Here is a 68,806-nt window from a genome sequence, read left to right as displayed (position 1 = left end):
GAGACATCGAACACATAAACAGTGAGGCGCAAACACACACATGTGTGCACATGTGATGATATCATACTTGTTTTTATGAGGCTTTAGCTGCAGGATGAGACAGATTACCCCGAGCTGTCCGACAAGTAACTACAGACAGCCAAAGTGGATGTGATGCAGGGTCAACGCTTTTAGGAAGGTCTGATTGGGGTTCTTCTCGATCGCTGCATCTTGTGTTCTTGCTTGTTATCTTTTCTGGTAAGCACACACGAATCAGAAATTTCACTTCCTGGCACAACTGAGTAATGAAGTAACAAGTCATACAACAAACTATTCTGGCTTCATTACAAGATCATTTTTGTTTCCAAGAGTGTGAAGTTGTTTTAACAGGCTTGTAAATCTACTTGCAGCGGTGAACTTCTGATGTTGTGCCCGCTTTGCGATTTAACAGCAAGCGCTTTGGGGAAACTCTTTACAATTCATTCTTGATGTTTTCACCATGCAGAAAAATATTCTGCTGGGAAATAATGTAATAAGGTCTGTCAGTGCGCCCATCCGCAGACTGTGAGTCATTCTCTCACAGCTTGGTTATAATTTTTTTTGTGCTGAACTGCCATATATGCGAGCCCCGGCCAAGCTGGAGTATTTCCACCGCCATAGCCAAATGAGCCTTGGAGTTTATTATTACTGCCATAAGTTTGCTTTATTTGGCTGTCAGTCTGAGAGGTCCGTTAACCATTAACAGTCACATTTAAGTAGGGAGGACACTAGACTTGAAGTGGTTATAGTGTTTGGCTCTCTGTGGCACAGTAAGAGAAACATTCTGGCATTTTCCTCAGAAAACAGCACTGTGGCAAATGGTGTGAGGAGGGCTGCCGTCAGGCTCACGTGGAGCCAAATGGAGGGAGGCATTCAGACTGAGACCAAAAAAGGTAGTGGAGAGGAAAGAGGAGTGCGGGGGATGGTTACATGAGGAAAAAAAAAGAAAGGATAACATAAGACAATGTGGAATGATATCATCATCCAGATGAACATATTATTTGATGGTGTTTCTGTGATGTAACCGACTTCACTTTCCCCTTTGTCTGAACACAGCGTGGACCATAGTTTTGGTCATGGTTTTGTGTGTTTTAGCCATCACAATAATTTTTACCTTGCTGCTGACCTTTGGGATGACCCGTCTATCATCCAGGTAGCCAGTTCAGTTTCTTTGGCTTGTGAAAAATATGAAAATAAATAAGATTCTCAGCCAGTTGTCGGGGTTATGTGGCATCAGTGTGTGAACAACCCATAAAAGTGTGTGGGAACTGCTCTTCTCGTCAGTACAGTGAAACCACATTTCTTGTAGTATCTCCAGATGTAATGTGAAAATCCACTTGCAGAGACTTGAAACATGCCTGAGATCACCAGATAACAGTTGAATCAGCATAGCAGTTACATGGTAAATCAGTGGTATCTTTAGTTGTGTGTTTAGGACTATCTTGTTGGTATATTTAAGAGTTTGCTTTGCAATATACATATACATAACCTTGTGAGGCTGCGTGATTCATAAGTGATGTGATCTTGCTGATCTGTCCTGCCAGGTTTCAAGCCATGCACTTGTGGCACTTGTTGTACCAATGCTTCAACCATGCAGCATCCAATGAGGAACCTCTGACAGAGACGGGCGTGGTTTGGATGCGACCAGCACCAAAAGCGTCCGTTAGTTTGAAAACATCAATGACAGCTCCTCAAGAGGTTATCTAAAATGCTTCTGTAGCATCTGTTATATTGAACTGGTAGATGTGTCTTCTTTGAAAGAAAAGCAGTGAACAACAGGGGAGGCTTTCCTCGATGGAACATGTGTGTTTTGTGTGTGTTTTAAAAAAAGTCCCTGCCCTTTTCCAAACCATTCCATTGGGCGTCAGGTTCACATTACTTGATTTAATGGAAACACGTAAATGTTAAATAAAAGTGGCCTAAGGACTGAGCCTTGAGGAACCCGACTCGGATGCATAATTGAGCAAATAAGACGAGTAATTAATGGAGGATTTTAGCCCTAAAATTTGGCGTTGCCAACAAGACCGCCGACAAAGAGCCTTAGATCAGGGGCAGATAGGTGTGTTAGTTGGAGTGAACTAATCGCAGTCGTGATCAAGGAGCTCAGGGAGAGCTTTCCCCACGTGACGCCGATATCCCCTTGATATCTAGCTGCTGTCATCCGCAGTAGCTCTCTAAAAATTTAGCAAGAAGCGGACTCTTTCTGTAGCAAGGCAGATGGAAAGGGTGGAGGTCAGGTTGGTGGATACGTGTCTAACCACTGGATTTGCATTCCTGTCACGGTTTTGCATTTAAAGCTTGCCTTTTAATTAATCATAGTCACAATTGTATTCCTTAGTTCAGTTGCCCTAACATAACTATACCTAAACCACAGTTCATTTAACCCAAGCAAATTAGAAGTTGTTCAAGAGAGAATTCAAAAACAATGTTGGCAAAGGACATAACAGTAAGGAATAACTGAGCAACATTTTCAGTCATCTAAAATCGGTTAGGCAGGTTTGTAATTTTGCACTTTGGTCTGTCTTTGCAGGCGAGGTCACACTTTACAGTCTCAACATCATCACCACCGCACCATCGTGAGAAATGCTATTATATCCCCCCTGCTAGCCACCGGTAGAATAAATGTCAGGGTGTGAACTGTGACCCAAGCTTCACTCAGCAAGACAACTCATCCTCAGCCACTCTGCCCTTCCTCCACCGCCGCCCTCTGAATCAAGCCTCCCCAGCCCTGCTGTGCTCGTGCTGGCACGGCTACCATGCGGGCCGCGTGTATCACCTCTCGCAGTGGTGTCAAAACAGGAGGCTGACACAGGTGTGTCTGCAAAGTCGAGGGCAGGGCGGAGAGATTTTGCCGGGTTTACACTGAAATACTTCTTCAATTCATGTTTCATTTATGAGATCCCTGCGTGACCGCATGCAACACACAAATGTGGTGAAAAACAAACAGCATACTTTGCAGACTGTGTTTGCTGAGGTGTCTGTGTATTTCTGTGCGCGCGTATGTTTGCGGAGGTGTCTGACTACGTGTGTGTCAGTTGAAAGGACTGTGTTGGTCTGTACTTGAGCGCTTTCCCTCAAACCTCAGCACAGACCTCTGTCAGTACAGCTTCGTTTTTTCAAACTCAGCCGACCAGTTCAGGATCGAGCCACACCATTGTTCCTGACAAGGGGGTTGTTTGTTAATCATTCGTTCCCACCCAGCCCTTAATGTTAAAAGAATTAGCGTGGCTTGTCATGCAATATATTTCCCAAAGCAGGCTGACCTCACCTGTGTTGAGGCAGGTGGGCCTCCTCCTCCACCTCCTCGTCCTCCTCCTCCTCCTCCTCCATACAGCCCACGTGAGCTGGCATGTCCATGTCGTCTAGACAGGAATGAATGTGTAATGGTGATGCTTACAGCAAGGTACACAGTTAATGACATTTCCCCTCACTGGCTCGGAAAGTGTGTCTGCATCATCAGTGCTCGGTTGCAGAAAATATTCAGGGGCCGAATGTTTGTGTACGTGTGGCGGTGGCGCGCACAGTGGGTGAGTTTCGACAAAAGGATTTCTGCCTTGGCACAGGAATAGTTTTGTCTTTAAGCCTTAAAAGTAAACATTGGCAGAGAGAGGGGGAAAGAGAGCCGACAATGAGAAAAACACACGGCAGCGAGAGGACGAGAGCCCGACTTACATTTCCTTGACTTGCTCGGGTCTCGTAAACCTTCGTTCTGCTTCCCTCGGGGGGCTCGGCACTGTGAAAGTCTTCTTTATGTCTGCGATGTCGTCACCTAGTTTTAGGAGGCAGGCAGCAGGAGAGCTGGAGCCCACCCCACTCTCACCTGCTGTATGCTGTGCGCACGTCGGCCTACCATGATCCAGAGACAGCAACCGATTGCCTAATAAAACACGTAGTGAAACTGAGCATAATGAATATAATGCACACTCGTTAAGGCTGATTGTTATAAAACTAGGGGAAAATACCAGAGGTGAAACAACGAGGACGAGGATCCAAATTGGCTCAACATTTCGGGCACATACAACTTTTACTGCAGCCGGGAATTAATGCACAAATACGTCTTTGTGTTTTCCTGTATGTGTTTTGCCTGACTCTTGGCTCGCTTATTTCTATCTATACTTTCACCCCTCCTAAAGGCCAGTCCTGCCCACTCAAAGCCCCCCCCCCCCTTTGTCTCCTTCCTCTTGGGGTGTTTGGAGACAACCTCCTCAGTGAGAGATGCCGAGGAAGGCAGGTCGCTGCGAAGGGGGGCCGAGCACAAACGCACGTCGCCAACACTCACCAGCAGTGTGAGTAACACGACTGACCAGGGTCGGCGCTGAGCGATTCCCTACCCAGCTGACTGTGAGTCCTTTGGAAATGTGCCCTGCCTGTGTGAATATCATCACCTTATTTCCGCTGGCGGTCTAATCAGGAATTCGTTAATGGGATGAGCCGTGGCCCCCGTTTTATGAGACAATCAGTCTTAGTCGGCGTGACAACAGGAAAAGGGACAGACGTTTTCACATGGGTCCCAAATTCTGTGGACGTCTGCGAGGCTCATTTTGTAACACTGACAAAGCGGCTCCTTTTTCATTTCGGAGGGTAAACAAGATGCAGACTTGTTTCCACTACTTTTCCCATTAGTCTTACTGGAACCACAGGGACAGTCTGGGAAATTAACCCTACAGAGAAAGCACACGCTGCCCCTCCTTTTCACATTGAGGGATTCTCAGGATGGACCGTGTGTGAGGGCGCAGGTTGAAGAAGCACACTCCTAGCACACAGTGTTCACTTCCAGCGAGACCACATTTCCCTTTTCACTCCTCTTTCACACAAACACATGACACATGGAGTCACACATGTTAAAGTCATGCTTATTCACACCTTTTTACGTCACAGCGTCATTGAAGGCTGCCGCCCTGGAAATGGCAGCGCAGCTCATGTCAGGATTGACTGGCGGAGGTATAAACTGTGAATAAACACACGGATGTCTGCAGAGGTGGAGGGTGCTGGGAGTGCTGATCTTGGATCAGAATAAACCCTGAAGAAAAGAGGTGGAAGATTTCCTTGCATTCCACCGGTGAACAAAGTGTCTTTTAATGCACATGCAAGAACAACAAAAGAGCTCATGTCTGAACGTCGTTGCTTGAAGAGACCAACAGATAATTATCTTAGTCACCTTCAGCTCTGTGGATCATTTTAGCGCCTTTGTTGTTTGTCATCATCATTGTTTTGATTTCACTGTCGGCACCGCTACTCTTTTGGTTCACGCTCATTAGTGGCATTCTCAGCCACTACAGCTCTTTTCCCAAAAAAGTGCTCTAAAAACCATCTAACCACCCAAGCACGTTTCTGCAAAACCACAGATAACTTAAAACTGTCAGTTTGTTAAGGTTGAATTTTCTAGTTATCTTGCCACAATGCTGTGCTAATATTCTGTTAGAGTTAAGGCACAAAACACACTTGGCTATGGTTAGGAAAGCATCATTGTTTGGCTTGAAATATCTGTTTTGGTTGCTATGGACATGGTTGGAGATGACTGACTGACTTCCTGTGAAAAATAGCCGGTTTTGTCACCCAAAAAAACCCAAAAACAGCTGGAAATGTCCTCTTTGAATAACACCCAGTTTTGTCACCATGTCTTGTGGCTTGTCATAATGCTAACACCTTCCCCTCCACCTCCTGCTACGACAGGTCACTGATAAATATGTGATGTGATCATGATGGAGAAATCTAGCTCTTTATTTTTGATGTAGTACGATCTCAAAACACAAAATAAACAGGACTCTGCCCACCTTGAGATGTTGGGACTATGCATTAGCAAGCCTTTGTCTCAACGATGTTAACGTGACTTCAGAAGGACGAATGTTAAAGGATGATAAAGGATCATTTTCTTAGCGTTTGACTGGCAGTTGTCTTTTGAAGAGTTGTGCCTTTGCTTGCGACTTGTTTCGACTTCACTTGGACCCCGAACGGCCAAGAAAGAGCTCTGCAAATCACTGTAGACTGTAAAAGAGGATCCAAGATTTAAATGATCAAATATTTGTCTGCTCCCTGTGCTCCTCTTCTGGACTCCTGACACTGAGGTTACCTCATCTCAAGGGTGTGTGAGTGTCTTGCGTGACTCAACATATCATTCAGTCGACGAAGCGCCGCCATCAGTACCCTTCACTTGTCAAGTCAAACCCTCGCTGTCACTCTTCAACGACCCCGCCCAATCTGGTTTTCATGGTAACGCTGTATTGTAGCACAGTGTTGTGGAATCTTGGGAAATGCTTCATCAGAGTGTTCGCCTCCTCACGGGCCGCCTGCTCCCGGTGACCTCTGGCATTTGTCGTCAGCAGACAAGCAGATGCTCTTCGCATCCTGTGCAGAAAATCCAGACTGATTCAGACTTGGGTGATGACAAGGAGCAATGAAAATGCTGACAAGTTCCTATTATGTTGCTCAACTGTTTTCTATTCACCCCCATAGCTGTTTGGAGTATGAACTTGTTCATAAGTGTATGTTTTCCACGTCATGTTTTGAGTTTGCATTCTTCCCTTCATATTTTAACCGAAAATCTGCAAATTCCCAAAGCACACCACTTTGACAGCTGCAGGCAGGGAGCTGGAGGCAAACAGCGAGCGAACCGTCAGACATGGGTGTGACCGGCAGACAGTCATGGTCCCTCTGCTGCTCATCTCGCCCTCCACCCTTCTAGTAAACAAACCAACAACCTTACCCTCCAACTCTGTTTCTCCTCTCTATCTCTTGAATCCTCCCCTCCTTCCCCCAATTATCCCATCCAGCTGTGGCCATCTGGCACCCACTCTCCAAACTGCCAGTCCACAGTTTGGTTAAGTCTGGGTGGAGAACTTCACATAACAAAAACAAGCGCTCCCAAGGGTCTACTCGTGTTAGGAGCCTGGCACACATTACAATAGCTTTTTTTAAATTCTGAAATCACTGGAGAAGCCACAGGAGACGGCTGTTTTTAACCAGTTTTATCTCTTAGTCACCGACGCACAAACACAGGACTCATTGGCTAAATACTGGCAGAACATCAGCTTCACATCATGATGATGACAAAACTGACTGACTACAGCAGCGCTGGTAATTGTTTAACCTTTTGACTTGACGGAATAATTTGACATCTTATTTGCTTTTCATGCTGAGAGTGAGATGAGAAAAATTGATCACACCCTCATGGGTTCAACCACTAGCTGGTCATCTTAGCACAAAATAGTCTTATGTAACCTGTAAAAGCAGAACATGTCCTCTTTACATTTCAGTTACTGCACAGATCAAACAAACATTGTACAATAATGTCTGTTTACAGGTCTTGGGGAGTGCCACTTTATGTGAAAAACGAGAATAAAGTTGTTGGTGGGTATAGAGGGAGCTGTGAGTCAGTGTCAACTGGGGCCGCAGACTAAAAGTTTCAGAATTAAAACAACCTGATGAGTTACATCTGAGTGAGTTTAGCAGAGATCTGTCGCTGTGCCTCATCGTGCTACATAAACTGCTACTAGTATAACACACCTTCATCTCTGACCACACTGTTGGCAGTCAAGTTGCATTATGGGTAATGTAGGCATCAGGGTTTGACAAGGAACAAACACATGGAATGAAAATAAAGATTCTTCTGCACCTGCTGAACTGATTTTTGTTTCATTTTAATATGCTTGTCTTGGATACGACAGTGTTATAGATGATAACTCAGTGAAGTATTCTTTTAATTAGCCAGCTGCAGAGGTGGTGGGAGGACGATGTTGTTGCTGTTGAACTAGTCCGACATACCACATGTGGACTGTTGGTATTAATCAACAATGGCGACCACCACGCCGCTAACCCTCATGCTGAAGATGTCAAGTTGCTCTAAAACTAACCTGTTCGCTGATGGCATGAGTGTCAACAAGCTAGCAGCCATGACCTTTTGTTTCGTGAGGATTAAAATGAATTAAATGTAAAACCAAGGCTTGCTTTCTCATGTGCAAACCAAATTTCTTCTGACACTATGTTAACACTGTGTTAAACAGCGCCCAATTCGATTGTGACTGGTATGAAGTCATGCAAACTAGCCAGAGCAGTCTCCTATCCCAGACTGGGAATTAGTGCAGCCAGATTTATTGTGGTGTGGAAATCTGGCTATGCAAACTACTGCTGCACAGGGCGAAGCTAGGTGTTTGCCCAATTTCCAGTTTTTAATTCTACATTAAGGTGGCTCTAGCTTCGTATTAATAGCAAAGACATTAGAACGGTCAGTAAGTTAAAAAGAAAAAACAAAGTGCATTTCCTTAGAAACACCGGATCACAGCTCACTATTTAATACATACATTTTTGGGGGGATTTCCATGAATTACTTTACAGCGTGAAAATAAAGTTGCAGCCACTGTTCACATAACCTTGAACATCATTTTTGGTTCTATTTTCTGTAAAAATTACATAATTGTTGCCTGCTGATGCACTGCTGACTTTTCAAATGAACATCCCTTCCAACTTTTTTTTTCCAATGCTGGTGTTACGCAAGAAAATACTTACATCAGTAAATACAGACATAGAACCCAATTTTTTTTAAGTTGCTTGGAGATTAATGGGAAATCACGCCCCTCTGGGAACTAGGAAAAAACAAATCTAAAAGACTATATCATAGCACTCTGGAGAAATAGTTCCATTTCATCAAGGATTATCAGATCAGGCTTTCACCGCTCCTAAATACAAATCAATCACACTGAGGATAAACAAAATAAATTCACTGTGAAAACATCCAGAGCGGAGATAAATCTCTGTTGAAATATGGATGTTACGTATGGAAAACAGAGACAGAGAGAGCAGAAAAGATGAGGTTGTTCACTTTGATATAAGCCAGGCAGCCTCCCAGAGGCTTCGAGAAGAGACAGCTCATAAATCTGATAGTGAGACCTAACGGCTCAGGAAATTAAGTCATGCCCCAAATACACCATTATAGTGCGGACTGAATGTCTCTTTTGTTCACAAATATTTACACGTTCTTTTACACCAGTTACTCCCCTATAAAGCATAAGTGCACATTTTAGGATTTCGGCAAAATGTGTTGTATAACATCAGTGAGAGTGGAAGTTACACTTTCAGAGTAACACTTGAGATTCTGCGGCTCGAAGCTGTCCAGTGTTGTGAGCCTCCACAGTTTGGCGCTGTTTCACAAGTGGAAAGTATGCGGAGGCCTTTTTTTTTTTTTTTTCCACACAGGAGAGTTTTGTGACTCATTTGCACTCACTTTAAAAACAAGGACAGTGTTTTCTGCTGTGTTCCTCCTCCATTTCCCCAAAACCATCTGTTTCATTCTTCAGCCCCGGGTTACGTCTTGTTCCAGAAGCTCGTGCACTGCGGTATCACACACACAGTACCCGCTCTCCAGACCAGAACCATGAGTAGGTTTACTGGAACCAGAAGCTCCTGCACCATGGCATGACCAAGGCAGCGAGCTGTGGTCAGCTTCTATTTTTTTGTAATTAGGAGAAGATTTCATTTCTTGGAAGAGAAATTAAATTGATATGTTACCCATTTATAAGGTCAAAAGGTTCGCAATAAGATGAGCTTAATGAATTATCCATCTAATGCAAAGGTGCAGCCATATAAATAAAGAGGTTCAAAAGGTCAAAGGGTCATTCAAAAGTCATTTTACAACACTAGGGTCGAACAGCAAAGTCCCTTCATGCTACATGAGAGTGTGGAGCATGAATTGAGGAGTCTCACAGCCTGAAGAGAGAGGATGCTTTGTAGTACTGTAGGTGGTACGGCACGCCAAATCACACAAAATGCCAATTTCAGCATGATGTTGCTTTAATTAAGTAAATTCTTGATCAATATGTGATGGTGAAATTACACTTGATCTGATAGTTAAATGCTTTATAAACGATTAAGCAATTATTCATCATAAAGTTGTAGCTAATATCTTCCAAACTTCATAAATGGTTAATAAAAGATGTGTAATTCATCTGTAAACATTATCTTGATGACTACTGTGAAGTTTCAACTGGCGTTTGAAAAACTTTACAATCATTTGCTAAAGGGTTTAGGAAGCATTTCATTGTGAAACAGTCAAATCATTATTAATGGAAGACTTATTACGCAACACTTAATATTCATTTGATGATCAAGAAATATTTGTTACGTAAAGCAGAAATACTATCCATGATGCCTTAGTGACTCGTAATGTAACTTGCAGTGACCTTTGTGTTATGAACGGAGGGTTTTCTTTTTATTAGAATGTTTTAAATCATTGCTGCTTGGAGAGGTCGTGCAGACTGAATGTGAATTATGGAGGTAGAGGAAAACACTTGGGTTTGTTTCTTTTCTCCGTAACACAGACACATTGACAAAACCAGACAGATGACCAATAAAGTAAGCAAAAACACTGTGATGGATGTGGAGCAGGTGGGGGGAAAGGAGAGAGACTGTGTGTGTTTATGTATATGTGGTGGGAGGTGAATAGGATTTAGATAACGCTGGCTGAGATGTTCCTGTAATACTGATTACATATAGGGCCATATTCAATTAACGTGGTTTTGGACACATTTAAAGCCTGTAACAAGAGATTAACGTTCAGTGTGACACACAAAAAACTATTCTATGGAAAAACACAGTTGCTGAGCAATGACAGTATGAAGAAAAATTATGATTGTGTTTGATTTCTCAACATGGAAAGAAATATATGGCGGTGAACTCTGTTGCACTCGGCCTTCCTGGAAGTTTTCTCTAATTTAGGATGCACCAACGAACAGCAACTGTTATTTCTAGAGCCAGCTGCCCAGGGGCCATTATCCTCCATGGACCCCCAAATGAGTTGAATGAGAGACTTAATTGGAAATTGTATAGCTATGATGTCTGATATTATAATAATACCTGACTTAAGCACAAGTTCTAATTTAAGAGCTGGAAATTGCTGATTTTCTTTTTTTTTTTCTTTTTCTTTTTTTATTGTTGCACATTTTGGGGATTCTGCGCCACATTTTGAGAAGTGGGAGCACTAGAACCAATCATATATGGCACTTTATGACTACTAAGGGGAACTTTCAAAAGTATTTTTCAGTGTCATGATGCATTTACTCGTTTCTTTGAGCATTTGCAGTTTGCAGAGTTGACTAACTTGAACATAAATCTCATTTCCCCAGAAAAAAACACCTCACTCACATTTATAGTGTGTATCTGGGGTCTCTTGTCCTAATGACATTTAGCCTCTGCGTGTCATCTCCCCCCCTCACCTGAACTGACCCCTGCCCTCAGAGGCTCATTCATCCTCACATCTTCATGTTTGTTCTTGCCTTGTGGCTCCTCTCTGTTTCCTGAAAGCGAAGTGTGGAGGGTGAGTCTTGCCCACACTCGGGCGGGTCATCATCATCATCATCATCATCATCATCATCATCTTCCCGTCTCCAGTCAGAGCCCTCCCCCTCAGAGGGCTGCAGCGGTGCGTCGCGGTATAAAACCAGCGCGCTCCCCTCTCCTCAGCCTGGTGCACCAGCTGCGAGGTGGCAGCGGGGAGCAAGAAGTTAGATCTCTCCAAGCTTAACTTTTTGCACTTTAAAAAAAACGAAAAGAAAAACTTTGTTAACTTTTTCTGCTCTCTACTTTTTCTAACCCTTTTCCCTCAAAATGACTGGTAGCCCGCTGACAGGGTTACTGGTTGCGCTGTGCGTCAGCAGCGCAGTGCACGGCTTGCCAAAGAAGAGCAAAAGACAAACCGGCCAGTATCAGGTGTTTCCTGAGCTCCGTGACGCGTCGGCTGTGGCTCAAGGTTGGTTCAACGGCTCACATTATTTTTTTTTAAAGAACTTATTCTTGAGTTTAACGTTTGGAAATGTAATTTTTTTGAGTGCATATTGCGCCAATACATGCAGAAATCTTTGCTGTATCTTTTTCCATATCTAATTACTTTTTAATTCGGTCAACTTTCTTTTGAGATGAACCGAATCATCCAAAAATCTTAATAGCCATTTAACGGTGTTGAGTCACTGTTATGTAACAATATTCTCATTATATGATTTCTAGTCGCCTGTGAAGAAAACGGTCGATCGTTCAGACAGAACGAGCAGTGGGAGAAACCCTACCTTGGTAGTACACTGGTGTGCACCTGCAATGGAGCCGCTGGCATCAAATGTAAAACTAAGCCTGAAGGTCAGTGAGAGACCGACCGGTTCAATAGAGACATGTCTCCGCAGGACATTGCCATTGAACACGAAGGGGATACTGATTTTAGTCTGGGTCAGTTGATTCCCCATGTCTGATACCACTTGTTTCAGAACTTCTGTGTCAGTAACAAGTACATAAAACAAAAAGAAAAATCCAATCCACACCATGACTAAAACACCAGACCTGAGGTTCTTAGTTAAACTTTGGAGGAGACGCACATCTCCATCTGTGCGTCTTTACGCAGCAAGATAAATGTAATCTCCCCAGCAGCTCTACAGAAACAGCGTTCATGTTTAATTTGAAGTTTTCCTCTGTTTCTCCGTCAGTGGAGGAGTCATGTTATGATAAGTACAATGACCGGACATACCGAGTCGGTGAGACCTACGAGAGGCCAAAGGACGGGATGATGTGGGACTGCACCTGCATCGGCTCTGGTCGGGGCAAGATCAGCTGTACCATCGCCAGTGAGTAACCAAACTATTAAACAGCATGCAGTTCAATGATCAACACCACGCAGCATGAAGGCTTTTGAAATTGTTCCCTGCTTCTTCAGTGCATTGCCAACACATGGCAGCACACCAGGGGCCTTAACTAAATATTTCACTTAAAGGTCCAGTGTGCAAGATTTAGGGTCAAATTGAATGTCATATCCATAGTTATGTTTTGTCAAAATGGTTTTCTTAACATAGAATTAGCCTCGCTTCCAGTTTTGCCCCTGGGCTACTTGCAGTATTGCAGTTAAAAATTCCAGTGCAACACAATAAGCGTTTTCTCCAGACCGCTGTTGTGACTCCCAGTATTCTCTTTCTATGTGTAAAATCTCTCACTTAGTTTTGAGCAGAGAAACATGTTTTAAATCTGTGTGGTTGTCAGAGTGTGAACTTGCAGACGGGCCCAGCGGGGAAAATGCTATTGTGTGTATTCATTAGACTGCATAACCAGGAAGTAAACATTGTCGCTAGAACGATGTCCTCCGCCTGCCGAGATGACTAACCTCCGGTTGAGCCCGCCGCTAACTTGAATTGGGATAGAGTCATTTAACTGTGTGGCTCATTTCACAAGGTGCGTGCAGTAAAAAAATACACCCACCTTCACACAGCGGCTTCTTTTACAATGTAAGCTTATGGGAAAACATCCCTTCGAGCCATCATGGTGTAATTACATAGTTTGGCCACTAAATCAGATTTGCTTTAAAGTGTGGCACTATTCTAAGATCCAACCTCTTCTGATTTGAGGTTGATTTTAGAGACGGTTTTTCACCTCAAGGATTCATGAGATGAGGGGTGTTCGGTAAGTTGCGATCTGCAACCTCTCTGTTAGATTTCGGGAAATCCTTCACACCAGACCTTTACATTTGTATGATTTCACATAAAACTTGATCGATGGATATAGTCACTTTTCTTTAAACCAATGGCACATCGTTTACAGATCGTTGCCATGAAGGAGGGAGGTCTTATAAAATCGGGGACACTTGGCAGAGGCCTCATGACACCGCTGACTACATGCTGGAGTGTGTGTGTCTCGGAAACGGCAAAGGGGAGTGGACCTGCAAACCTGTGGGTGAGTCCATTTGAACCGGGATGCCAACTTTTTCCATATGAACCCTGGAATGCCGATGCATGGGAAGTATCGCAATGTAAATGTGCCGTCATGTGTATTCAGCTGCCACCACACACTCATACACACACACACACAAAGTTACAGACAGGGTAGTTTCTCAGAAACATGACTGTTTGATGCCATTGTAAATATTTAACAGCGGTCCAGACAAATAAGCTCAGTGAGTGAGAGAGCACGCCTCTCCTCTTTGCCCACCTTACGCCACAGATATTGATTTTTACTCAGTTTATTGCTCCTGGAAACATCTGGGATGATTTCCATGTATATGAGACTTTCCTCTGATTTCCGTGCAGCTGAGCGTTGCTACGACAACAATGCCGCGTTATCGTACGTCGTGGGGGAGACCTGGGAGAAACCGTACCAAGGCTGGATGATGCTGGACTGCACCTGTCTGGGAGAGGGAAATGGACGCATCACCTGCACCTCAAGGAGTAAGGAGGAAATGAACACACGCACTCAAACACATACTTTACATTCTTGCCTGGCAGCTGTTGACCGCTGTCGTCCTCCGTGCAGACCGCTGCAACGACCAGGATACCAGGAGGTCGTACCGCATTGGAGACACATGGACGAAGCCGGACGCAAGCGGACACATCCTGCAGTGTCAGTGCTTAGGAAACGGCCGTGGAGAGTGGAAGTGTGAGAGACACAACGCAGGCAGAAGTAAGACTCAAAATCTAAACTCTCTCAGCTCTTGTCAGCAGTCGCAGCGCTGACGTGATTCACCTCATTATGTTTTTGTTGTATTTACAGCCACAGGCGCCGTCGTGCTGGCCCCCACCCACACTCGGCAGCAGCCCGAGATGCCAATCGAGGGGACGTGCCGCACAGACTCTGGAGCCACCTACTACGACGGACAGCGCTGGCTCAGGAGCCAGGGCAACAAGCAGATGCTCTGTACCTGTCTGGGCAACGGAGTCAGCTGTCAGGAGTGGGGTGAGTGCAGGAGGGAGGGAAGAAAAAAATTGTTTTTCTTTGACGTGAAATTTGCTTGAGTGCCCCTGATTCATATCACCACAATCAGATTTCTTTGACTCTTCTATAATTACCATCTTCTCTCCCCTTCCTCTCATTTATTCTGCAGAGGCCAGGAACCAGGCGTACGGTGGCAACTCCAACGGTCAGCCTTGCGTGTTCCCGTTCGTCTTCATGGGAAAGACCTACTACTCCTGCACCTCGGACGGACGCACAGACGGGCAGCTCTGGTGCTCTACAAGCTCAGACTATGAGAAAGACCAGCAGTACTCTTTCTGTACCGAGAAGAACGGTGAGACTCAGGAACAGGGACTTAAAAAGAATTTGAACTTTCTTGTAACATCACTCCATTCATTTACTTGATTTACTTTACTCAATTTCACACGTAGTTCTATACAATAATTGGTGCAAATATTATAAAATCTTTCACAAATCACTGAACAAAAAAGTCCCAAAACATGTGCAGTGACTCTTGTATTTCTCTCTCTATTCCAGCCATTGTGGCAACACGAGGTGGAAACTCCAACGGCGCTCTGTGCCACTTCCCCTTCCTCTACAGTGGCCGCAACTACACCGACTGCACCTCTGACGGGCGGCGTGACGGCATGAGATGGTGCGGCACCACCCACGACTACGACACAGAGCAGCGCTATGGATTCTGCCCCATGGCTGGTGAGCATGTGCAGTTACTGTAACTCCTCAGTTAATGTTTCATACAAAGTAATTGAGTATCACATTCATCTGGAGACAGTTTCAGAACAATCATAAAGAATCACATTGTCTTGTCTTTTTATTATAAAGTGCACTATGCTTATCTTCTGACATTTGATTTGCTTGTCCAAATTTGCTAACAATCTGAGAACCATGCTTTAAAGATTTGTATGGAGAGTAGTATATGATTAAACAAGTGTGTGATCTCAAATTGCCATTTTTACACGTCATGGTTTTTATACTGAACAAACAAATAAGATACAACATGTTAATTAGTGAGACTAAGTAGTTCTTGCAGGGGATCTGGGAGGTGACGGGCCAGCTGTTTTCCTCTGTTCCAAGTCTTTATGCTAGGAGGAAGTCTTTATGCATTGCTGGAGCGTCCCTTTACACTCTGTGTCTTGAACACTCCGTTTTAGCAACGCAGTGAGATATTCCGCCTCTGTTAAATCTTTGATGAGCGTTGCACATGTGCATTACTTAACATGCAGGATGTAGCCAATCAGAGGGCAGGGTAGGGCGGGTCATGCCGAGGTAGTGGGTAGTGTGAGCAAAAATAACATCGCTGCAGCTGGTAACCATGGCTTCGTTTGTAGCCGTATATATTTCATAATGAATACTGATACATATGTTTACATAACTGTTACATAGTGACACGTAAGGGCTCGACTCCAAAAGCAGGCGCTTCAGGCAGTGTTTGTGGGAGAGAGTAACTCGCACTGGTGTGGACTTTTCACATTGTGGACCTTTTACATGTACTAAAATGCTACATAACACAAAAAAGGAATGGCACATATCTAAAAATCTAAAAACCTCTTTAATTCTGGAATCAAAGTGACAGATAAATGTTGGTATGTTTTGTGTTTTTTTTTTCCACAATCCAACCTCAGCGATCTGTATGGCCAGTCAGAAAATACTCACATGCTAAACTACCAAGCTATAGAAAAAGATGGATATTTTTTGCAGGGGATGGAATTACACTAAATGTTTCAGTCTGTATCTCATCTTGTTAGATGTTAATGACTGTTCACTTGAATGGGTCACTTGTGGACAACTGGGGACTTAACTGGACTTCATAACTGGTGTTTAAAGGAGAAGGGGTTTATGGTCATGGGACGGTGATGACATAGTCATGACACTGGGCTAACTGGACCAAGGAGAATTCCCTGTCAGACCACACACAGCTGCATGTGAATGTACAGACACACCAACAACAAGTACTTTTTGTTTTTTAAATTTCTTAATTCCTCAATTTCTCTCTGTAGCCCATGAGGAGTTGTGCACCACCAACGATGGATTAATGCATCGTGTAGGAGACAAGTGGGACAAACGCCATGAAATCATGGGTCACATGATGGAGTGCACATGTCTCGGCAACGGCCGTGGGGAGTGGAGCTGCGTTGCGTATTCACAGCTGCGAGGTCAGAGAGCAGAAACAAAACTTCTGAAGTTGTCTTGGAGCAGTCGGAATCGGAAAATAGCGCATCAACGTTTTGTGTTGCTGACTTTTCTCTTTCGTTGTGTGTCCAGATCAGTGCATTGTTGACGGCTTGTACTACGAGGTAAACCAGGAATTCTCCAAACGCCACAACGATGGCCACATGATGAACTGCACCTGCTATGGACAGGGACGTGGGCGCTGGAAGTGCGACGCCATCGGTGAGCATCAGCTCATCTGTTGGGGAATTGAAATGCGAACGCACTTGTCAGCTGCGAAATAAAACGCCGCCCTTCTCGGTCATGTCTGATCACCTCTTTTGTTTTCCTCTGGCTTCTACAACAGATCAGTGTCAGGAGCCACAAACCAGGGCGTTCTACCAGATCGGAGAGTCATGGGACAAGGTCATTCATGGCATCCACTACCGCTGTTATTGCTATGGCAACGGGATTGGAGAGATGAGATGTGAACCTCAGCAGACCTACCCAGGTGGGAAAAACAATCCGCTGTATATCATCCACCTAAAGATGCAATCTACCTTTGTTTCAGTCATCTGTACTTGCGTATAGACGATGTAAACTCAGTCACAAGTGGATGGATGGTTGAGGGTTTAAGTGATTGTAAACATCACACAACATCAAAATTGATGCATTATGTTAGCAAGAAGTTAACGAGTGTCCCACGGATGCAAATTGTGTCAGAAATCCAAATCTGAACACACAGCATGACTTACACTGTCACTTTTATGTTACAGATTTTAAACATTTCTAAATCCATATAGAAATCATAGAGTAAAGCTGTTCCTTACAGCGTCATATCCGCCCCCTAACTCTGTCATTCTTCTGTCAGTCTTCCTCAGAATGAAAGAAATCCAGTGAAAACTGTAAGTTAGTGAGAGCCAAAAGGAACAACCAATAACTAAATTGCCATGAATTTTCATGGGGAAAACTGAGATCAACCTCTGTGATAAATCTGAGGCTCAATCAGGAGGTAACACATTTAAGAACTGAACCCTTGCGAATACGTTTTACTCGAAAAGGTTATTTCAGCTTCATTGTTCATTTCTCCAGCACCTCTCGGTCTTTCTCCGGCAGCTTTTCCAGTAAGTCCCGCTGCCAGTGCTGAGTCTGTGTTTGCTGTACTCGTTAAACTCCCCCACGTTATTGGCCTCCTTCCTCTCACCTTCCCCTGCCCTCCCATCACACGTCACTGAAATAAAAAGGTTCACTTGCCAGGTTAGTGGAGGGAAGCGGGGGTTTGGGCTTTATTTTTTTTTTTTCTCGACTTTGAAGTCTGGCAAATGGAGAAGTGTCGGCCAGTCGAATCACCCCCGCTTTCCACCTGGTCTTTGTAGCTGGAGTCCTCCCCCGCCTGGTGTTATTGTACCGACCTGCTGAGGGTGAGAGGGATGCTGGGCTGGTCCGAGGGTGGAGGGGAAGCCTCATACACACACTTCCCCTCTGGTTGGGTAAAAGTTGCTTAATGTGGTACTTTGTACTGCGGCAGATTGTCTGTCCTCAGTCAAAGACTGACCTAAAAAAGTTAAAGTTGCGACACGATCTGCGGCAGATAAAAGTTTGAACCCATCTGTGTGTTCTTGGGGGTACAGAGGCTAGATCAGCTGTGATGAATATAGTACTCAGGTGTTATCTCACACTATGAGATGTCAGTGGGTGTTCTGGCTGGTTAAGCACCGTCTGGTGGTTTGGTTTTGTCCCAAAAAGATGAATCTGTCTGACAGAGCCTCACCAAGATGTAGCCAACTTTCACCCACACGCTCTGCAGGTAACACTGCTGCATTATGTCTTTGTTCGTGTCCCTCCTGATGTCGGCCTTTTCTCTAATGTCCTCAGACGGCCACAGACCCATCCAGGTGATCATCACCGAGGCGGGAAAACAACCAGACTCTCACCCCATTCAGTGGAACCCGCCTTCATCCGTCCACATCACCCAGTACATCCTCAAATGGAGGATTGTGAGTGTCACTTTCAGTTCGAAATACCTTTTTAAAAACGCTCTATTTTTTTTTTCTTCTTCTCCAAATGGTGTTTTAAATGTGCTGACTGGTGAGCAAACAGTCTGACAGACTGAGTTCAGGTGCTTTTTGTAACGCTGAGTGGAATTTGAGCACGGACAAACAAAATGATTAGAGGGCACATGAACTCCCCCTCACAGTCTGCATACACAAACACAACGTTTTTAAGCCAATTCCCTGTGAATTTTTTTTTTCTCTCTCAGACTTTCTTCTCTTTGAAGACCTCAAGACCTTAAAAAAAAAAAAAAAATCCTCTGAAGGAGTTTGTATATTTTGGACTGCAAAGTCACTCCAAGCCCTTGGCTGACCCTCCTGCTGAGAAGGTTTGAAGTTGTGCGACAGAGTGCAAAGCCAATTTAAACACCTCTTAATCAGGATGTAGCAGCGTGTGGATCAAAGACAGTGTTCAGTCCAAAATATACAGGCTACCATATAAACTCTAAATAAATGAAGGATTCCAGTAAATTCTGACAACATTTCACAGTTTCTTTAATTTCCCTTTATCAGTGCTTTATCTGTGTTGTCTGTATTGTTCAGTACTTTAAAGATTTATACTTTCAAGAGTTTGGAAATCAGATTAATCAATTTGAAAAATCTGTCTCACCAAAATCATTCAGCAGGTGTTACTATGCTTTTAACCATAGTTGCTGTTTAATTGTAGATCTTCAAAACACATTTTTTTTTTCAGAGCACTCTTGCCTATGTCTCTTCAAAAGTTGAGATTTAGAAGCCAGCATACTTTATGTAAAAACTCATTTTCACTTTTTAGAAAAATAGCCATTCGCCTTGGAAGGAAGCCACCATCCCCGGCAACTTCAACTCCTACACCATCAGTGGGCTGCGTCCAGGCGCCACCTACGAGGGGCAGCTGATCAGCATCCTGCGCTACGGCCGCCGCGAGGTCACGCGCTTTGATTTCACCACAACCCACGGTTCTCGTGAGTAGACTTGAGCGGTGACTTTTTCTTAATGCCAAAAATCGGAAGGAGGAAGCACTCACACGGAACATTATATCCCTGTATGTCTCCAGTGGAAACCTCTGAGGGAGAGACGAACGTCCCTCCTCCAGTGTTGGACACCTCTGAGTCGGTGACAGAAATCACCTCCAACAGCTTCGTTGTGTCCTGGACCTCGGCCTCTTCTACCATCTCAGGCTTCAGGGTGGAGTATGAGCTCAGTGAAGACGGTGCCAAGCCGCAAGTCCTGGGTGAGAAAACTTTTTCATGAGCACTGAGACCTCCTCGATGTTACATGCACATATTTAAATGGATCCTTTGATTGCATTGTTGTTGGTTTTTTTGTTGAGGTTCTGGCTGACGTATCTCAGGTTAAATGTGGTCATCAGATTTGTTGTATTTCACACAGTGACACCAGTTTCATTAGGAGCAGGGCTGGGTGATAATGGATTACATGTAAACAGGGTTACGCAGTCAGATAAGAAAAAATGAGTTGCAATAATTAAGGATGACTTGATTTCATGTTTGATTAGGTCTCTCTCTCGTATAAAACTTCCTAATGAATATGCTGAATAAGTTCTACTGTGTATCATATTGAGGTTGATGATAATGGAGTTTTAATTCCTTTTTACTGAAATTGAAAGTGGAAAATGAACACTTTTAATAAGTGCTCCTCTTGCACCACATCCTTGGGGAAATATTTTCCTGTAATGCAATGATTATGTAAGTAATTAACCTGTAATTTAGAACTTTAGTATTTAGTACCGCATACATTTCAAAGTAATCTGACACGACCCTGATTAGGAGTAGATTCAAATGTATGTGCATCACTAACTAACTTTTGTCTGCATCTCCAGATCTTCCTCGCACAGCCACCTCCGTCACCATCGCTGACCTCCTGCCAGGACGCAGATACAATGTCAACGTCTACGAGCTCCCAGATCAGGGACAGCCGAACCTCATCCTGACCACCTCCCAGACCACAGGTGGGAAAAATCCTCCTCCTCCTCTTTGTCATGACAATTCGCTCAGGACAATCCAATATAGCAATATTTCTTTTTTTACGAAAAAATGTGACATGACTGATTCCAATTATTTTCCTTTCCCCAGCTCCCGACAAGCCTGCTAGGCATGCAGTCGATGAGGTGGGAGAGAAGTCCATCCGAATCAGCTGGTCCCGGCCTCAGGCTCCCATTACTGGTAAGGATCTCGTCTTACAGATGAGTTTGTCCTACTGTCGAGATCCTTTGTATTCCGGCTGCGTGTGACTGTGTGTTTGTGCCTGCCAGGTTACCGTGTGGTGTACACACCGTCGCTGGAAGGCAGCAGCACCGAGTTGAACCTGCCAGAGTCAGTGACCTCAGTGACCCTGGCTGACCTTCGCCCCGGTCTCCTTTACAACATCAGCATCTACGCTGTGGAGGACGACCTGGAGAGTGAGCCTGCTTTTGTGCAGGTCAACACCGCTGGGTCTCCTCTGCCAGGTACACATTTTTAAACAGATGTTAAAGCGAAATTTACTGAAAACTGCCTCATAGATTGTGTCATCCTGGGCTTCCTACATCAAGCCAGTGGCAGGTACTTCAGTATGTTAATTCATATTTGATGTTGAATTATTCTTTTAAAACCCTTCTTTTTCTTTTGGCTTCCAGAGAGAGCTAGGCAGATTAAGTTTATACTCGTAGCTGAAGATTCCTTATAGGGCCAGGGAGCTTTATGAAGGGCTTTCCAGTGTTTGGGAAAGACTGAGCTTGTCAAAACACTGCTTTGTCAAAATATGCTCTTACAGCTTAAGCTATACCATCGTGATATCTTCTCAGGGGCTGCTTATCTTCATCCCAGCCTATCATGGCCTCTGAGTGAACTCTCTTTAATTCATGGTGGGCTCAGAAACACCAGTTCAGACGTGGTTAAAACACTTACGAAGGCAAGCATGCATGTACAGCCCACACCTGCACAGAGGCACACACACACACACACACACACACACACACACACACACACACACACACACACACACACACACACACACACACACACACACACCTCATAAATCCTCAGCACGATCTTATATTGGCTTTCTCTTTCTGACTTTCTCCTCCCTGTGCCTGGCTCGGAACATTCTGCAGTTTTATTATGCTCAGGAAACAAAACCAGATGGTGTAGAGAGCAGCTCTGAGTTGTTATAAGCCGTGTCTGATCGAGCGTTACATTTTATGCTTCATCGGAGCCATTATTGATGAGATCTGTGCATTTTTTTTTTAAAGGTCTTCCTCGTAGTTTTGGGGAAGATATTTTAATCAGAGGGAAAAAACATGTTATCTTAATTAGCTGAATAAATGAATTGTCGACAAAATGTCTGATTTTTGATTTGCCAAAAAAATAAATGTGGACCCCTTCTCGATCAATAATGCTCCATATGCTAGAACTTATACACCTTTCAATTAATGCACTACTTCGTGTCCACAGAGGTGGTACCGGCGCCCACGGAGCTGCAGTTCTACGAGGTTTCAGATGTGAAGATCACCATCACCTGGACTGGTCCACCCAGCGAGGTGACTGGTTACAGGGTGACCTACTCCCCTATTGGCACCGACGGCAGAGAGCTCAGGCCCCTGCAGATGCCCATTTCACCAAACGCCTATGCCGACATCACCCACCTGCAGCCGGGCACGCTGTACCGCTTCTACATCTACGCCATCAATGGCGGAGTGGAGAGCGAGCCGCTGGTGGGAGACAAGTCCACCAGTACGTATCACCAACGACAAGGGAGCCTCGATCAGACCCCAAAGTATAAGACATGAGAGATTTCCTGTTTTACATGTGTTTTGTTTTCTAACCTCTCCAGAGCCCGACTCGCCCACTGATGTGCGTTTCACCGACGTCGGCCACGACAGCGCGTTGGTCATCTGGCAGGCTCCCCGCGCCATCGTCACCGGCTACCGTCTCTTCCTCAGCATCGAGGGCTCCACCCCTGTCGAGAAGAGGATCCCGGGTGGGGTCAACCAGTACGCTTTGAGGAACTTGCGTCCAGACACCAGATACACCGCAGTCCTCCACTCTGAGCTGGACAACGAGCTCAGCGAGGGCGTCACGTCATATTTTGAAACCAGTCAGTATTAAGATTCACGGAACATGGGCAGAGCGGAGTGTGTTGCTGGAATGGATTTTTAATGATCTTTTCCTCCTCACAGCTCCTCAGATGGGAAATGCTCCTCCTTTCAGCACTGAAGTGACTGATACCTCTATCATTGTCACCTGGATACCTGTCCGCAGGTTCAGCTATAAGGTAGACCCTTTTTAGCATCTATAAGCTTATTGTTTTGGTTTTATGGCAAACAATTTGTGATGGGCTAACATGTTCGGCCAACAATATACAGTACATCAGCGTTAAATATAGATAATTAATTCAGATGTAATGTCCTTGTCTTTTGGTATGTTTTAAGTGTATTTTGGAGGTTTCTGATCTCTGAACACCTGCCTCTTTCTCCCCCAGCTGTCTGTCCTCCCCAGCCAGGAAGGCGAGTCTCCCAGAGAAGATACCTCTGACTCTGGACAAATTCAAATTCTCGGCCTGATTCCTGGAACTCAGTACACCTACTCTGTTCAGCCCATCTTCAACGGACGCAACCGTGGAAACCCCATCACCCGCAACGTCGTCACTTGTACGTATCCGATTTATTTTAACCTAGAGAAAAAGCAGACACGCCGCTAGAATAGAAGTTGTAAAAACTGATCCAGAGATACCGCTGTGCGCTCACGTAGCACTGTTCTTAGAGTTTTTGTAAGAAAAAAAACCCAACTTTCTCATGCTCTCCTCTTCTCGCAGCCCTGTCTCCTCCTACTGACCTCAGAGTTGAGTCAAATCCAAGCACGGGAGATCTCACTGTCCACTGGGTCGCCTCCAGAACACCAGGTAAATATTGACTGTGCTCCCCACGCACGTTAGTTCGAGCCAAGTCTAGACCTTGGCCTTTGAAAGGGTTTTTTTTTTTTCACCATGACAAATGTCTCTTCCTGGTATTTCCTCTTCATTTATCACACTGACTCATAAATAACAAAAACCTCTTGACTTCACGTTCTATTTCTTAACTCTCCCCACCGTCTGCAGGCATCACAGGCTACAGGGTGACCAGCACGCCAACCAGCGGCCAGCGAGGAAACTCCCTGGAAGAGTTTGTCCGAGCTGATGAAACCTCCTGCGTGCTAGAGAGCCTGAATCCCGGGGCAGAGTACAACGTCAGTGTATTCACCACCAAGGGTCATTTGGAGAGTGTGCCTGTGTCCACGATCATCACACCAGGTAGGAGCCACCAGGAAAGCATTCACACGTAGGCATCAAAATACATGACTGCGTCCACAGAATAGGCCAGAGCGTGTTTGTGTGGGAGAAAGAAAGAGATATGTAGTTTCTCAAGAAATGAGCTGCATGAATATATTTTTTAGGCCACTTCAGAGCAAAACGACCTCACAGACACAACATCATTAAGTTAAAAACTCATCGTCCTTTTAGCTCTGTTTTGGTCTCCACCAACACCACCACAAATATATTGGTCTTCTTGCTCGATGTTCGACTTCACCTCCTAGCTCCTAGCTGCCTTAAATCAGACTTGCTAACTTGATCTATCAGCTGTATGGTGTTGGGCATACTGTAGTATGCTGCTGCAAGCAAGGCTAAAGGGTAACTCCACCAACTTTACACATCAAACTGTGTTCACAGGTCTTGGGGAGTAAAAGTGCATATGTGAAAAAAGTACCATAAAACCTTTTGTGGCTCCAGAGGAAGCTGAATGTCATCTGATAGATTAGCTCCGATGATGTCACTAGGTGGCTAAGTTGCATTGTGGGCAATGTGGGCACCAGGTTATAAAAAGAAATATGAATGCCTGAATTAATGAAAGTGGTATCTCTGGTTCTGTTGCATCTGTATTTATAATTTGTTTTTCTGTCCATAATGAGTTCAACAGTGTTGCAGGAGTGCAATCCTAAACTAGTGGACTGCTTTTTAAAACCAGGCGCCTGCATTACCCACAATGCAACTTACCCACCAAGTGATCTCAGTGGAGGCAATTTATTAGATTACATGCAGCCTCCTCTGGAGCCACAAAATACTTTATACTACTTTTTTCACATGTACAGAAGTTCTCCCCCAGATACTTGTACCACTGAGATTTAACCCAAATCTGAATGAGGTATTAAACCAAAACAATGTGCTAAAAGGGGCAAAAAAAAAACTGCATGCAGGGTTTCTTTGTTTATTGCACTAATGCACTATTAACATGATCACTGCATGAGGAGCATGTCCAGAACTGTAGTATAACTCACTGCTTTGATTATAATTTCTGAGTGTGTATTGACTTAAGTGGTATATAATTATCTCTACCAGCATGGCTACTGTTTCTGACTGCTTTACTGGGAAATAAATGGTTCTTGATATAACCAATGCAATTATTATTGGTTTTCTTTCTTCTTCCTGTCTGTCTAATTGTGCCTGTGCATAGCAACTAACCCAGCCCTTCCAGACATCCTCCCACCAAATCACATTGACTTTGTCGACATTACCGACACCACCATTGGCCTCCGCTGGATCCCTCCGAAAAATGCTACCACTGCTTCTTACCTGATAACGGTAGTAGCGTCAGGCGAGGGCTTGCCGATATTTCAGGATATGGTGCGAGCAGCTGCTGGTTATTACAGGATTCATGGTTTGGAGCCGGGCGTGGACTATGACATCAGTATCTTCGCTGTTAGCGATGGCCGGGCAAGCAGGCCGACCACATACAGAATTCTAACACAAGACGGTGATTTAACTCTTTGACTCCATCAGTGGGAAGGGCTTGGGTTTTGATCTAAGAGAACGGATGAAGACACATTAACAACCCTATTATTAACATACATGATACATTCAAAAGCTACTGTAAATTTCAGATATGTATCATGTTATTGATGTTTTCTTTATGCCATTTTTGTTGTTTTCTGTGTTACCAATGGCTTTTAACTGCTCACTCTTCCAGTCATTCCAGCACCAACCAACCTGCAGTTTGGAGGGGTGGGTCCTGACCACATTAGGGTGACATGGACAGTCCCCAATGTTGCCGCACCAAGTGACATCTCTCGGTTTGTCATCCGTTACCACCCCGTGGCCACAGATGATGACGTCAAGGAGGTTAATGTTGGCGGGGCGACCAACACGTTCCTGCTGCAGAGTAAGACGGCATAAAAGTCTCGTCCATTTTAAAAAAAAGTGAAAATGAGGTGTTTTTCTATGCTTCATGTCAGGCCATTCTAACTGTATAGTTATCTCTCCACTTTCATATAGACCTGCTGCCCAACACTGACTACCACATCAGCGTTGTCTTAGTGTATGGTGAACGGGAAAGTCAACCAGCCACAGGGACTCAGAGGACAAGTGAGTGTGACAGAAGGGGCTTTAAGGAAGAGCCAGGGGTTCCTCAATACTTGTTCATGTCCATTTTTTACCTTCTAGCTTTAATAATAAACATCAGACAACATCTGTTTGGTTTTGAAACAATAAACATTAAAATCAGCAAATGATAGTTAAAAACCCCCTTTAAGTTTAACAATTAGTACTGAAGTCTTGTGTCAGTTAGTAGCTTAGGTTGAACATGTATGCATGTTTTGTAGGCTGATCACAATAATTTGGTGCTATGGTATTATAATGACACCAAGTCAACAACCTACAAATTGTTTAAAGTTTTGATAAGAATGCGTGTATTTTAACATGTCTCCTAATCTTCAATCCTTCTCTCTTCAGCTCTGGACTCCCCGACTGGCTTGGACTTCTCTGACATCCGCACCAACTCCTTCACCGTTCACTGGCTGGCTCCGACTTCTGTCATCACCGGCTACCGCATCCGCTACCAGAAAACGAGCGGCGGACGGCCCAAGGATGAGAGGCTGCCCCCAAGCAGGAACTACTTCACTTTGACCGGACTGACACCTGAGACAGAGTATCTGGTTCATGTGTATGCTGTCAGCAATGGCCAGGACAGTCTGCCCCTGACTGGCACACAGGCCACCAGTGAGTTCCTGTACTGGTTTTTCCGTTCATTTCTTCCTCTGTTCTCTTACTGCGATCGCTCAGCTGAATGTCAAGCAAAATTGCATACTGCGTTTCCTTCGATTTTTCAGTCAGATCCAATCAGTATATCGTCTCTAGTCCCCATACCTTTTTGTCTTAATATGGTCACTTCTGGCTCTATAAAAACCAGAAGGTGAAGATAACAAACCAGTGGGCGATGTGATGATGGGTGTCCGCTGGATAACAATGCGCCTCTTTCCTCTCCAGTCTCCGATGCTCCTACTGACCTTGAGGTAACATCGTCCACGCCCACCAGCATCACCATTCGCTGGGAGGCCCCCTCGGTCACAGTGAAGAATTACAGGATCACCTATGCAGGAGAACGTATGTACATGTGTTTTAATTCCTAGTTTCCTCTAAACCTCCAACATGTTTGGAGTTTAACACCTGGCCCTTCTTCAATCTCTATCTAGGTGGTGAGCGTCCTCAGGAGTTCTCAATCCCAGGCACTCAGACCACTGCCACCATCACCGGGCTGAACCCTGGTACTGACTACACCATCACTGTCTATGCTGTTACTGGAAGAGGGGACAGCCCTGCCTCCAACACCCCGGTCTACATCACGCACAGGACTGGTACAGCAACCTGACGGTTTTTAAAATATCTAATTGTTGAGGGTTGAAGTAAGTCTGAAGCTCATAATGTTCCCATCTCATTTTTAGGTACCGAGCCCCCCACTGACATGAAACTGACTGACGTGAGTGACAACACTATCACAGTGCGCTGGTCTCCTGCTCAGGGACCAATCAGAGGCTACAGAATCACCGGTGTTCCCAAAAATGGCCTGGGACCCTCCTACTCTGAGGTGGTGGCCCCTGGTAAGATGACGAACAGCGTGTTCCGCGTTTTATATCTAATCTTTGATTTTTTTCTAACACAGTATCCCCTTTCTCATTGGCTCCTTTTCTGATCCTCTGTTGCAGATCAGAGAGAGATGACATTCACAGGTCTGATGCCCACTGCTGAGTATGTTGTGAGTGTCTACGCTCTGGGCAGTAACGGACAGCCCTCTTCCCCTGTGGTCGGAAATGCAATCACTGGTTAGTTTGACTCGATTCAGTGAAAATGGATCATTTTCAAATTTGACATGTTTATAATATAACCTACGAGAGTAGGTTTACATGCTTTAATGTTCAAAAACAGCATATGTTTTCTCTGTCTGAAATGCTCTGTTTTAGCTCCCGCCCCCTTCCTGAATATTAGCTCACACATGCCTGAGCCAGCACCAACAAGAGAACAGCTGTGCTAAATGAATTCTGGCAAAAGTAGTTGCTAGGCATAAATTATGTAAATGTGTGACATGATGACATTGTGTGATGTTACAAAATCGTGAATCTAAAGGCGGGACCACTGACGAGGCGTTTCATGAGCAGTGTTATCGTGGGAGAGAGGAGCTTCTCTTGGTGCAGACTTTGACCTTTTTAATATTCCCGATCTTTCACATACAAAACTCTGATGAAAAGGGTAAAAAATTAAAACGTTTTAGGATCACTGCGAAATGGGTCTCCTTTAGGTTAATTGGAATTAAATTCAAAGTGCTTTCATGTTCATTTCATCTTCACAATCTGGCTGCTGATTTGCAGATCTGTGACCAAGAGTTCTATCTCCCAATATTGTACATGCTTTAATATTGCCACCAGATTAACTCATGACAGATAAGACAAAAGAAATCTCAAGTCTTGCTTTATGATCTGTTTATATGCCTATATACCCTTTGACATTAAAAAAAAACAACTGTTCAGAGCTGAAATGAATAACCTCCTTCCTCCTCCTCTCCTGCAGCTATGGACCGTCCCAAAGACCTGACCTTCTCCGACATCGACTCCACCTCCATGCGCATCACTTGGGACAGTCCAGACGGCACTGTGACATCATACCGCATCCTGTACTCCAGCCCAGAGGAAGGCGAGAGAGAGCTGCGTCCAGCACCCAGAGGAGACCAGGACAGTGTGCTGCTGAGAGGTCTTCGCCCCGGGACAGAGTACACCATTAAAGTCATCGCCCTCCACGACCGAACTCCCAGCAAACCGTTGGTGGGAACCCAGGCCACAGGTAGGAATACAAAGAAAAAAATCAACACATTCACGACTTCATTTACACATTCCCATGTCTCCAATCCTAAATCTATTTTCCTTTTCTGTCTCAGTGATCCCTACTCCAACCAACCTGATGATCTCAGAAGTCGGTCCCTCCGCCTTCACTGTGTCATGGCGAGCCCCCAATGCACGCCTGACAGGCTACCGTGTGGTCGTCAACCCCAAGAACATCAACGGCCCCCCTAGAGAGATGAACGTTGCTCCGGACACCACGCGTGTCGTCGTACCAGGGCTCATGGTAAACACGGCTCTGCTTTCAGTGTTTACATGGATCCATAGTCAGTCAGTGAGTAAATGTCAACTGTATGTCTGTGTTTCATAGGTGGCAACAACTTACCAGATTTCCGTCTACGCTCTGAAGAACTCTGTCACCAGCAGACCGCTGGAGGGGGAGGCGACCACACTGGAAGGTAAGTGGCAGCACCATAAATGTACACATTCCCAGTCATCACCGGTTATTACCCACCGCTCTGTTGATTTTCTGTTTTCCTTTCTCCTCAATGCAGACGTAAGTCCTCCTCGGCGCGTGCGTATCTCTGATACGAAGGATACGTCTTTCACACTGACCTGGCGCGCCAAACCATCGGATACCATCACTGGTTACCTCATCGAGGCCACACCGATGACTGGCTCACATCCCGCCATCAGAAGGAACTTCCCAGCACCTACAGAGACCTACACTTTCACAGGTACACCTCACCTACCAGCTTAGCAGACCTTTAAAAAGTCAGAAGTGTGATTCTGGTGTTTTGGACTTGTTTTACCGTTTTTTGTTGTTGTTGTTTTTCTCAAGGTCTGCAGCCAGGCACCAGGTACCACGTCAAGCTGTACACTCTGAGTGGCAACACGAGGAGCGCCCCATTCACTCTGACTATTGAAACAGGTACTACACATATCTGTGTTTGATCTGTTCCATTGTGAAAACATTTCAAGCTTCTTCATCTGAATTTAAGTTTACTTCAGATTTTTGTGTATATAAAGAAAATGATTTAGATGTTAGTCGCTGGTGTTTTATCTCCATCATTGCGTACATAAAATAATGTATATTGAGTACCATTTGAATTTGAGTAACTTAAAAAGAAAGATTAAATTAAACTATTAAATAAAACTCCATAAACAGCAATTGTTGTGTTTTTATAAAACATTTGAGAGCGAAAAACATCTGGCGGGCCAACTTTGGCCCATGTGGCCCCCTTTAGGCAGCCTTGCTTTATTTAAATGCAGCCACGGTAGATACACCAGTTTTCCAAATATGGACATACAGTGTAGAACAATGTTGGTCTTAAAGGGAAATTCTGCTGGTTTTACACATCAAAGCCTGCATATAAGGAAGAAGCTGTACAAATCTATCTGTGGCTCCGGACTGAGCTCGGAGATCGCTTGATCTGACATGATATTTTTCTCCATAGAAAAACCGGTGGTCCAGGCTCCCACCGGCCTCCATTTCACATCTTTCACCCCCACCTCCATCTCCTTCACCTGGCAGCCACCTGCCACACACATCACAGGATACTACATCAGTTATGAGGAGCAGGGAGGACAACCACGTGAGCTCATCCCACGACCCCACGCTGGCCAAAACTACGCCACCATATCCGGTATGCACTTGGTCAACTGGTCCATTTTCACAACAAATATATTTGTCACTAAAACAATAACTAACAACTACTGACAACTCTTTCCAGGCCTGAGACCAGCCACCGAATACACCATCAAGATCATCGCCATCCAGAACACGCAGAGGAGCAGCCCTCTGGTGGGAAGAGCCAGAACTCGTGAGTATTTGGGGATTTCTCCTCTGTGCAGGGACAAATGTGATAGCAAAGGCGATGCATTGAAATGATGTTAAGAAGTCCAAGATTCAAATGCAAACGTAAGGGATGGATTGGCAGCTTTAATCTGCTCAGCTGAGCCGAATGTTTTGCTGTCATAGCGCAGAGGCCTTGAGGTAAACTGTGCAGTGAATCAGCGTTTAGCTCCTAAAACAATAATACCTGTTTTTATTTTGAATGCCTCCAGAAATGCCATTCAAAATACCTGGCGTGTTTGTAATACTGCATTGAGACACAGTCTGCCATGAAGTAGCGATGCTGCTTAACCGTCACCTCCTGTTGGCTGAGACATGTTGTTGCATCTCTGCTTCACCTGCCGCCTCATCTAACCTGCTTGCTTCCCTAACCCCGTCTCTCCCGCCCAGAACCGGACTTGCTTGTCCTGCCTCTGCCCAACCGCCCCGGAGGTTCCGGTGACAGGTTGGACGTGCCCGAGGACACCACAGTCCAGGTAGTGGGCAACGGTGGCACGGATGGGCAGGGTGGTCAGAGCCAGCATGTGGAGTACACAGAGTACAACAACAACAACAACGGAGACAACAACAGATATAGTGGGAACAGTGGCAACCCACAGTCCCCCTATGGGCAAGTACGTGAGCCGCTGGTGTTTTTGCCCCTTCCTGATGCAGAGGGCCGCAGACTGCCCATCCTGAAGCTGAACCTGCCCATCGGCGCCACGTTCGATAACGAGACGGATCTGCCCCAGGAGGTCCAGACTCAGACCTCCATCTCCTGGAAGCCTTACAGCCAGAGCAACGCCTACCTGGTGTCCTGCTCTCCTCTCACACACTTAGAAGAGAAGATGTTCCAGGTAAGAGACGAGCTCAGCCCATATTCATCAGTCGTATTTGATTAAATCAATTATTTAATGTGATTAAAAACCTTTTTTTTTCCTCTCTCTTCCTTTTCAGGTCCGCCTGCCAGGCACAGCCACCACTGCCACCCTGATAGGACTCACACCCGGAGCCAACTATAATGTGATTGTGGAGGCTCTGCTGGGTGCGCTCAAACACAAGATTCTGGAGCAGGTCGTCACTGCTGGAAACACAAGTAAGCTTCCAGAGTCTAAAATAAGCCAGATTTAGTCAAAAATTCAGTGTAAAACAACTCCTGATAATTAACTTGAGGCAGCACTTGTGTGATGGGGAGAAGAGTGTCTGATCTGACCTCAGAATTTCCTTTACTTTTCTATGTTATATTAACCAATTAATTTATTTTCAATAAACAAAGTTACACTAAAAATAACATTCAAAACATGAATAATGTCCTGTGCCCTAAGTGAGAAAAGAAAAATCCTGGATCTGTCCCCTTTCACGGATCCGCACCAAAAGTTAAAAGTTAATGGGGTCTAAACTGGACTAAGACTCAAACTCCATATGAGTTTTTGGAAATCCATTCAGTAGTTTTTGTGTAAACGTGCTTACAAACCAACCAACAAGTGGACACAAGTAAAAACAGAATCTCCTTTGCAGAGGTAATAAGTAAATGAAAACTGAAAATCATTCTAAAGTAATGACTCAATAATTGACTAATTGACTAATCAAGCTTCAGTTATCAATTGGCTTACACACATTGTTCCCCTACCCATCTTCCTTCAGTCCCAGAGGGAGTGCCCTCCGATAAGGACTCATGTTATGACGCCTTCACCGCAACCTACCATGATGTTGGTAGTGAATGGGAGCGGATGTCTGAGACCGGCTTCAAGCTGTGGTGCAGGTGTCTGGGCCTGGGCAGTGGCCACTTCAGATGTGACTCATCTAGTAAGTTTTTGGGATATTTTTTTTCCCTACATAAGCATATTTGGAATTATACGACTGAATACACACATTTACAGTTTCTCTAACAACTGTTTCTCTTCCACCATTAGAGTGGTGCCATGACAACGGAAACAACTATCGCATCGGAGAGAAGTGGGACCGCCGCTCAGAAAACGGTCAGCTGATGAGCTGCACTTGTCTGGGAAATGGCAAAGGAGAATTCAAGTGTGAACCACGTAAGGACTCTTAAGACTCAAAGAAACGTTCTACGACTGTAACACAAAAGGCGTGAAGGAGTCTAATTGGTGATGTGTGCTCACACAGATGATTCAGTGTGCTACGATGATGGCAAGACATACCAGGTGGGAAACCAGTGGCAGAAGGATTACCTGGGCGCCATCTGCACCTGCACATGCTTCGGAGGACAACAGGTACGACACATCGGCCCACCCTGGCTTTTGCGCCTGATGTTCAGTGCGAGTTACCAGAAGCATACTTTAAATACAAACTTGTGTGTCTGGTCTCATCAGGGCTGGCGATGTGAGAACTGCCGCAGACCAGGTGCTGATGTCGATGCTGGTCTGCTTCAGCCTGTTAGATATGGAGACAACACACTACGCAGAACGGTGAGTGGAATAAATAACACGTCTTCATTATTTTATGGGTTTTCTTTCCCCATAAAGATGTCGCAGGGCATCTATGCATCGTCTGGCCCCTTGATGTAATGTTATGGTCAAAGATTGTCAGGTTGTCATACAAACATTTTAGTATATCATTCTTCTGTTTAATACCAGTTAATTTCTGTTCAAGCTATTCAATAAAACATGTTCTATACATATAATATGAGCCCCGCTGAGCTCTATAACAGAACAGGATTGTTTCTACTTTGGCATGTGATCACACCTCTTCAAATCTCCCTCCAGAATATCCACTGCCCCATCGAGTGCCTCCGACCCGAACTGCTGGCAGACGCACACGTTCCTCCAAATCCTCGCGAGTAAAAGATCGGTCTTCTGACTTCTGCTTCGTTTCCCTCACCGACCAATCGCTGCACTGTCCCTGCGACTAAATTAACTGCCTTATCACTTTCTGACACATTTGTTTAGCTAAAAGGTGTTAAACTGCCCTGCTGCCTGTTTAAAGTGATCCTCTTCTAAAGCCAGTCTTTTCACTGTTGACTGTCAAGTCTTTAAATTCACGCTCTACTGGAAGATGCAGACTCCCTCCGCTGTAATATTTTGTGTAACAGTGGAAGTTATAAAGGACTTGTCACCCAGTCAGATTTCTATACTTTTGTCAAATTGGGTGTTTGTTTTCCCATTTAAATGTCAAAAAACATTTCTTCATCAAAGAGCAGAAACTGTCAGAAAGTAAGCACTGTGTTAAAGAATGTCATTGTAGTCATTAACAAAATGTTTGTCAATGAAAATGTGCTTTCCTTTTCTGTAGCCCTTCTTCTGAGGGGTCGCACTGTGTGTGATTGACACATTCTGAAATCTGATGTCTGTCTACTAATTTATCCCTTTAATCTCAACGTGTGAATGTGTGAACTGGGATGTGAGGATTTGAACTGTTCTATTTTTGTACTTTTTGTTGTCCGTTCCAAAGTTGTTTCTACCTTCGACAAGAAGAAGTCCCTTATTTTAATAAAGCTGGAGAGATCCTGAAACCTAACTGCAATGTGGTGTTTGTTTTTTTATTTTGTAAAGATGTTTTGCATTACACTCGCAAAAAAAAAAAAAAAAAAAAAGCAGGAGACGTAATGGTGTCCGAAAAAAGATTAAATGAATGAGAAAGAGTCTTAAAGACTTATGTAGAAAATGGAAAGAAAATGTGTAAAACCAGTTCAAGGGCCAAGCTTAAGTCATTTGGGAGGTTAGAAAATTAATTCCCTGACATAAAATTTGATACCGTTCACATAGTAATATCAAACTGTCTTTAACCTAATCTACACCCATACAGCTCTGTGACATTGTACTTCGGCACAGCAGTGCTTTGAGCTAAATGCTAATGTCTGCATGCTAACATGCTGATGTTTAGCAAACAGAATGCTCAGTGTGTTAGCTTGCTATTAGTTTTTGCTAAATAGCACTGAGGTCCCCACGGACACTGCAAGTGCACACTTTTTCTCTAGCGCCCCCAGCTGAGTAATATTTTGAAAATGTAGTGAAATATCTAAACTTTTCAGTGGATTATCATGATATTTTGTTCAGTCATTCAGGTGCCCATGTGGAATGACTTTTAATCACTTTGGCAGTCCCCTAAATCTTTAACTGGCGCCATCATCAGGTTTAAGTTATTATTGCCCCTGTACATTGGTTTAACATTCCCATCAGCCTCAGCCTGGACCAAAATGATGGACCGACCACCAAGAGTGTCATGTGCAGAGAGGCTACTGAGGCTAAAAAAAAAAAAAAAGAAAAAAGACAGGATGCACATGAACTGTCATTAAGAGTTTATTTTACACTACATGCTAGTGATCCAGAGTGATCGACAGTATCTGTATTTCTTTCTCTAATGTTAGGACCACAGGTCGAGAATGCAGATAACGTGTTACAAAGAAGTTTCAGTGCATGTGTAACTTCTACACAAGATGCTCAGGAATGTTTTGAGTGTCAGGAATGTTGGACAGACTTTGACTCCCTAATAATGCTAAACTGTGAGTGGAGTTTAAAGAACGCCTGGAAAAGGGTTGAGGTGCTCAGTGGTGGAAGAGCCGCAGGTTGGTGTGGACCAGGGTGATGGCCTGCTCGTTACAGGCATTGATCACAACCTCGTCAGCAGCAGAGCCCGCTGGAGCTGCGATGTACTCAACGCCGCTCTGCAGACAGACACAGAGGAAGGAAATGAGAGTAAAGATGGTTGGCAAGCTCGTCAGTACACCACGGTTTGCAGGAGTAATGGCTTCCAAAATAGAAGTGACAGTTGGTGTGTAAAAGGTGCCTGTAGGCCATTCCCATGCAATTTTTATGGTGTATATGGTATAAATCGATGCTTTTGTGAGAGGTGTGTTATATTTACCCGTTTAGCACGATCTATGTTATCTCTGAAGGGGAAGAAGGCGTCAGAGCTGACAGCTACAGCCTGCAGGGAGCTGATCCAGTTCTTCTTTTCAGTTTCTGACAGGAGCTCTGGCACCTCATCATACTTTGACTTCCAAACTGCCAAGTCTGGGCCCTGTTGACACAAAATACACACAATACAAGACGTTTCGTTAATTTGGCACATTCTGTGATAAGATGTGACGTTGAAAATCGATCAACACAGAGCAGACAGAAGGACTGTGTGTAGCTGAAAGCCATTGCGAAACTGATTTATTCAAACAGTGGGATGTCTACTGTTGCCAACTTACCCCAGTTCTGTTTAGAGCAGTGGCTAATCCAATTACAAAGACCAGCCACAGACATGGATAACATTACACTACTTCGTTAACCACTTTATAAAAAAAAACCAATCAGAATCAGCTTACAAAATCAAAGATGACTTACTGTGAGCATCAAGTCTGCACTGTGGCTCAATGTCATTTTATTTGTGTCTCAATAGGACAAAATAGTTGATTTGCTCAAGTGATGTTACTCTTTGTGTGATAGTTCCTCTACAAGAAACATTCTTTTTTGTGCTCAAGTGAAGCCTGTGAAACTGTGATTTAAAAAAAATAAATTAAAAAAATTCAGCATTCTTTTCTAAGTAAGTGTATTTTTGGTAAGGCTCCTCCTCCTGCCAACTATTTCCCCTAACCCCCCCGTTTTACCGTAACTGATACTTTATCTGCCTCATCTTACCTCTCCAATGGTGTTGCTCACATACTGGTCGATAGCGTTGGCCATCTCTGCTCGCTTCACTCCACTGCAAAACTTCATGTCCAGGACACGAGGATGGTGTCTCAGCCACCAGTTATCGGCTTTGTCACCTGCCAGACGTGTGCAGTGGATACGAGACTGCTGACCTGCGCCGATACCGATAACCTGTCAAATACAGACAACAGGAAACCTTTGAGAAAAACACAGTCCAGCCAGATTCCTCTCTACTCCTTTTAGCAGCCTGTTCTCACCTGTCCATCTTTGGCATAGCAGACAGAGTTGGACTGGGTGTACTTGACAGCGATGGTGGCCACAGTGAGGTCACGCACAGCTTCCTCGGAGAGCTTGAGAACACAAACAATACTTCAGGTATGTTGTATAAAAGTTGAAGTGCTCTTTAAGGACAAAGCAGAATGAGCCTAAATTACAAGAAGTAAACACTCACAGTGCCCTTGGAGACAACGTTGCTGAAGAATTTCTTATCGATTAGGCCTCCATTCCTCTTTTGTTTGAGATAGAGACCAAACAACACCCTCACTTCAGTCTCATCAGGCTCATAGTCTGGATCCATCTGGGACAAAATATACATTGTTAAATCAGAAAAACTTAGCTCTAATATGCAATATCTGTATTTAAAAACAGAAATTAGGATCAACAGAAATCTCTCACCTGAAGCACACAGTAGTTTCCATTCTTCTTTTTGGAGAGAATCTTCAGTGCCTCCTCATCATAACCAGGAGCAATTATGCCATCTGACACCTGAGAGAAATCAAATTGAATCATGAACAAGAACAATTCCACAACAAAAAGACAACTTTATCAGAGTTTGTTCTTTGACACATGATTTTACCTCTCTTGATATAATCTTGGCAGTGGGAACATCACACACATCTGACACAGCGATGAAGTCTCCAAAAGAAGACATCCTGTCTGAACCTGCGGGTGTCGAAAGAGTTAATAAAATTAGATCAATAAGAGTTTCTGTACAGCACTTTTCACAGTGGAAAAACAATAGTTCTTTCACCCCAGTCCACACAGAGAGTAATCAACAAAAACAGGAAAGGATGACGCCATCGTAATAAAACACATAATTAGACAAATAAAGTTGAATTAAAAGCCAGATTTGGAAAAAGGTAGGGCTTTGTTTTGCTTTTTTAAAAATACCAACATTCTCTGCTGTCCTCAGGTCTTTAGGATGGCTCTTCCAGAGATTTATAGGATTATAGCAACAGGGTGCCTTAATGTAGGCTTTTTTTCCTGATCCTAGGATAATTTAAAAGGCCACTAACAGTAGAGCTCGGGTTCTAGAGGGTTCATAGACTAGGAAATATGCTACATGATCTTGTAATCACTATAACGCAGCCAATTTGAAGTTTTTTAAAATCTGTATAATGTTTTGAAGTAATTGGTAACATGTTATGTACTGTCATATACAATTCATTGCTCCTGACCTCTTGCCCTGGCGTAGGCCGTGGCCAGAGGAGTCAGATCCTTTAGCATGTCATGCACCATGCACACTTTGGCTTCCTCCTCAGTCAGAGGAACTCCTACTGCAGCTCCTTCAAAGGAAATGTGTCAAGAGTTATTACTGATACACAGGGACTTCATTTTCTACATTTATACTTGGAAGGGTGAGTCTGAACGTCTCTTCTGGCCTTACCTGCAGGGCTGACATGTTTGAAGGAAGTGGCAGCAGCCATGCCGAGGGCGTTCTTTAGCTCCCTGACCAGTTGCCATGCGTTCAGAGCGTCACACAGGTTGATGAAGCCAGGGGAACCGTTGACAACTGAGAGGGGACAGTCACAGAAATGGAAGCAAGAATACAATTAGAAGAGAATGTGTCAGTCTTCAGCTCAGGCTACTGTCAATCAAACCAGATCCTCTTTGCTGGGTGTGCAAGCAGATAGAAGCTACACGCTTGGTACAAACACGAGAGAAGAGCATTCACAGCTCAAGAGTGAAACACATATAAGACGCGTGCTTTGTCCTTTTCTTTCAGGAGGGGGCGCGCTTTCCCTCAATAAAGGGTTGGGGAAACACTGCTGTTGTTAGCTCTAATCTGGGAATAATGGCAAGGCACAACTGCCAAAACCCCTGCTGTTTTATTCATAACATAATCTTGGCTGTGCTGGTGGTTCTGTTGCAATCACTGGTAGTTGGTCTGGACAAAAGCACGAGTTAACATACATTGATATAAATTCAAGCAGAAAGTTTGTTAAGAAAATCAATACCACTCTCATTTTGTCCTTTAAATACAAGTCTTGAAAATATGAAAACAGCTACACTGACTCTGAATTCCACAAAAAAAAAAAAATCAAGCATCTTAATATGTTATATATTGTTTTAGTTCAACACTTTACTACCCATAGAAGAGCAATTTGTTGCTTTCATACTGGTTTTTGTGTGGACCATTTCTTTGCTTAACGTAGTCGCAAGGCAGGAGATTAAATGATGATGAACTGTCAATTTTACATTCTGATTTGTACAAACTGTGCAAACTCTATATCATATTACTCTAAATTATGTTACTGAGTTGGCTTTTGATTTGATGGTAGGTGGATTCTGTTCCTTTGTTTCCTTTACAGATCCAGGCTAGCTAGCTGCTAGCTGTCACCCTGTGTCCAGCGGAAAGCTAAGCTATTGCCAGTCGGGTGATAATCATATTTCCCAAAAGTTCAAATAACTCCTTTTTAGACAAACTGCTAAACAATGCCAACTCTGACATGTTGCTATGTGGGTCTACCTTTGAGGGGGAGAGCTGGGCGTAGGGTGTAGAGTTGGGCGGGTGCTTGGTGAGGGTTCATGCCGTAGCGTAGAGGCAGCTGAGAAACACCACGACTGTATTGTCCACGAAAGTAGTCTGATATGGCCTCATCGTACTGTGCCGTGTGAGTGAAGGCCTGAAGAGCAAGGAACATAAAATGAAGGCAGATGACAAAGACAACATCTTCGACTGTGTACCAAAGACAGGATATAAATCTCAAAACATTTACAATTTAACATTAGACAATTAAGAACTTCATACAAGGTTGTGGCAACATAATGACGGCTACGTCTGCATTTCTTCTGTAGGCATCATCCCACAGCAAAGCCATTTCTAAGCTCAAACAGATCTATTCGACTCGTTCAGTTCAGTGTGTCTATTGGAAGAAAGTTCACAGGCTGTCAAAAGTTCAACTCTGTAACCTAAACACAAATGTCAACATAGTGATAAAAGTCCTGAACTGGACTTTGCCTGGAGATGAGGGTAAGAGCAGGAGAAACGACAAAAAGAAGCAAGCACAGGCTTCAATCAGTACTGACCCAAGACACAATTAGGTGACATAAACTCAGTGAAATGATCAACATATAGATTATTTTACTGACTTTTGTCTCAGAAACCTCCTTGCCTTTTAATGTGTTTCGTAACAGTCCATCAGCATGTCGTTACAATTGTGCAACCGTCATTTTAAGATGGAGGCACATTCCTTAGAAAGCCAAAGGCATGAATCACCTCTTATTCCAAACCGTTTGCTAGAACGGAGATTAGACTGGAACAAGTCTGAACAGTGACAGGATGGATTAACAAATGTTGAGGTACCCATGATTAGAAGGAAAATTTCTAATCATAATTTTCCAAAGTCAAAGAAATATTAAAGTTGCTTTTTACTGTCCGGACAGTCTGAAACATAAAGACATTTCATTACAGAGAACTAAGAAAAAAGCATAAATTCTCATTTGACAAGCTGAAACTGGTGCATTTTTATTCAATTATACTTTTAAAACAATTTTCAAAATCCTTTCTGCTCTAAAGTAAAGCTTTCTGGTTCCGATCCCTTCCTAAAAGGTCCTATGCATTTCCAAAAGTTAAGAATTGGGGAAGAAATATTGTTATTCTTGTAAATTAATGTGCACCAGAAGTTACCTTAAATGTATTAGTCTTATACTTAAAATTATTTGGGAAAGAAAGAGCTGCAATGTTACTTTGAGGGCAAGCGTCCTGCGTGTTTCCAGGGCTGTATCTTTGTCTCCTGAACTCTCCATCTCCTTGGCAACCAGTGAGTAGTCAGCAGGATCACACACTATAGTGACGCGAGCATGATTCTTGGCCGCTGCTCTCAACAGAGTTACACCACCTGAGAAGAATAGTAATCATCATCATAGCATCTTTATTATTATTGAAGAGGAACAAATATAGCTTTTAATGCAATGTGACAGGATTATCTTTAGGTGGCGTGCATCATCATCATCATTTATACACATTTGATCAAATTTAAGCTTATTATCCTGAAATGAAATGCAAGCAATCTTCTCCACACAACTCACCGATATCGATCTGCTCCACAGCATCTTCCACTGTGACACTCAGATTGGAGACAGTCTTCACAAATGGGTAGAGGTTGCACACCACCACTCTTAGAATGAGCAAATGCAGAATAAGTTCAAGAGTCTTCATGAAGATGAAAAAAAAAAAAAAATCCCTTTTAAGTGCACCCTTGCAGCTTTAGAAAATGTCTTCATGATAAGGGCAAGACTCGACCTCGACTCGATGGAGAAACTTGTTTGACTATTTTATCTTATTTATTTATTTTAATTGGGTGATATGTAAAATATTGGTTGAGTATGCGTGACCTAATTTGGGCCCTTTATAAAGATTAGACAGACCATGTGAGGCTTTGTGCACATGGATCCTCATGTGCTCAAAATGATGCTGTTGAATCCATTCACAGTTCGTGTCTGAAGGTTGTGGGCAAAACAACACTCAACGCTTTGTCAGAGAAACTGACTCCAATTAATCAGTTAGCTTTCATCTATTTTGTCCATCTCAGATGGAATAAACAACAGCAGGCTTCTCTGTTCCACAATCTAACTGCAAGGAAAACAATCAATTTCATTGATCATTTTATCAATTAAGCATTTTGTCTTGCATAAAAACAGAGATAAAGCCCACAAGACATCTTCCAATGCTTCTTTTGTCAACCCAGGATACTCAATTTAGATTTTATTTTAAAAAATAAAGAGTTAGCTAATATTCTCATTTGAGAAGTAATTTCCTGCCATTTTATTGGCTTTGATTTAACAGCATGTTAAACAGACTCTATGTCTCTAAGGTGGAGGGCCACTGAAGCTTCATGGTGGCCTACAGGCCGAAAGCAAGAACCTATTTTTATGGTATCAGTGTGAATCCCTTTACAAACATCAGCTGCCTTTCAGTCTGAGCTTCATACTTATTCTTTCATCCTAACCAAATGATCCATTCAACCTTTAACTCAGGCACACCGAGAGAAAAAAGACAAAGACATTGATCTTATTATCCAATCTGGGCCAAATTCTGTCGCTATCAGGTGTGTAGTCTCTTTCTGCAAAGACAAAACTGTGACATCTCGTATCTAATCACATTCTTCCAGTCCTGAACAAATAAGAGTCACAAGATCAGTTTAAAGCAGGAACAGCAGTTCTCCAATTAACTGACTTCTAAATCAGCTACATGTGCTTCATAATAGCACAACACAAGTGGATACTTTAACCACATTAGAGTGTGATCTGCCTGGCAGCCACACCTTACACATGCTGTGTGTTAGTTCATTCATCTCTGTAGTGATTATTTGTAAGTTTGTTGTGCATAAAAAGAAACATTTCCACCATATTATGAAGATGGTAAGGCTTTATGTAAAATGGAAATGTTTTGTGTTTCCAGTGGTTTGCAGGGCTTCTCTCACCTGACCAGGCTGTAGCCCAACTTCTCCATGTCTGCTGAGTCGGAGGGGGTTTTCCTGGCCAGGATGCCTCCATGGACAGCAGGATGGAGGGTCTTCACTCTGCCTCCCAGCATCTCCGGGTGTCCAGTCAGCTCTGACACGTCCCTGACACACAGCAGAGACACCGACAGGTTAGAGAAGGAAGGCCATCAACAGGTGGCTAGGCTACAGGATTTTGAGAATTTGAGGGGGCAAAAAACAAAACTACACTGGATTTCACTTTTATTCAGCACCCACCTGACAGCCAGTCCAGCATCACGCAGGGTTTTGGCTGTCCCACCTGAGGCGACCAGAGACAGACCCACATCCACCAGCCTTTTGGCGAAGTCCACCAGTCCAGTTTTGTCTGACACACTCAAAAGTGCTGCGAGGAGAGACGAGGAGGAGGCTGAACAAATATTCACATGCATTGTTTTTTTTAAATGGAGAAATAAAGGTGTGTTTTAGCTAGACACCATGAGCACGCTGGCTAATGTTAGCAAGAGCTAGCATCCATCCTGCATGTCGCAGAGGAAAACTTTATAGTGACGACAGCGAATTAATTAAACGAAGAAGAAAGTCTTACCGAGCTCTGAGGAGGCCATGTTCACAGTCACAGTGTTTGTCTGCCGTCTGTGTGGATGTGCAGCGGGTTTCTGATGAGTCTGCACTCGGTTCAACCAGCAGACTCTGCAGAGTGAAGATGTGGAGTTTGAGAGTAAACTCTACACGCTTTTCATTTGCTCTATCATGTGCTTCAAAACTACAAAGACCCGCCCTGCTGAGGCCGGCCCGCCCCTCACACACAAGCGCACCTCTAAGAGCCAAGCGGCGCACAAAATGCGCATTTTATATGCGCAGACAGGAGCGGAAATATATGAGAGGAGTAGAAGAAGGGGTGAAGGTTAGAGATGTAGCCATAAATGTATTAAATGTTGGCTATTTGGGTCGCACGAGAACGACAAAAAATAAAAATAAATAAAAAGATAAGAAGAAGAAGAAGAAGAAGAAGGTCAGCACACATATGCCTGAGCCAGCACAGATAAGAACAACAAAGCAGCTGTGCTAAATCAGTTGTTATGGGCCAAACTAGACGCTCGCCCGAAATGATACATTGAGTAACATGGTGATGTAATGTGATGACACACATCTTATATAAGATAAGATGTACCTTTATTGATTTAATTAAAAAAAATTGAACAGAGATTAACATATTATATACAGTAACAAGACGCGTGCAGTATTTAGTAAATGTGCAATATATAATAAATGAGGCGGGTTCACTGCTTCTGTTCACTGTTTCATAAGCAGTGTTTTCTGTGAGGGAGAGGAGCTTCTGTTGGTGTGGACTTGGGCCTTTTTAACTTTCAAGATCTTTTACATGCACAAGAACCTTTAAAACACTGTAGGAAAAGAAAAAAAACCCAAACATTTAATCACAACAGATTTCCTTTAAACACAACCTGTCAAGAAGTTAAACTGATATAATTGTTATTTCTAATCCTAAACATAACTAGTTATAATTTAATATCTTATATTGAGCACATTTGAAATAGGACATTTATCTGTTGATAGAACAAAAATATCACTTGTACAATAATACAACAATAGACAGCCTGTTATTAATTACAAATCAATTGGGGATATCTAACACTAGAATTATGACCTGTATTTTACAGCAGCTTGTTTTTATCCCTCAATAAACAGTTGATGTTATTGGTTGGCTATTTAAAAATGGGGAAGCTTCATAAAAGCGAAAACAGCAACCAGTAGCTGCAAAAAAAAAAAAAAAGCCTATTTGAGGAAACGTATGGACATACGTTCAGCTTGTTATTACATAAAGTCTTCTGTAGGCCTTTTTTTCACGATAAATAAAAAAATTAGGTCATGTCAGGCATGGCGTCTTCTTTTATTTTACCACAAGAGGGCAGACATGGACTTTGTTGGTAAACGCCACAGGAAACAGTCCGGTGCACTTTATCAGTCAGTATCAAAGATGTCATGATGGCTAAATAAAATCTTTCTTATTTCTCCCCAGCTGTTGTCTGTGCATTATTTACTGTCTGATCAAACTGATGTCACCCACAAAAAAACCCGAAACAAACACAAACAGGATTTGTGTTTCCTTTGGTTTTTTTGCAGGTTAAATCTTGTCGCTCATCAGCAGAACTGAAGGTTACACTGACACCATATCCTCTGTTACTTGTAAGAAGAAATAAAAAGAGAGAGAAACACCTGTAACATACATTTCCTGCAACAATAAACGACTCTCGTGAATACATTCCCCCTCGGCCACGCCCTTTTCAATAAACTTTATTGGCAGAAACGGGCCCTTTTCCGTGCTTTGGAACAGCGTTTTAAGTCGGACAGATGTGAATTTATTGGGGCCCGTCACTCTCTCCTCCCTGACTCGCCCATTAGTTAAGTGACAGGACAGGGCCCCGGGCAAACCTGCGCCGATACGTGTGATTACGTTAAAAGATCGCGCAATCTGTTCATATTTACGTAATGAGCCCGACATTTTTGCTGATTGATTAAACTACAGGGTGTAAATGCTTAAAGGGGATCTCTGATTTACGATCCGGCAAAGCTAAAAAAAGAGGCCGATTTATTTGTCCAGCTATGAAAATGGGAGTTTCTGGTAACCGCCGTGTGTGTGAGGGGCCGGGCTGACATCTCAGGGGTGACTTGAGTGATTCAATGGACAGTGAAACGTCTTTATGGAAAGACACGGGCTCACTATGCATTATTGGTTTAAAAAAGACAAGAGTATAGGGGGGAGGCCGTCAGCACTTTTTGTGTCGAGCCGGGCTGTCGAGAAAACTGACAGCATTTATCAGCAATAACTGTTATTTACGCCGGGGGGGATTTTTTAATCAACGTGACTGGTGTATTCAGATTAAATTAGAGGAGAAACAGAATCAATGACCTCCATATATTGCTCCGCTGCCTTATCAATTAGCTGTGATTTTTTTGTACTGTGTCAGAGGAGGGCCCCTGTCATAAGGCGGGCCAGATGGCATTCGTCACGGCGGCTGACAAGTCACACAACTAAATGAGCTCCTATTGATTCGCATGATTTTTCATCAGGCAAATTAAAAGCCACAGTTTCAGATCGAGGTTCAGTCTGCTGCCGGCCTCTCATGAATTCTGTTCTCCATTAAATCAAGTCTGAAAAGTTCAACGAAAATTCCTTTAAGTCCTTTATGTGAGTGTTAAAGATATCCTTAATCTGGTGATCAGGGCGGTGTCTGTTAATTATTTTTGGAAGAAAGCCTGAAATATGGTCTGTGTTCACCATAGACTCAAGATATTTGCATGTTTTGCTCTGTGATATAAAATACATCGTTAATCGTTCCACAATTTCACTATAAAGCGCTTAAATGAGACTACAGATGCTGCAGATGTTAAACGTCATTACACCCAACACTGATTCTTATCTACTTGTGGACTTTAGTTACAAACTACACTAACTTAACTTTTAAACTTGTAGATTGGTCAGTTTATAGAAAAACCTGTACGGTAGCTGTGTAGTAAGACACTTAGTGGTGGTGACGTTTAAATAATGTGACCACTGCGTAGTTTGTTTATAGCCCGACATTAGTTTTTTGCTTCTAGCAATTTAAAAATGCTTTAAAAATCACAAAAGTGGCGTTCATCAGTGAAGATTATCTCTCTGAACGAATCAGCGATGTCCTAACTAAATGTGTTTTCATTATTAAGGTGAAGGTCATAAACCCAGACACATCTTTCAGTGCAGTTTAAAAAACAAAACATGTTAGCAGTGATATTTTCTGCACATCAGAGGCTACAGTGGCTACTATGTTTACATTTCCATAAAACGTGTAATAGCACATTTACATTACATGTTTATCAGGCAAACTGACTTTTGTATTTTGTTTCAAAATTTGTAAATGTGACACCACTGGATATTTTTAAGGCGAATGCCAGACTCCTTCTAGCCGGATGTTCTACTACGGGAAGTCTACGGGAAGTCTACGGGAAGTCGAGCCATTTGCAGCTGTGTGTGGTGACAAAGCTCTGTGTTTTCAGGGACACCCGAACGCGACGTACAGGTAGCTATTTAGAGCTAAAACTGAAAAAATGTTTTCCTTGCTTAAACCAAGTGGTTTTTGAGCTTAAACCAACTGTTTTGTGACAACGAATATCATATTTTGCCCTCAGTTAACTTTTGCGATGTAGCTCATTGCCATGGTTAGCCAGCAGTGCTACCACACCCGGATACTGAGCGCCTGTGTGTGAGGTGTAAAAGAGGGGGAACTAATATTTAAAAACTTGTTTTGCATTTTTAATTAGTGCAAGTGTTTTCAATGCATATTAATATATGACTTTCAAATTAAATGTTTTCTGTGATAAAGGTCATTGAGAGGGTCAAGTCTCTGCCCCTCGCTCCCTCTAAAATGAGTTTTAACACTTAGACTGAAGCCTTTCTGCTAGAAACTCTGTGGATTTTTTCTTAGATTAGATGTGAATCATTTCTTAGATTATTGTTGATATTGGAAAACATTTCTGAAAAAATATTTTTTTCATCTACTTTATAATTTTTAAGTTGAACACACGACTAAGCTTCTTGCATCAGTGTTTAAAAGCATTACTTCCGATCCTTGCACAGCCTGCTTTGTTTTCTTTTTTTCAGAGGAGGTGGCCGGTGTCTGTCCACCGAGTTAAGAATGCATTTAATCACTATATAAACATGTGACTGTGGTCTGAGAGGGGGCTAAATGACACCACGCTGCATGTCCTCCAGTCTGCTCTTTAATCACAACCCTTACATGGCCGCCCAATAAAAACGCCCCGCCGCAGTTACACACACTCATCACGCCGTTGCTCCTGCAAATTAAATTGGGCCTGTGTGACATCACCATCAGGCTTTTGATTGCTTTACTTCCTCTTCATTAACTTAATTATTTGGCTATCAGTAAACCCCACTGAGTAATTAATATCTGAGAGCCTTTGCAATAAATTAAAACAGTTCACTGAGAATTACTTTTGATGTGATACAGCAGACGGAGTGCAGTGGCTGTGGAAGAACAGGAAGGAGAGGAAGACGATGTGAAGGAAGACAGTTTTTTTGTCTTTTAATGCTGGATTGTTAATGAAAACATGGACCTTTTTCCCATGAGTGAAGTTTTCATGAACCTTTGTGGTATTTCTTTCTTTTGGCATGAAATTTTGTTCATCCAATCACGTCTCAGTGGAGATGAACATGACTGACTTTGTTAATCCACCTGGTGTCTTCTTCTTTGGTTTTTGGCTGAATTCCAACAAAACAAATGACCTTCACTTTGTTTATAGTGCTAATTGGCTGATGTTAGCACGCTAAAATGCTAAACTAAGTCAGTGAATGTGGTAAACCTTGCGCCTGCTAGACTTTAGCATGTTAGCTTTCTCAGTGTAAGCAGGTTAGAAAATTGGGATCACGCCGCTGTGTGCAGACGCTTTTGCAATGTTTCACATTGCATCCTTTTTCTTTTCACTTTCAGCAGCTACACACTGCAGCTGCCCTCAGAAATGACGTACTTTTTAATAATGCCTTTACTTGGCCTGTTTTGCTTATACATCCATCAGTCTGTAGCGAGAAATTTGCAACATAACTGAGCTGTCATTGCTCTCGTCCGCTCAGTTGATCTGACGAATCTTCTGCTGCACAGACATTAGAGGGTCACAATGGCCAGAAGAGCATGCTGGCTTGCGTGACTGCCAAATGCGACCGGATGCAGTTCAATGTCCTGGTATTTTTTTTTTGACATACTGCAACTATGTGATAGGGAGCGGCAGTGATGACACATTTTTGTAGGCTAACCCAGAAGTGGATCCTGGATCCCTCGTCAAAATGCCTTTGGGATTTTTTTGTCATTGTGATTTGGATTGTTGCATAAAATAAGATCTGTCGCCAACACAGCACCAATTTTATGGTTATTGAATTGAAATTAAATCGGCAGAAGTAAGAAGCTAATGTTAGGCTATAAACAATGTATATCGTGGCTCCAATGTCACCGGCTGTAAGCACTAAACTCTACATACTTTGCTATAAACTGATCAGTCTACAAGTTGAGAAGATACAGTTAGAATAGATTGCAACTAAAGTAGATGAGTCTCTGTGTTCGGCATGATTATGTGATCTGTAGTCTCATTTAGCCACTTGGATTAACAAAGGCATAACAACTATTCATGTGTAGGGTATTTGCTGATGCATTCTATGTCATGGAACAAAACATGAACATCTCTTCAGAGTAAGCTAACGGTTGGGCACCCTGGTATCTAAGTTGGTAGACCGTACTCCTTCCATTCAGGTGCCGTGTCGTCGCTGCAGAAACCCAGGGCTCCAGTCTGACCTGTGCCCTTTCCTGCATGTCGTTCCCTCCCTCTATCACACCCCTGTTAATTCTACAGCTGTCCTATCAATAAAGGGAACACAAAGCTCTTTGGGTCTTCTGTGTTGTGCTGGAGGCGGGTTCCTATTTAATGTTAGTGGACTCAATTTCAAAACTAATGTGAGCTATTGTTGCGGAGCGGAGAGAGGCACTGAGACGAGGTGATCGAGAACACGCGTAACGACACATTCTTTAGGTTTTCTGTTGCAGGAAATCCGACCTGGGTCCTTCACAAAGAGATCGACAGTTAAACAAAAAGTGATTCATACATTTACAAATCTACATTGTTTTCATTTAACCAAAAACCAACCGACTCCGATGAGGGAACCGTGAGTGCTACTAAATCTTTTTCCTGGCTTACTAAATTGTATGGTGGTGTGGATATTCTCATTTGTCCTTTTCTTCTTCATCTTAAATTGAAACACACACTTCAAGAACAGCACGACAACTTCCCTGAGGACAGTCGATACTGATCCAATCGCTCATCAGGAACATCGATCGAAAACGCGGTTCATTTTTCAGCTCTTCTTTATTTCCTCAAAGCTGTATTTGTTTTTAATTTCACAGTTACACCACAAACAAGTTTCAGATAAATACATGTATGATTCATCTTTGCAATCATTCAAATAAATTAGGTTAATTTACATGTAAGTGACAAGAACAAATTCGTAAACATCATCGAGAACAAAAAAAAACCAAAACATTGTTATTCACGGAAAAAATGCACAAAAGTAAATGAGGACGTTCTCACCAACGTTTGACATGTCTTCATGGTGCAGGGCAGGCTGCACCCACTGTACATTCTCACGCTGTCTGAAACGCACCACAGTCCACTTGTCTCACTTCGCCTCCTTGAGTTCCAGGTTGTCAGCGGATGGAGCGAAGACAAAGTGACCGGATGGTGATTTGGCAGATGCTCGTGAAAACGGCTACATTTTTTAGGGGTGAAATGAGCAATCTTCTTTTCGGCATGCTACGAAATGTACAGTACTTAGAGATGAGATTATTCAGAGACGGTTTACACAGTACATGTGTGTCACGATCCTGCGAGCGTGTGAATGATTAGTGATTCCAACAAACGTCCTGATTGGAGCACATAAACATTCACAGAGCAGACAAGACAAAGATCTTCTCTGGTAAACTCAAACACAGACGCGTCCCAGTGAAATGTCTCTGTAACGTCTCTGGGAGTCTCTTCACAGTCCCGCCCCGATCTTCCTGTCACCTCCTCCCACCTGCACCCCCTCCAGCCCATCATCAGAGAACGGGCTGTGGGGATTGTAGCCAATGTCGGTGCTACGCTGCAAGAAGTCCTTGGGTTGTGGCATCCCAACAGGAAAACCGTGCCTCGCTTCCTCCTCCTCCTCCTCTTCCTCCTCCTCTTCCTCCTCGTCCTCCTCCTCTACCTCCTCCTCGCCGTCCTCCAAATCAAGATCAATCCCTCCGTCGTCCGGATTCGCGGCTCGCCTGCTCTCGTCGGGTTTGTTGGTGGCTGTCTTTCCCCCGCCGCGCAGTCGCTGTGTCTCAGACTGGGCCGAGGCGGTGGCCTGCTCCTTCGCTTTCCGGCTACGTTTCCACTTCATCCTCCGATTCTGGAACCAGATCTTAACCTGTGAGAGGGATGACAGAGTAAAGAAAAGGTTATCAGAAGAAATTATAGTATAGAGTTTGTCTGAACATATTTAAATACATGTTTTTGTTAGAAGTCACTCTCTATCTTCAAAAAAAAAAAAAAAGCTGTTCTGATTGTAAAACCGTCTCAGATTCTATAAATAAACTTGACTGGACTGATGCTGTATAAAAAGAGAAATATGTTGACCTCAATATCACATTTTCTCAACAATAAAAAAGCAAATAACTTACTTTAATAGTCAAATCAGAGTCAAGAAATAGTGAAATACCTCTAACACAGCAATACAAAATTATTTGTAATTCAGAAGAAAATTGTTTTCCTCTTTGAATTTGCACTACATAGGTTTGGAAAGAAATTCAAAATCAGAAAAGGAAATATTTATAAAATGAATGAGGTAAGAATTAAAACTCAGACATATATTTTATTTCTTTCTTAACTGAATAAACCGTCCTCAGAGTGTAATTAGGTGCCCAGAATAATGTTTAAAGAGAAACGAAGCTTCCTGCAAATATGAAATTTAAATAAAGGAAACTGTGATATCCTTTTGATGACATTTTGTTCATTTGTTCAGGTGTGAATGTCATGCACAAAACTACGTAGTGCACTTTTAAACAATGTAAAAAAACAACAACTAAAAATTCTCTGGTTCGTGGTGAGTTTTAAAATATTTCGCCATCTATGATCAAATACACTGTAGTTTTAATGTATCAACATCAGGAGATTTAGAAAGGAATAAACAATGGATGAATAAACAACCTGGCGCGCAGAGCAGGAAGTCCGGCTTCTGTTCTTTGTGAGGTAAACTCAGCAGCTGAGGCTGATAAAACATCAATACACAAAATGTGTCTGTTGTACAATGTGCTCCTCTATACAACCTGCTTGCCCTTTATTTCATATAATATATTGACCCCTCTTTGTTAAATCTGTTGATGAGATGATTTTTAACAGCCACATTATGTTGAGAAATCAGTTTTAAACCAGGTACGATTCCCAGTTTCCCAGAGTGAAAAGATATTCAATGAATGTATTTTTTAATGGCTCCCATACGCTACTGACTGATTGTTATTTAGATGGTTTATATAGCTTGTGTTTTTTTAAGGTGCTGCTTATGTTGTTTTTTAGGTTTTAAATCTTTTACACAACAGGAATAGAAATGTTATTCATGATGTTATCATCACATTTGTGTTATTCGTCCTTTGTGTTAATTGCTGCATGCCTCGACACTGTGGAAGAAGAGATTTTTGATGACACACAGACTTTCTAAATAAAAAATACAGAAGTGTGTTACCCACAGGAGTCATCCGAGAAATGTGCCTGCTCTTATTCACTTCAGTATGAGTCTGATAAATATCCTGTAATCCTTCTGGATGACTGTGCTGTGTTTGTTCTGGAGTATTCATCATGTTGGGTTCTCCCCTCACTCTTAATTTCTGTGAATGTTTCCCTTGAAACGAAGCCGCTGGCTCGCGCAGTGGACCCGGTTTCTCTCTCACCTGTGTTTCAGTCAGCATGAGTGAGGTGGCCACTTCGAAGCGTTTGGGTCTGGACAGGTACTTGTTGAGTTTGAACTGGTTCTCCAGCTCCAGCAGCTGCTGGCTGGTGAAGGCGGTGCGAGGCCTCCGGCACTTCCCCAACAGACCAGACTGAGGGCCCGCTGGAGGAGGAACAGAAGAGTGATCAGCCTTTGGCTCGGTGGTTTGACAACTTGTTTCTTATTTGACACTGGCCAACAAATCCTCGTGAAGTCACTTGTTCGGTTTTTTTTTTTGTGGAGATTTTATCCTCAACACATAATAATCCAAGTTATTTTGAAACATGTGGCCATAAGAGAAGATTCAGGTCTTGAATGAGTCTGAAATATTTGGCCAATAACTGCCACTGTTGTCTTATTTATAATATACCAAGGACATAGGAAGTTCAGTGTAATGTTGTGGGTGGGAACAGGCACACATATGCCCGCACTCTGTGGCCATCATTAACTGTAATAGCTTTACTCCGGTTTATTGTTGACGGGGGGACGCGGCAGAAGTGGGCGCAGAGGCCATAAAAACACAGGCATGCCATTAACTTAATGAAAATTCAATGAAGGCTTTTGGGATTTTATTGATGAACTACAGGACGTTTTAGGTGTTTGTTTATAGTTTCTTCATCACACAAAGACAATTTTCATCAGGTTGGCGTTTATGGAGGAATAAATGGGCCAAAATGAAAATATGACACACAGATAAGCAGTAAACGGAGGCTGACCGGGACAATATGTGGCTGTCACTGACACAAAATATACGAACATCTCCCGCTTTTTACCCTGGGTGAGATAATGTACAGAGAGTGCTGGAAAATCTTAATTTTTAAAGATAGGCTGTAAATCATGATTACTGCGTATTATGTATTTTTTCCAGCTTCGATAAACAAAATTCCTGTTTTTTTTGTATTTTATTAATCTTTTATAAAACAGATGGAATCAATCTGGAATCAAATCATCGGATATAATTTAAATACTGAATCAGTTCGCGTGACTTTGATTATTCTGACAATGAAGCAAGAAAACAAACCAACAAGAAAGAGCTTCCTACATCAAATGATTATATATACATACTGTAGCTAATCTTAAAATGGGCCTAATAACAATAATCTTGTTCTGTCGAAACGTTACTGAGATTTATTTGACAATCACTTCGTGTTCAATGAGTTTATGACACCTCGGCGGCTCTTCAGAGGTGAACCGGCCTCATTAAATCTTCTCCTTCCTGCTGAACTGATAACAGAAAACGGTTCATAACTGACACACTTTTTCTGTCTCTGAAGAATTCAAAAACAAACATTTCGCACCTGTCCGTCGTGCCTGATGGGCCTTAAAAAAACACTCGTGTATGTTTATACTCACAGCTGTAATCTGGCAGCCGCGGCATCATGATCCCAGCACGGATCCAGTGCTCCAGGGGCAGAGACCCCGCCATGGCGGCCGCCTTCAGGTGCTCTGGGTAGGACTGTGTTAGATGTGTGAAGCCCGTGTACGCGAACGCGGGGTGCTGGCCACCCAGCGCTGACAGCGGGTACATGGGTGCGGGATACATGCCGGGAATAGAAGCGAGTCCTGGATGCGGGAGATTGAGGATACCCGGTTTGGGGATTAGTCCTGTCTGAAGTTGCGCGGCCCGCGGGGACGGGGTGTCCGCACGGCGGCAGGACACCGGGCTGCCTGCGGGGCTGTCGCTGCTCAGACCCGGGGAGAGGTCTCGGCTCACCCGGTTGGTCTCATCTGCGAGCAGGGCGTCAATTCTGAAGTTTCTCGATTTCTCCATGACGGCTTCGCTGAAGGTGGGAAACTGCAGAGTAAACGCGTAAAGTTTTGCCGGGCGCGCACCTGTGCCGTGCGTCAGCGCGCAGGAGCCTCTTCTACTCACAAACTCATGCGCTCTCCTTCTCAGAAAAAAAACGCAGTCTGGACGGATAAGTTATAAATACATATAAGACATTCTCAGCTTGTATCTTATTGACGACTTTTTAAAATAAGCTTTTTAAATTACCGTTTACACGCGCGCCTCTCCATCTATTTCCTAGAAAAGCACCCAAACGCGTCACGCTGCAACATCGCGTCCAGTCCCGATCTTCGACACCAGCTTCAGACAAACAGAGGTGTGTGTGTGTGTGAGAGAGTCTCACTCCATCAGCACGTCCTCCTCCACCCCTGCAAGGGCCGGTGCGAGCGGGGATTGGCTGGAGTCTGAGCTGCTCTGACGGGCCTCTAATCAGCTAATTACTCGCTCGTTTCTCCCCCCAGAAAGCATTCAGAGTGAGGTAATGTCCAACCCCTGTCCCGCCTGCGAACACCTTCAACTGCATCAAAAGCGCGGAGGTACATTAGAAGATTAGCCAATTGTATTCCCAGTATCTAACTTACTGCCAGCTCCTCGTACCCGCCATGATTTCGGCTTCCATATTGCCATAAACAAAGATATATATTTACACCGGACTAATGATCAGCGCTGAGAACATCCTCTTACACACGGATACTGGCTGTTTTGTTTTTTTTTTTTGTTTTTTTTTTCCCCCCAGCAGTCTTAAGGTTATTGGACGCCTGATCGGTGTCCGCTCCACTCCAGTATTTAAATCATTAGTATTAACGGCTTGCTTGATTCTCATACTAAGGCCACAGCGATGCTATTAAACTTTACGACCAAGAAGTGCACACAAACCGTATAAACAGTGTAATGGCTCGACAGAAGAGGCTGTAAGTTAATTGGCCTTCTGCTTAAGGTGAACTAATGTTAAGGCCCGAGGAGGCTGAGGAGAAGTCTGACGGCTGTATGTCTGTCAGCTGATCAAGGGAGAAGAGGCCGAAGCTACTGCTGTTGAGCAGCAAATAAAATAATAAGTGTTAACCCCTGGTTCTAATTGTGCTGCAGGTAATTTCAATTAAGACGATGCTGAGACCTTTAATCAAAAACATTTATATTGAAATGCTCAGGATCTTAGAGTCAACTTAATTTAAAATTGTCTTTTCTTTTTTTTTCTTTTTCATAAATGCAACATTTCGGTCACAGATTCAAAACGTTTTTCAAAATAAACTTATTGCAAAGTCCCCCCCCCCAAAAAAAAATAAAAAAATAAAAACCTCTATAAACCAATAACACAGTTTTTCATTGTAAAAGGTTTATTTCACCTATATTTTCTCTACATTTTACCACTGTCTAAACTCCGTTTCAAAGACCAGTACTAAATATTTTATTTATTCAGATTTGTACTTATTTGTTGTCCTAAAGCTGATCTCTCTCTCTCTCTCTCTCTCTCTCTCTCTCTCTCTCTCTCTCTCTCTCTCTCTCTCTCCCTCTCTTTAAATGATGAACATAAAAATAGGTCTTCTGTAATCCTGGAAGCCTATACTCCTAATATAAAGCCTACAGTTTAAGTTGTAGGATGCAAAACACATTTAAATAGCAGAGGAGATGAGCTCAGTGTCCTGAGGCCCTGCACATGCTCTGTTGCAGGATGAGTTGTGGTGTCCATCAGACAACAGAGCTAAAACAGTCGCTCAGCCTCAAATGATTGGCGTGAATTTTGGCTGTTGATTTTTTTTTTTTTTTCACAAATTCACAAGTTGCAGTTTCCAAAATATGAAAATTTTCTGGTTTTCTTCGTTGTCGTAAAGGGAACATCTATGAGTTTTTGCCCGTGGGTCAAACAAAACAAAACACTTTTAAGATGTCATCCTGAGCTGGGAGGGTGGATGAATATTTCCACCAAAGGACTGATCGAAAAAGTAATCAGATTTATTGATATTGAAATTAATCGTTAGTTGCGGTCAGCGATGTCACAATATCAGATTGTCACTACACCATTTCCATGGTCAAATAAATTCAAGATATCAATATTATAGCGACATCTATAGAAAATGTAGAAAATGATATAATTAATATAACTGATGTGCACTGGAATATTGATACATGTTTTTATATACCATCTTTACAACCAGATGCATTTACATTTATTAAAGTGTTTATTTTTTCTTGCATGTTTTAATATCACTAATATCGCAATATTGCCACACCCTATAACAGCCCCTCAGACAATATGACTAAATCAGTTCCTTGCAGAAGCGAGCGCCTCTGGTCTCTGACTGTCACTGGAGGAGTTTCATCAGAGGCCTCATCTGTTCTCCATGAGCAGGCAGACACCTTGAACATCTGCCTGCACAGATGTGTTTGCTGTGGATGTCACAGTGTTACGGTCTTAATCCAGACTGCGGCTCCGGACTCCACCCAGGAACCTCTAAATCGTGTATCTGAGGAAATTGGAATCCATTCTGCAGATATATGAATAACAACCGAATCACTTCCGGACCCCCGCTCACGATATGTAATTGGCTGGTGCGTGCGCGAGCGTGTGGTTGACCTCCAGGAAATTGGAGCGCGGTCTCTCAGGTCCGCCCACCTCTCTCTCTCTCTCTCTCTCTCTCTCAGGCACATTCCCGCCTGTCCGCTGATATAGAGGTAGTTTGCTCGGGTGGAAATCACAGTTGCTTTCTGCCCGACTCTCTCTCTCTTCACCTCTTCCTCCCCGCAGAGCCTAGTTTTCTTACTTTTATGATTTGAAAGTAATTTAAGTATCCAGGCTCGGGATACATCGCTCAATCGGGCCACCTGACAAGAGGCGCACAGATTAAATTGAATGGGAAGCTGCAAACTGCTCCAGTGTCAGCTGAGCGTCTTCCTCCCTGAAGGGATCAAATGGTGCGGAGTGTGTGTGTGTGTGTGTGTGTGTGTGTGTGTGTGTGTGTGTGTGAGAGAGAGAGAGCCAATGAGCCATGAAGTCCAGCATTAGTTTTTTTTTTTTTTAATCATACTGATAAAAAACAGTTACATTTCTTTCAGTGCTTTAAATGTATGCTTAAAAGTGCACATCTTTAAACAGTTGAACATGAGAGGCTGAAGTAAGTAAGGAAACTGGTTAGTAAGAAGGAAAGTCAGTGAATGAATAAGTAAAGAATAAATTAATAAGAGATGATAAAAGATAATTTTCATACTGTACTGTACTTTGTGTTAGTGCTACTTAGCCAATGTTAGCATGCTAACATGTTTAACTTAGGTAACTAACAAACAGTATACCTGCAGAAAAATGCATTTTAGCAATGCCAGTGTGCTCATGTTAGCATGTTAGCATTGGCATTTAGCTCAGTGTACTGAACATAGAGCTGCTGGCATGGCGGCAACACTCTCGGCCTTGTTTTCCTTTTGCTTCACACCTACAAATAGCCGAGGTGGTGGTGTGAGCCGATATTGATCCATTAGGGAAAACCCTCTCAGAGGTCAGGGTCTCAGCCACAGTGCATCACAACAGGACTAGTAGGATTTACTGTGTTGCTGATGGACACTTCAGCAGTAGGTGTTCACAACCGAGTCAAAAACAGCAACAAGAGAGCCGGAGATCATCAAATGTATGATCTGATTGCACTGATCTCAGTGGAAGGCTTCTAAACATTGAATCAGATATGCCTGACTTACCCTTTAAGCATGTCCTCACATGCACGTGCCCTCTTGAACCCTTCGCAGAACTCTTGAGATGCAGCGCACGGCCGTCACACCGTGAGAAGACAACTGTGTTCAAAGAGGCCGCCGGCCCTTGACGTTGCACTACAAAGCCAGACTTTATCGACGAGTTATGCGTCAGTAAACTTAGCGGCCAACAGGAGTTTACTGAAACATTAAAGAGCTTATCAGCAATTACAGGCATATTTTTCAATCATTACCACAGCTCTGAGACAGCTTGCCCTGTCCTAAAACTAATCCAAGTGCTCTCTGTGTGCAGGCCTAGTCAGCACATTGTTGACTCCCGCTGGGTCACTGATCCTCGCTGATTTATTTAACCCGCTGATAAGCTCTTTTCACGCTGCTGATAGATGAGAAAGTCCAGGAGCTGAAACAAAGCAAATAAGGACCTTCCAGGGACTGTTAGTCTGATAACATGGATGTTATAAAAACAGGTCAGCGTCATGCAACGGGCCATGAAGACACAGGCTCTTCCATTCAACTTTCCAGATGCGTCGATCGATTCCGATTCAGCGTGCTTTGGAAGTGTGTGTTTGTTCATGTTTTGCAAATCCCCACCTCTGCTCTTCCTTCAGGTTTGGCTTTCCCAGAAGACCTGGAGTGCAATGTCCGGGCCGCGGCTGATGGATGATCCGGGCGCACAATGGGCTTTCTGTGACGTGAAAATCAGCTCCCCGTACCCTTGGTAATTAGACTAATTCCCACAATGTTAAAGGCAGCCCATAAATCAGCTCATGTTCTGCCAGACCTTGAGACCGAAATTAATGTCGTCTCATTAAGGAGATAAAAGTAATTTATTAGAGTTTTACTTCTCGTCTTAGTCTCCGTGCCCTGTCCCCATCATTTATTAACCAATATTGAGCTTTGCCATATGACATTTAGCCCGCTGGATGTGAATCTCCTTTTGTCTGTCTTTGCTACTTTGGCCTGATCCCACTCCCATCTCCCTCATCAGGTGTGTATCAGCACTTACAGGAACTGCCGGTGGAGATAAAGTGTTTGCTGAGCCTGAAATCCATGTCATTAGTTGAACTTTTTTTGTTAAATCGGTGGTTTATTTCCAAGGGAGAGCCAAAGAAACGCCTTACCAGACTGTCCAAATCTCTCTTGGCAGAGTTAATGCCCCTGGTGAACAAAAACCATTCCAGCAATAGCACTGTGTTGTTCAAACTGTAATTATGAGCAGCCAAACATCCAGATGTCAGGGAGTTCTGACAGAAGCAGCTGCCTACAGATGTGTGGAGAGATGAGCCGGCCACACGGCTACAGAGCCGCTGCCACCCAAAGTTGCATCTAGATAAAATCTGGAATATCAACACTTAACAGAGTCGATTCAGATCATTCAAAGGAGCATATGTTTGCATTTGGTTTCACTTATTAGCGAACCACTGCAAATATGTGCAACAACAACAGTAGGAAATCAGTGGGTCTCCATGTAATAATTTGTCGTAATTTACGTGATCTAATCACTTTTTTATGGGCCACATGTGAGCAGATTGTAACTTGATGTGACTAATGAGACCTTCCCTGTCGCTCTCTGTTGCCCATATAAGCCTGTGGACGATTTATTTAAATAGTTTGATTCAGTTCAAAGGATGAAACTTCATACAAGCTGTTGAGCACTTATCAGTGTCTGCTATCATAAACTGCAACACAGAGCCACAGAGCCACAGAGCCCCATTAGCCGGTTTACATGGTGTGACTACAAAGCTCCCAGCGGGGGGTAACCATCCTGGAGTAATTCATGGACAAACCTAAGTCGGAATAATGGGAAGTTTTCCTTCTCTTCCCGTCGTCCCTACATTGCGTGAACACAACATTATGCCAAAGTGATATTGTCTGAAACCAGAAAGGCCGACACTGGCCTACAACTGGCCCTTGTGCTGCTAACTAGAAGTAACTGAGACTGTCCTAATAAAATGATAGCGTCAGTTGTTTCAGGAAGTGCCCCAAATAAACACGTGTATACATGAAGCCCTCAGGTCTAGTAAATATGATAAGAGCAAAACAGGAAGTACACTGAACCCCTCAGACTCTGACACAGGAGCTGACATTTAAGGTTTGTTTCTTTTACCCATAACCACCACGGTTTCTTTACCTGTGATATTACTGTTGCCGCTGTTATTGCAAACACAGCATTAGCTCTATGGCTACTGCTAACAGCCTGACTACTGCCCAAAGCAAAAAAACAAACAAAAAACCCCCCCCCAAAAAATCCATAGGAAAGTTGCATTCAGTCAACTAATTCCAAAATGTGCTGGTTTCGCTCTGACGCAACATCCTCTCACCCACTGTCCTGCTGACAACACTATCTGATTGGTAACACGCCACAGATAACAGCCTATACACACTGAATTATCTGAAACCGCAAAGTAACTAGTAGAGAGGAAGTCTAAAGTAGCAGATAAAGTGAAGTACCTCAAAACTGTACTTAAGAACAGTACTTGAATAAATTTTAGTTTTATTTATTTCAGCAATGGTTGTTTAAAATTTGGGGACAAAGAGTTTCATTGTTATTGCGAAAAAAAAAAAAATAAATAAAAAAAAAAATCCAGCCTAGTGGCAGTCTATATCTATATTTATATAGATATCAATCTATACGTGGATGGTGTCAGTTTTCTACAGCCATCACACAGCGCAATCAGCAATCATTTGATCCTCCTGTGCCTGAAGAGTCTCCTGACGTTTATCAGATCGGATGTATTTTCAGTATAACATTTATACCACCTGTGAAGTCCAACAAACACTGCTGAAGTATCAGGAGTCAGAAGAGGGATGAAACCTCTTGTTGACGAAGGTTCTCAGTCATCCAGGTCACGGTACCTCTGCTGTATTGTGGGCACCCGCACTTGTTTCAGTTTCATGACAATGAGCGCTTGTTTTACTTTTGTCAGAAATGTTTGAAACATTAATTGCCATCGTGGATAACTCTGACTGTAGAAACAGGGATATAATAAAAATAAAAATGATTCCTGTTAAAGTGATATTTAAAACAATGGCTTGTATTGTGCATGTCCAAAGATGGATGGATTAAAAGATGGAATCAGATCTTTTAAAGACTCTTGACTAACTATTGTATTGGTGAGGCATGCTTCAAACTGTGTAATGGGTGATATACTCACCCTACCTACCTGGCTTTAGGTTAGGTAACACTGTTGCAGTAGCACTCAAATGAAATAAAGATATCTAAATAAATGCCTTGTGTCAAAATGTAAAGGATTCATCTAATGACAGAGTATCTGATCTGAACAGCTCCCTTACATCTTCCGGATACGCTCTTAGCTAATCAATGCCAGCTTAGTAAAGCCGACACATTAGATAAACCACAGTGGAGGCAGAACAAATAAAACAGCAGAGGTTCAGAGTCTGCTTAACATCTAAATTGGGGAATTCCAACCTTGCGACTCTCCAATCTCTTTCCCAGCTCACCTGTTTATTTTTTCCACACTGGAAACAAAAGCTTCCTTTCAACATCATCCAGTCCAGTGTGAGTTTTATGACCATTTAATGGGTCCGTCCATCTAACAGCCCTGGGTTTTACTGTCACCCATACAAGGGCCCATTGTGAATAGACATGGGCAGATAGGAGATAAATACACCTTATCAGCCACAACAACACATCATTACTTTCACCCTGCTATCTCACCGTCTCACTATACCATGCATTATCTGGCCACTTATGAGGACATTCAGAGCCATCAAGTGCTTTGAAGATTTCCGCCAGTTGGCTGTTTGCTCTCTCTCGGTTTCATTTTTGCAGATCAACTCAGTTTCAAGGCTTAACTCTTTTTGTCTCTGTGATGCTATTTTATGTCTGTGAAGGGCAAGTGTCTGCTCCTCTCCGAGAGAAACGGGTGGCTCGGAAAACAGAAGGAAGTGTCCGCCGATCAGACCATGACCACCTTATAAGAACAAGCCATTAGTCTCAGTCTTTCTGTCCACAGTCAAGCTTCTGGACACAGACAGTCATTTTAAATGACTGTTACATGCTTTTAACCAGTTTCTTTTATATGAACTATAACAAAAATGTTTCCTGCTGCTTGTTGTTTCCTGTGTATTGACATGTGAGTTTTGGATTTGTGTGCTCTGCTTCCCGAGGGATCAAGAAAGTTGTCTGAATCTGAATCAGTGTCTTTCAGTCTGCTGAGAGCCGCAGTTTGCTGTGGAAAATGACATTCAAATCTGCATCTAATTGCTACTCTGGGAACGAGTCTTATTGCTCCTGAAAGCGCGTTTTCTGCCATGCTTTCCGCTGTGAGGAAATCGCCCACTGCCATTAGCACTCAGGTAATGTCTTCTTATTGCCCAATTTACCCGTTAACACTAACCAAAGGTTGCTGAGGGCACGAGGACAGACATGCAGTGAAAGATAGTGAGAGACAGACACAGGCAGTATTGTTTTTCAAATTAAGTCCACAAAGTGCAGCAAGACTTCTCTCCATGTCAGATTATTATGCCTGCCGATGACTTTACATGTGTCCGTTTGTTTCTTGGTTGGCTTGTTAGCAGGATTACTCAAAAAATACAGAAGGGATTTCCATGAATCTTGGGTGGATGACGAGTCCCAACCCAGAATAGACCCTGTTAATTTTTGGTGCAGATCTGGATTAAGGGATGGATCCAGGATTGTTTTTCTCTAAAATTGTGAGATAAGGCTAGATAGAGATTCATCCATTTTCAGGGGATAATGCATGGATCTGGATGAAACAATAAAACAATACAAAATAACATGTATTTAGGTGGATGGTAGCTATGAGTGAGTATAATACGACGCTGATCCTAGAGCTGGTGATCATAAATAATGGTACGCAGTTATGGGTGGTTTAAAAATCAGAATAGGGTTATCTGAAAGTTTGATTTTGGATTGGGCTTGATTAAATTAAGGGGGACTGTTGAGCCTTGGCAGAGGTATGCACTCTACCCTGTGCCAATCTAGTATTTTTAATATGGATTGAACAAGCGATGTTAATTTAGAAAATTTGTTACCTTTGGATTATTTCCCATGTCTCGGGTATTAATTCTAAGCTAAATAAACTGTCTGTCTTACTTATTTAGTTTACTTACTTATTTACCACACAGACATGACTGTTTTATTGTTCTTCTTATCCTCAAGAAGACAGGAAATTAATTTACCTGAAACATCAGCATGTTAGCATGCTGATGTTTCAGGGTCTCATTCAAGATTTGATATTACCTTTTCCTTAGAGTTAATCATACAGACACGCCACATGCACACAAATGTAAAAATGAAGTTTCATTTCATGGAATTAAATCTAAAGATCTTAAGTTGCTGTGAGCTGTGCATGACGGGACACGCAGAACAGAAAACAAATCAAATCAGGCTAATCTCTTAAGCAAATGAACCTCTTTATGGTAATGCTAGTAGTGCCACCTCCCATAAGGTAATTTCCGTTAGGACGCAGTCAATATTCCAAAAAATTTTAATGAATTGATCAGTCACTTGACTCTGTCAATAGACTAATGGAGCGCCGTTAGGATTTGTCAATCCATGAAGTTATGGCAGAGGTAAATCACAGCATTGTGGTGTATTTTAATGGCTCTCGATTGATCAAAACGTCATCAGAGGTGTGACAAAGTACGGTCAGTCAGGCTCCTTCAGCGACACTTCTGATGAAGTGACTAAACAGGCTGAATACTCTCACAGAGTACCGAGAGACAGATTTCTAGTCATTTAACTTCATCTTAGCACATTTTACAGGTAACACCGTTTTTTTCCTTTTACTTTCATTAACTTTACAGAATGGGGCTGTATCAACGTAGCAGTATTGTTTTAGCCTGATTCAGAGCCCAACACAATATTCACTGGCTTTAAGGGAACAATGAAAGTTTCAAGTGGTTTAAATACAATCGTTCAATTCCCATTTATTTTCTTCACTCCCTGTTCATTATATTGGTTCTATTTATGGCTACTCGGGTAAAGAGGTCAGGGAACTCATACCTCTCTGTCAGCGTGCTAATTGGTTTGAATAAGCCGCCCCTCCTCCCAATAAACTACACGTGCTCAATCTTTAAGGTAGCCTAAATCACTTTTAGTTAGCCTGTCACAGAAGGACGAATTCTTCACCTCGCTAAAATTCAAAATGTGCTTTGCAGGTGTCAAACGTGTTGATATTTGTTTCATGATTCTGACTTCACTCTTCGGTATTTTGTTTCTTTTGGTTTTTGTGTTGTACGGCACTTTTGTTTAGCGTGCTGCGTGTACTCAGTTTACATCCTCTTTCCACACCTGAAAATCATTCGGGGGAAAAAAAAAAAAGAAAAAAAGACACCTCCCATATTTACATAGCTAAATCTCATGTTTATTGACATTTGGTTTTGTTCAAATATCCTGATGAGATTAGCTCTGTTTGTGATATTCTGTTTGCTCTTAGTGCGCTGACGTGTTGAGTTTCAGGAAACGCTCCAGATGTGCCAAACTGGGACTGGTTATGAGTGAGCTAACTGAGGAATTAGCAATTCCATAATTGGTCGTTCTGTCAGAGCTTCTGACAAGCTGAGATGATGAAGCGCTCACTGAGGGATTTGTCTCCTGCTCTGTCTCACACTGTGCCCAGAACACAAAACTTTAGTCATTGATTATAACAGGGGTGCCCAAACTTTTTCCCTTCGAGGGCCAACAGGGAGGCTTAAAGTCAATCAGAGATGAAAAATGCTTGTTTAACCGTTACAGATTACATCCACGGTCACATTGTGCACCTATTTAACAATATATGCCAACAAATGTACAACCACCCTTTGTTTAATGAAAATTACTCGCCTGATATGTAATAAAAAGGTTGCCATTCCCAGGAAAATAAATAACAAAACACAGTGCAGCACATAAATGGCAATAACATCAGCCCCCTTAGTTCCTACTGGGTTTTTGCAGCCCGGTACTGAATGACCCAGTTCTCGGGACTAGTCTACAGCCCAGCAGTTGGGAACCCTTGCTTTAAAAAGCATGTTGTATTTGTCATTGTGTGTACTTGGCCTCGTGTGGAGTGGTGAACTCTGACCAGCAAAGTGGGAGCAACAACTAGTAGACAAAGATGTGTGTGTGTGGTTGAACCCCACAAATGGACTACATACAAACAAACTGAGTTCTGTGTGTGTCACATCCTCAACACTCATCCAGCACGGTCATCCACATGTGTGTGCGTGTACCATAACATCAGCTAAAATGTTTAGGTTGTCGTCGGTTTGACCTCGACATGCTCACAGAATGACGGCACTTTGATTGTCCAACCACTGAATAGATAATATTTCTGAGGCAAAGTTCAGATCAACTCTTGTTTAAAGGAAAACTTAAGACACATCTGCACCCGTGAACCTCAGAGTCAACAGGTGTTGAAGCTTGTCCTGAAAAAAGATCCCCTGTAGTATGACAGGCACTCGATGTTTGTCACATAACTGACAATTTGAAGTCAAAATGTTCATCGAGGTTAGGGCTGCTGATGTGTCTGTCGATCGGAGACCCCAGCTAGTTCAGTTACAGATGCACGTATGTACGTTTCCTTTTAGAAATTCATGGTGGGACTTTGGATTAAGATGGTAGCAACATCAACGTGAAAAATAAAAGATGCTATTACGTCTTCATTCCGTCTGAAGTCTTAAATAATAACATAGTTATACCTACTATTTTCAAAACTCACTGGCCCTGCCTAACGTCCTTCATCGTCCTCTCTGTTTTCTTTCAGCGGCTGCCCCTCCCTCAGGCTGTGGGCCTGCCCTGACAATGCAGCATTATGGAAATAAATTGTTCCATTAGGTGCATTGTGTTCTGTCATCAGGCCAGCCACGCTGGGTTATTAATGGACACAGCCGCCGCTTTGATTAAGACGGGAGATTTATGAAAAAACACGCAGCAGTGGCATGTCACTCAACATACTTTCCCTCACTGAGGTGTGTTCACACAGAGGTTTTCTCACAGTGACCTTAGGAATGTCACTAAAGTGGAGGAACCATTTCCTTTCTGATAAGGTTTCTTCACTCATCTATGACAGTAATCTTTGGGTTATGGAAAAAAAACATTAAGGAAAAAAACATTTAATTAAATTAAATGTAAAGACGTAAATGTATTTAACTTGTTTTGCTTTGATACTCTGTGAGATGTGCTGGCTCTGAGGCTGTAATAAGGCACAACGGCATCTCAAGCTAAATGCTAATGTCAGCACGCAAACTCGCTCACAACGACAATGCTACCATGACGGTGTTTAGCAGGTGTCATGTTGGCAATTGGCGTTAAACTCAAAGTACAACTCAAGATGATGGCAATGTCGTTAGTTTAACAGTTATTCAAGACCGAGGGTTTGTTGACCATCGTTTTGGAGCGTTGAGTTTGACATTATGGTCGAAGCTATCTTGGATTTTGGAGCCAGAAATGACCATATTTAGATGAGAGGGTGGAGCTGTGGACGATCTCCTGAGGACATGCTGTGGTCGCGACATGTCATTAACAGTGCAGCCACAGTTTACTCTAAATAGGACCATCATTTACTGAACATCATGGATTGAAGAAGACTTGAAACTAACCGCTGAGACCACAAACGCATTCAGAAACTGTTTACTGGGGTAATAAATCAAGTGACAAGTAGGGGCCATATTCTCATAAGCTTACATACAGTCTTATTTTAGATCAGTGGAGTTGCCCCCTGCTGACCATTAGAAAGAATGCAGATTTAAGGTACTTCCACATTGGCACCTTCTCAATAGTTCACATGGCTAACATACTGGATAGATGAACAGAAGACTGCCATCCACCAATCTTCTCATAATACTGAATATCTCTAGGACTAACATGAGGAAGTGAGGGTGTTTATGAAGGCTTGCTGTTGGACAGAGAGCCCGATACATCCCCTTAAATATGTTGTGATGGCGGTTTGAAATTCACGAGCACCTTTCAGTGTCAATGTGACCTAGAGGTAAGATCTTTAGCCCGAGCCCGAGCCCGACCCGGCCCGAAATTTGGGTCGGGTCGGGCCTAAAATGTCAATCATTACGTTCGGGTCGGGTCGGGCTCGGGCTTCTCTCTCGCTGACTTTTTTTAAAATAAATATATGTTTATAAAAATGTATACTAAAATGATGTGTGGATACTAAACTAAGGAATACTTGTTGTAAATAAATAATTTGGATAAAACAGAGAAGGCGGCGCTGTAAGGTAATTGCTATATAACTACTACTAAACAGGAGGCGCAGAGCAAGAGCACGCTTTGCGCACGGCTTTGCGGACATTTCGTGAACGTAAAATACTATGGGATAAATTGAAATTTCGGGTTTGCTTCGGGCTCGGGCCTGCAAATCAAGTTAATTGGTCGGGCTCGGGCTGGGTCGGGCTTTAATGCCTGCGGGCCTGGGTCGGGTCGGGCTGGATTTTTTAGGCCCGATCTTACCTCTAATGTGACCGATCCAACACTTAACGAGCCGCCATTTAGGTTCGCTAAGGAAGACTTCTGCAAAATGTGACAGCGATGCAAGAGTATGTTTTCAGTGAGTGCAGCCTATAACAGTGTGTAGGCTACACGTTACTTCTGTCGGTATTATACAGGCCTTAGTCACTCCCTCTCCACACAGGTGTGTGTGCGTGCGAGTGTGACTGATCCCATTTATCAGGCCAGTTAACCCCTGGCAGCAAGTAGTAATTCGGAGCAGGAGACCAGGGGGGGATGCAGGCACTCGCTCTAATTAAATCCCCCCTCCACCTACACAGACTGCCTCCCCTCCTCCCGCAGGAGAGACACTGACCTTCCAACCCGGCCTCCCCCCCCTGCTGCCTGCGTCTCCCGCCTCAGCTCTGCAAACTGCAAAGTGACACATAGAAACAGTTTTCGTCTCTAAAAGGAGTTTACGCTGCAATCTTTAATGTCACTAACTGAGGCGACAAAACATTGTTTCACCGTTGAGATCATAAACTACCAGATTCAATTCAGATTAAAGCGTTTGTATGTCACAACACACCGAGCTTAATGAGAGAAGGTTCTCGTCACTCATTGCTCAGCGCCAATACATGAAGAGAAATTATGTTTACACATTAATCTAAGTCACAAGGCCTCGTATAAGCACATAGTGAGTGAAATCGCCTCAATCAGATTGCAAATAATCAGCACGGGAAGTTTCTATTTTATAACATTATGATTAACTATAAAATAGGCAGAAATGATGAAGGTCTAACACTGTATATGTGCTCATGTCTTTCAGCCACAGTGGCGTCTCTAGGGACTGCAAACGTTTGATGGATTGCCATTAAGATCATGGTCCCCAGAGGATGAAGGCAGCAGACTTGCATTATCCCCTGACTTTTCTTCTAGCACCACCGTGAAGCTGACATTTTTGTCTCTGAGTAACAACTAGAGATACATTTCATGATTCCTTATGGAGTTCAGAGTTCATTGGAAACAGTTAGCATGCATGTATGCCTAATATCCCTTCCACACGTACAGCATAAATAAACCCACTTAGACCTGCTAACATCTGGCTTTTATGTGCAATGTGTATGTAAATTATGTAAATAAGCCGCTGACTTGTTTATATCTTTCCATCGGCCTCTGTCAAACAGCACCTGAACACTGTCCAGTCAGCGTTGAGTTTCTAAGGGAGACTGAAGTAGGAGATATTAAAAAAGCAACCTCTGTTTGCGTCTGTGTGGTCGGAGCCCCGTCAGCTGTCAGATCGGTACCGTGCATGTGCAACTCCTCAGAGATCAGAAAGACGTGAGATGATATGTTTGCATTCTGTAGCACCACAGAGCTACTAGCATGGATTTATACTCCACCAATGTTTATGTGTGAAAGTCAAAACTCTGCAGTGTAAGATTTAGTGGCACCCAGTGGTGAGGTGGCAGACTGCAACCAACAGGATACACCTCGTCTCACCCTCCCCTACCTCCCCTAGATTTAGTGTCTGGTTTGTCTGCGGTGCAACATGGCAGAGTATGTGGAAGACCCACTTCCTCTGTAGATATAAAAGGCTAATTCGAAGGTAATCAGTTTTATACACTAATGAAAACATACTAATAAATATTATATTCCGTTTCAGTCAGTGGATCCTCCTCAGTCCCCCTGAATGGACACAGTGGACCTTTAAGATGCTCCCAGTACACGTCTACATACAATCATAAAACATAATTCTAGACAGAACATACAGTGATGTAACTGTGGCCAGCAAGCAGAAAATGCATAATTTAAATTCTAAGAAACAACAGGAACGCTGTGATCAGCTGTGTATTGCATTAATAAATACACACATTGAATTGAGTTTTTTCACTGTTGTAACTTTGTTTGCTTTCCCAGGACTTCTGAGCTAATCAACACATAATGATGATGCTTTTCCCCTTTCAACTTTGTGTGCCTTCACTGAACTTGTGACCCTTTCTCTAATCCTGCCTGTTTTCAGCGTGAGTGACATGCGATCTGAATGCTGACTCAAAACAAATGCGTCCTTCCTTCACTTGTGGAGTGATGACAGCGAATAAAGTGGCATTAATGTGTTTGCGCGGGCATGAACGCTCACAGCTGGCTTTTGTGTGGCACTCTGGGTTCAAAAGAG

At 43.1% G+C, this 68,806-nt stretch overlaps 3 protein-coding genes across 3 annotated transcripts; 1 reads left to right on the top strand and 2 right to left on the bottom strand.

Annotated features, from left to right (window-relative positions):
• Positions 1–11,457: 11,457 nt before the first annotated feature.
• fn1b (fibronectin 1b) lies at positions 11,458–34,346 on the top strand. Its single transcript, XM_037095273.1, has 46 exons — positions 11,458–11,755; positions 12,010–12,135; positions 12,477–12,614; positions 13,579–13,710; positions 14,064–14,201; positions 14,287–14,433; positions 14,524–14,706; positions 14,855–15,037; positions 15,241–15,417; positions 16,722–16,877; positions 16,987–17,115; positions 17,240–17,383; positions 18,748–18,869; positions 19,699–19,867; positions 19,960–20,136; positions 20,743–20,871; positions 20,996–21,085; positions 21,175–21,369; positions 22,355–22,633; positions 22,734–22,997; positions 23,080–23,174; positions 23,382–23,550; positions 23,715–23,801; positions 23,997–24,188; positions 25,408–25,686; positions 25,900–26,091; positions 26,205–26,294; positions 26,661–26,927; positions 27,195–27,311; positions 27,401–27,562; positions 27,650–27,805; positions 27,911–28,027; positions 28,770–29,039; positions 29,134–29,321; positions 29,406–29,493; positions 29,590–29,772; positions 29,877–29,966; positions 30,493–30,681; positions 30,769–30,858; positions 31,281–31,726; positions 31,827–31,965; positions 32,514–32,675; positions 32,783–32,908; positions 32,997–33,103; positions 33,203–33,298; positions 33,596–34,346. Exons 1-46 carry the CDS (start codon positions 11,614–11,616, stop codon positions 33,671–33,673), a joined length of 7,395 nt encoding a protein of 2,464 aa, XP_036951168.1. The 5' UTR covers positions 11,458–11,613; the 3' UTR covers positions 33,674–34,346.
• A 766-nt stretch (positions 34,347–35,112) lies between these two features.
• Positions 35,113–42,949, bottom strand: atic (5-aminoimidazole-4-carboxamide ribonucleotide formyltransferase/IMP cyclohydrolase). Its single transcript, XM_037096676.1, has 15 exons — positions 42,776–42,949; positions 42,448–42,574; positions 42,172–42,315; positions 40,778–40,866; positions 40,436–40,587; positions 39,216–39,372; positions 38,133–38,258; positions 37,924–38,031; positions 37,323–37,408; positions 37,142–37,231; positions 36,918–37,043; positions 36,724–36,816; positions 36,455–36,637; positions 35,694–35,849; positions 35,113–35,493 (listed from the first exon to the last, which is right to left on the bottom strand). The coding sequence occupies exons 1-15, from the start codon at positions 42,792–42,794 to the stop codon at positions 35,374–35,376; spliced, it is 1,776 nt and encodes a 591-aa protein (XP_036952571.1). The 5' UTR covers positions 42,795–42,949; the 3' UTR covers positions 35,113–35,373.
• Positions 42,950–49,094: 6,145 nt separating this feature from the next.
• Positions 49,095–54,124, bottom strand: mnx2b (motor neuron and pancreas homeobox 2b). The gene is made up of 3 exons (XM_037094230.1): positions 53,102–54,124; positions 51,711–51,871; positions 49,095–50,194 (listed from the first exon to the last, which is right to left on the bottom strand). Exons 1-3 carry the CDS (start codon positions 53,517–53,519, stop codon positions 49,781–49,783), a joined length of 993 nt encoding a protein of 330 aa, XP_036950125.1. The 5' UTR covers positions 53,520–54,124; the 3' UTR covers positions 49,095–49,780.
• Between the last annotated feature and the right edge of the window lie 14,682 nt (positions 54,125–68,806).

Source organism: Acanthopagrus latus, chromosome 4 (genome assembly GCF_904848185.1).
Source record: "Acanthopagrus latus isolate v.2019 chromosome 4, fAcaLat1.1, whole genome shotgun sequence".
NCBI classification, from domain to species: domain Eukaryota; kingdom Metazoa; phylum Chordata; class Actinopteri; order Spariformes; family Sparidae; genus Acanthopagrus; species Acanthopagrus latus.
This window is presented reverse-complemented; position numbering and strand designations above follow the sequence as displayed.

What these genes read in the sequence shown, in the direction of transcription:
- fn1b (XM_037095273.1), top strand. Translation starts at nt 11,614, where the DNA reads ATGACTGGTAGCCCGCTGACAGGGTTACTGGTTGCGCTGTGCGTCAGC. An exon ending in TGGATTCTGCCCCATGGCTG is followed by an intron (nt 15,418 to 16,721) that starts GTGAGCATGTGC and finishes TTCTCTCTGTAG; the next exon opens with CCCATGAGGAGTTGTGCACC. An exon ending in GGTGGGAACCCAGGCCACAG is followed by an intron (nt 29,040 to 29,133) that starts GTAGGAATACAA and finishes TTTCTGTCTCAG; the next exon opens with TGATCCCTACTCCAACCAAC.
- atic (XM_037096676.1), bottom strand. An exon ending in TGTGGAGCAGATCGATATCG is followed by an intron (nt 40,588 to 40,777) that starts GTGAGTTGTGTG and finishes TATTCTTCTCAG; the next exon opens with GTGGTGTAACTCTGTTGAGA. An exon ending in CCCAGCTCTCCCCCTCAAAG is followed by an intron (nt 38,259 to 39,215) that starts GTAGACCCACAT and finishes GTCCCCTCTCAG; the next exon opens with TTGTCAACGGTTCCCCTGGC.
- mnx2b (XM_037094230.1), bottom strand. Translation starts at nt 53,519, where the DNA reads ATGGAGAAATCGAGAAACTTCAGAATTGACGCCCTGCTCGCAGATGAG. An exon ending in GCGGCTGCCAGATTACAGCT is followed by an intron (nt 51,872 to 53,101) that starts GTGAGTATAAAC and finishes TTCCTCCTCCAG; the next exon opens with CGGGCCCTCAGTCTGGTCTG. An exon ending in TCATGCTGACTGAAACACAG is followed by an intron (nt 50,195 to 51,710) that starts GTGAGAGAGAAA and finishes TCCCTCTCACAG; the next exon opens with GTTAAGATCTGGTTCCAGAA.